The sequence below is a fragment of the Saimiri boliviensis genome, chromosome X (genome assembly GCF_048565385.1).
Source record: "Saimiri boliviensis isolate mSaiBol1 chromosome X, mSaiBol1.pri, whole genome shotgun sequence".
Classification (NCBI taxonomy): Eukaryota; Metazoa; Chordata; class Mammalia; order Primates; family Cebidae; genus Saimiri; species Saimiri boliviensis.
The window spans coordinates 99,116,175-99,188,263 of NC_133470.1; positions in this window are offsets into that span (position 1 = coordinate 99,116,175).

The following is a 72,089-nucleotide window of genomic DNA, read 5'->3' on the forward strand; positions in this document are numbered from 1 at the left end:
GGAATCATCACACACTGGTGTCTGTTGCAGGGGCTAGGGGAGGGATGGAGGTGGGTGGAGAGGTTGGGGAGGGATAACATGGGGAGAAATGCCAGATATAGGTGATGGGGGGATGGAGGCAGCAAACCACATTGCCATGTGTGTACTTATGCAACAATCCTGTGTGATTTGCACATGTATTCCAGAAGCTAAAGTATAATAAAAAAGAAATAAAGAAGGAAAGAAAGAAGGAAGGAAGGGAGGGAGGGAGGGAGGGAGGAAAAAAAGAAAGAAAAAAGAAAGGAAAGAAAGAAAAGGAAAGAAGAAAAAAGCAAGCAGACTGACTGCAATAGACTCAGACATGTGAAATGTAATTAAGAGTCTATTCATGGTGAGGAGTACATCCCAGTGCCTTTAACCTGGATTTCTAATCTTAAGTGAAATGGGTGCAGCATTCCTTTGGAAGAAAAAAACCACCATTTTTCTTTTCAAGTGATAATTTTGTGTTTTACTCATGTAAGTTTTCTCCAGAGCACCCACCTTCTCTTCCTTCTTGGTCTGTCATTATACTGCAAAATATTTTTCCTCTAAATGAAATTATTGCAGGTTGTCTCAAGCACAACCGACTGAATGTCTCTTAACTATGGGGACCAAAAGGGAGAGAGCCTGGGGTCTACAAGAGGAGACACATCATCAAATGTTTGATCACAAATTAAGACATTATTGGTCCAGCAAATTTCTTGCTTAATGTTTTTTTTCAAGTTCTGGCTTGAATATTTCTTATTAAAGCAGTTTTATGTGGGTATTTTATTTTGAAAGGTATTAGTTTGTATATTTAACAGTAAGGAGGAAACTGTAACCAAATTAGTATTTCTCTATACATACCGGTACTTGAAGATTCTTTTCAAAAGAAACCCAGCCTTTTCCTAATTTTAGTACTTAATTTCTCTTTTTAATTTAAGTGATCTTTCTAATTTGAAAGCTGTGTTCCTTTGAATACCATGCATGGGAGTTAAGCTGATGTTAAAACAGTTTGCAATAAAAAAAAAAAAAAAAAAAAAAAAAAAAAAACCAGCTTAAGTCATTTAATCATTTCAAGTGCATTCCGCATCCTTTAAAAATAAGTTTAAGAAATTTAAGAGAATTGTGTTTTCATTAAGTTTTGCATATCTTTTGTTATGTCATGTAAATTCCCTTTTTCGTATGATTAAAGGAAGGTTATGATAAAATGATTAGTTCATTTACATTCACTTGTAGCAATTACACGAGAATTTGAATTTTGTCGTGTTTGGGTTTGTTCATTCCTGTGAATGATGGTACAGTTAGGTGAGATTTTCTGTTATGGTACCCAAACTCACCATTTGGTCCTATTTAATCTTTGAGGGTTTCAATAAAAATTGTTCACTGCTAAAGAAAGAGAGAAAGAAAGAAAGAGAAAGAAAGAAAAACAAAGATTACCCTTTTAATAGATTTCCAAACTTGGCTTCATTTATGTCATCTCTGTACTTTTTTGGCAGTTATGTTTTTGGCTATCTTTTTTTTTTTTTTTTTGAGTGATGTACATTCTCGAGCAATCTCATACCTCCAGCCCCTACCTACCCCACACTCCCAAAAAAGGACACCCTCCGCATGTTGCTGCAGGTTGGCAACTTGTCTTTGAGCTCCCTCTGCCGGCAGCAAGCAGGCTTCAGCGTCGGTTAATAATATAAACTAGAGTATACAGAATAAAGATTCTCATATTAAAAAGTCAGCTTTTTCTTCCATTCCGATTTTTTAAAAAGTGAAATTCTGTCTTAATTCATATAGTTTAGTGAAGTTATATATTGTGGCACTTAGCAAGCACACCCTTACTGACTGGTTCTACTAAAATTTATCTTCCCAAAGCTCCTTTCTATACACCTGGAGCAATGTGGTTACCTTTACTCTTTCTTCCTAAATATTGGATCTGTGCAAAAGTCCATGTAGCCTGGGTACATGATCCTTATTTACTGTTCACACATAATCAGATATGTGCATGTGTTTCCAATGCAACAAGAGGATATGTAGTGCATATCCTCCCTTTCACCTGCTTTCTTCAAGACTTCTTCAATAGTAATACTGAATGTATTAAGAATTGCCACATTCAACGTAACTGATAGTATGATTCTTTTTCTAATAACTATATGTACATTAGCAAACATTGATCAAGTATTAAATTTTCAGATAAATTTAGATAGCCCTGATTTGAGGAGATGTGGAAGTTACAAGTTCCCTCACATATCTTAACTGCCCTGGATGCTCTCTTGTTTATCTTGAATCACAACTGAACTCACGGGAAAACCTTGGGAAAGAAGTATAACTTATCAATTTGTTCTATTCAGTACAGAATGAAGGAATTTTATGAGGCCATCTCTAATGATATGATGATTTGGTGTTAATTGATATGTAATCCACAAAAAAGATCATCTCAATGAAAGTTGTCTAGTAAAGATTCACTGGAACATTTGAACTCCTATATTTTACATGTTATAACTTGTATGTTTTATGTTTTGGCATATGAAAGAAAAGTGTAAAGAGTGACCTTTATGGAAATTGCATATCATGAGCAGTAGACTGTATATATTAAGTTTATGAAGAGTCTCCAGGTGGGTTAAAGTAGTTAAGATGATGGGAACCAAGATAAACATGAAAGAATAAAAATGACAAAACAAGAAAACATTTGAAATGGGATCTTTTCAGATTAAAACTTGCCTGTGAATGAAAGCAGCTGGCTACTGGAGGGCTTCCCTGAAGTTACCCATCCAGCAGGGTGACATATTACTAATAAGAGGAAAATGTCTTTCTAGCAAGCAGCCAAGTTTAAATGCGATCAGCATAAAATAAGTTATCAACTTGGAAGTTATAAAAGATTCTGCAAATCTATTAAAGTAGAAAGGATAATATAATGACAGGAACGAATTGAAGGGTAGTCATGTCAGAGTGCAGAAAAAGGAGAATTGGAATTAGCCTTTGCCAGCTTCTTCAGATATGTCCAGAGAGATTGTGATTTTACCACTTAATACTTGGTTTGGAGCATGTGGAGTGGAGGGGGCATTCCCTTGTTAACAGAGTTTATGACCTTTCCATGCCCTCCCTCAACCAGGCTAAAATCCTCATCAAGCCACATTTAGGTCTTGTGATCTCCCTTCTGGGAGGAGATTGGGCTTATTGGACAGCAGAGACATTTCAGATTTACTTGTAACTTTCACTTATTTTAAATTAATATATTCAATGTCTGATTCATCAACAAGTCTAATGAGAATTTAGGTAATATAAACTGGATCATTCCTTCATGAGATGATTATTCATCACTCCAGAACTGGTGACCCTCCACAAATGACAATATCCCCTAATGTCCAGATTAATCCACCTAGGAAATTCCAAATTCAGGACCAAATAAGGAGGATGTACACCTTGGTTTCAGGGGACTGAAGTTGGACTGAGGTAGCAGCCCAATCTCAGCCTCTCTTTTCTTGCTCCCTTTACTCCCCAGTTTATCTACCCCCTACCCTTGACCACAGCATTCTCACAAGCCATATTTCTTCGTCCTTTCATTATTTAGCTGAGGAATAACAAAAGAATGTGAAAATATTTTTAAATACTCTTAGACAAGATAACTGGCTCCATTGGACCCAAGAATCAATTAGATTGCTGCTGATATATGTAATAGTTTTTTTATAAGAAACATCCTGTGACTAGGCAGTTTAATATTACCAGTATTCTTAAGTATGTTTTCCCCAGTAATGGAAGTTAGGCAGCATTTGCTAAAGTAAATTTCTTGCACCAACAAAACAGAGATTAATATTATGTTGAGGATCCAAGATGGTCGAATAAGAACAGCTCCGGAGTGCTATTACTAGCAAGAACAAAGTAGAGGGTGAATGCTCACTGCATTTCCAAACAAGTTTTCACTGCCCACAGACCAGGAGACTCCTGAGCTATAAAGTGCCATGAGCTTTTAGCATGGCTGGTGCTGTGGGTTGGTGCAGAGAAACTCACACAAATCTGGGTGGCCATTTCAACTGGCACCTGGAACACCTGGGAGACAGAGCTGCCCATTCAACTGAAAGGGAGGGGGCTGAGACAGGGAGCCAGGCAATCTGGCTTGGCAGGTACCACCCCCACAAAACAAGCAATCTGAAATGCTCTAGACTGCGAGTTTCGCAGCAAGTGCAGCTGGACCTGAGACTGTCCAGCTCAGTGGGGGGAAGGGTGTCCACTGTTAACGAGGCATTCCACCAATACTGAGGCAGTTCACACAGCAGCAGTCAGGAGCCTGTGGCAACTCAGCAACACCTCTGCTGGCAGACTGTGACTAGATTACTCCTTGCAGGGCAGGGCAACTCTGAAAAAAGGTGGCAGCATGTCAGGAACTTATAAATAAAGCTGACCTTTCAAGGTCAGAGCACCTGGGAAAAGAGGCAGTTATGAGTTCCGCTGCAGCAGACTTAAAGGTAATGCCCAGCAGCTCTGCACAGAACAACAGAGTTCCCAGCATAGCACTTGAGCTCCTATAAGGGACAGGCTGTCTCCTCAGGCAGCTCCCCAACCCCCGTATACCAAGAGAGACACCTCATAAAGGAGAACTCAGGCCGACATCTGGCAGGTACCCTTCTGGGATGAAGATAACAGAAGAAGAAACTGACAGCAACCCTTACCATTCAGCAGTCTCTGTGGGTGATCCCCAGGCAAGCAGGGTCTGGAGTGAACCTCCAGAAGTCCTGCAGCAGAGGGGCCTGACTGTTAGAAGAAAAATTAAGAAACAGAAAGAAATAGATTGAACATTGACAAAAAGGATGTCCACTCAGAGACCCCATCTGAAAGTCACCAACTACGAAGACCACAGGTAAATAAAACCACTAACATGGGAAGAAACCAGGAAAAAAAGGATGAAAACACTAAAAACCAAAACTCTTCTCCTCCTCCAAAGGATCACAACTCCTCACAAGCAAGGGATCAAAGATGGATGGAGAATGAATTTGATGATTTGACAGAAACAGGCTTCAGAAGGTGGGTAATAACAAATTTCTCAGAGCTAAAAGAACACATGCTAACCCAATGCAAAGAAACTAAGAACCTAGAAAAAAGATATGCTAACTAGAATAAACAGCTTAGAGAAGAATACAAACAACTTGACAGAGCTGAAAAACACAGCACAAGAACTACACAAAGCATACACAAGTTTCAATAGCTGAATCGACCCAGCAGAAGAAAGGATATCAGAGACTGAAGATCAACTCAATGAAATAAAATGAGAAGGCAAGAATAGAAAAAATGAGTGAAAAGAAATGAACAAAGCTTCCAAGAAATATGGGATTATGCGAATAGACCTAATCTATGTTTGATAGGTGTACCTGAATGTGACGGAGAGAATGAATCCAAGCTCGAAAACACTCTCCAGGATATTATCCAGGAGAACTTCCCCAACCAAGCAAGGCAGGCCACAAGTCCAGGAAATACAGAGAACACCACAAAGATATTCCTGAAGAAGAGCAAACCCAAGGCACATAATCATCAGATTCAACAGGGTTGAAATGAAGGAAAAAATGCTAAGGGCAGCCAGAGAGAAAGGTCGGGTTACCCACAAAGGGAAGCCCATCAGACTAACAGCAGCTCTCTCAGCAGAAACCCTACAAGCCAGAAGAGAGTGGGGGCCAATATTCAAAATCCTTAAAGAAAAGAACTTTCAACCTAGAATTTCATATCCAGCCAAACTCAGCTTCATAACTGACAGAGAAATACAATCCTTTATGGACAAGCAATTGCTGAGAGATTTCGTCACCACCAGGCCTGCTTTACAAGAGCTCCTGAAAGAAGCACTAAACAAGGAAAGAAACAACCAGAATCAGCCACTCCGAAAATGTACCAAATGGTAAAGAGCATTGACATAATTAAGAAAATGCATCAACTAATGGGCAAAACAGCCAGCTAGCATCAAAATGGCAGGATCAAATTCACACATAACAATATTAACCTTAAATATAAATGGACGAAGTGTCCCAATGAAAAGACACAGACTGGCAAATTGGATAAAAAGTCAAGACCCATCAGTGTGCTGTATTCAAGAAACCCTTCTCACATGCAAGGATACACATAGGCTAAAAATAAAGCGATGGAGGAAGATTTATCAAGCAAATGGAGAGCAAAAAAAAAAAGCAGGAGTTGCAATCCTAGTCTCTGATAAAATGGATTTTAAACCAACAAAGATCAAAAGAGACAAGGGCATTACATAATGGTAAAAGGATCAATGCATCAAGAAGAGCTAATGATCCTAAATATATATGCACCCAATACAGGAGCACCCAGATACATAAAGCAAGTTCTTAACAACCTACAGAGACTTAGACTCCTATACAACAATAGTGGGGGACTTCAACACTCCGCTATCAATATTAGACAGATCAATGATACAGAAAAATAACAAGGATATCCAGGACCTGACCTCAGAACTGGAGGAAGAAATCTCTACCCCAAACCCACAGAATATACATTTTTCTCAGCACTGCATTGCACCTACTCTAATATTGACCACATAATTGGAAGTAAATCACTCCTCAGCAAATGCAAAAGAACAGAAATCATAACAAACCATCTCGCAGAACACAGGGCAATCAAATTAGAACTCAGAATTAAGAAAATAATTCTGAAACTCAGAATCACACAACTTCTTGGAAACTGAACAACCTGATCCTGAATGTCGACTGGATAAAGAATGAAATGAAGACAGAAATAAAGATGTTCTTTGAAACAAATTAGAAAAAAGATACAACATACCAGAATCTCTGGGACACTTTAAAGCAGTGTCTAGAGGGAAACTTATAACAATAAATGCCCACATAAGAAGCAAGGAAAGAGCTAAAATCGACACCCTATCATCAAAATTGAAAGAACTAGAGGAGCAAGATAAAAAAAAAAAAACTCAAAAGGTAGCAGAATACAAGAAATAACTAAGATCAGAGCAGGACTGAAGGAGACAGAGATACAAAAAACCCTTCAAAAAAATCAATAAATCCAGCAGCTGATTTTTTGAAAAGATAAACAAACTAGATCACTAGCCAGATTAATAAAAAAGAAAAGGGAGAAGAAACAACTAGATGCAATAAAAAACAGAAAAGGGGATATCACCACCAATTCCACATAAATACAAACTACCATCAGAGATTACTACAAACAACTCTTCGCACATAAACCAGTAAGCCTGGAAGAAATGGATAAATTCCTGGAAACTTGCGCTTTCCCAAGCCAAAACCACGAAGTTGAAACCTTGAATAGACCAATAACAAGGGCTGAAGTTGAAGCAGCAATTAATAGCCTACCAACCAAAAAAAGCCCAGGGTTCACAGCTGAATTCTACCAGATGTACAAAGAGGAGCTGGTACCATTCCTTCTGAAACTATTCCAAACAATCCAAAAAGAGGCAATCCTTCCCATATCATTTTATTAGACCAACATCATCCTGATACCAAACCCCAGCAGAGACACAACAAAAAAGAAAACTTCAGGCCAATATCCATGATGAACATAGATGCAAAAATCTTCAATAAAATACTGGCAAACCAATTGCAACAGCACATCAAAAAGCTTATCCATCACGTTCAAGTAGGCTGCATCCCAGGGAATCAAGGCTGGTTCAATATATGCAAGTCTACAAATGTAATCCACCACATAAACAGAACCAAAGACAAAAACCGCATGATTTTCTCAATAGATGCAGAGAAGGCCTTCAACAAAATTCAACTGCCCTTTATGCTAAAAACTCTCAGTAAGCTAGGTATCAAAGGAATATATCTCAAAACAATAAAAGCCATTTATGATAAAGCTATAGCCGATATCATACTGAATGGGCATAAACTGGAAGCATTCCTTTTGAAATCTGGCACTAGACAAGGATGCCCTCTCTCACCACTGCTATTCAATATAATATTGGAAGTTCTAGTGAGAGAAATTAGGCAAGAAAAAAAAAGTATTTTCAATTAGGAAAGGAGGAAGTCAAATTGTCTCTATTTGCAGATGACATGATTGTATATTTAGAAGACCCTATCATCTCAGCCCAAAATTTCTTTAAACTGATAAGCGACTTCAGCAAAGTCTCAGGATACAAAATCAACGTGAAAAAATCACAAGCATTTCTATACACCAATAACAGATTAAAAGAGAGCCAAATCAAGAGGGAATTCCCATTCACAATTGCTACAAAGAGAATAAAATACCTAGGAATACAACTAGCAAAGGATATAAAGGACCTCTTCAAGGAGAACTACAAACCACTGCTCAAGGAAATAAGAGAGGACACAAACAGATGGAGAAACATTCCATGCTCATGGTTAGGACGAATCAATATCGTGAAAATGGACAAACTGCCTAAGGTAATTTATAGATCCAATGCTATCCCTATCAAACTACCAATGATCTTCTTCACAAAACTGAAAAAAACCACCTTAAATTTCATGTGGAACCAAAAGAGAGCCCACATAACCAAGACAATCCTAAGCAAAAAAGAACAAAGCCAGAGGCATCACTCTACCTGATTTCAAACTATACTATAAGGCTACAGTAATCAAAACAGCATGGTACTGGTACCAAAACAGAGATATAGAACAATGGAAGAGAACAGAGGCCTTAGAGGCAGCACCACACATCTACAGCCATCTGATCTTTGACAAACCTGAAAAAAACAAGTAATTGGGAAAGGATTCCCTGTTTAATAAATGATGTTGGGAAAACTGGCTAGCAGTATGAGGAAAACAGAAACTGACCCCTTTCTGTCACCTTACACTAAAATTAACTCCAGATGGCTTAAAGACTTAAACATAAGACCTATCATCATAAAAACCCTGGAAGAAAACCTAAGCAATACCATTCAGGACATAGCCATAGGCAAAGACTTCATGACTAAAACACCAAAAGCATTGGCAACAAACTCCAAAATAGACAAATGGGACCTAATTAAACTCCAGAGCTTCTGTACAGCAAAAGAAACAATCATTAGAGTGAACCAGCAACCAACAGAATGGGAAAAATTTTTGTAACCTATGCATCTTACAAAGGGCTAATATCTAGAATCTACAAAGAGCTAAAACAGATTTACACGAAAAAAAAACAAACAACTCCATTCAAAAGTGGGCAAAGGATATGAACAGACATTTAAAAAAAAAAAGATATATATGAGGCCAACAAACATATGAAAAAATGCTCATCATCACTGATTATTAGATAAATGCAAATCTAAACCACATTGAGATACCACCTCATGCCAGTCAGAATGGCAATTATTAAAAAATCTGGAGACAACAGATGCTGGAGAGACTATGGAGAAACAGGAACACTTTTACATTGTTGGTGGGAGTTTAAACTAGTTCAACCATTGTCGAAGACAGTGTGGCGTTTCCTCAAGGACCTAGAAATGGAAATCTCATTTGATCTAGCAGTCCCATTACTGAGTATATACCCAAAGGATTATAAATCGTTCTACTATAAACAAACATGTACACGTATGTTCATAGTGGCACTGCTTACAATTGCAAAGACCTGGAACCAACCCAAATGCCCATTGATGATAGACTGGACAAGGAAAATGTGGCACATAGACACCCTGGAATACTATGCAGCCATAAAAAATGATGAGTTTGTGTTCTTTGTAGTTACATGGATGAATATGGAAACCATCATTCTCACAAACTGACACAAGAACAGAAAATAAAACACTACATGTTCTCACTCATAGGTGGGTGTTGAACAATGAGAACAAAGGGATACAGGGATGAGAGCATCACACACTGAGGTCTGTTGTAGGGGGCCAAAGGAGGGACAGTGAGGGGTTGGGGAGGTCGGGGAGGGATAACATGGGGAGAAATGCCAGTTGTAGGTGATGGGGAGGACGGAGGCAGCAAATCACATTGCCATGTGTGTACCTATGCAACAATCCTGCGTGGTCTGCACATGTACCCTAAAACCTAAAGTACAATTAAAAAAAAAAAACACGTTATGTTTGAACCGTACTACTGTAACATGTGTCCATAGGATCTGAGAGATGAAATGTAGTTAGACATTTAGCCATCCACGTTTTAACTGTCAAATCATTACCTGTTGTAGGTTGAATGTTGGCCTATAAAAATATATGGCCATGTCTTAACCCCTGGAACATGTGAATGTGACTTTATCTGGAAAAAGAGTCTGTGCAGATGTAATTAAGAATCTCCGTATGTGACCATCCTTGATTATCCACATGGGCTCTAAGCCCGATGACAATATCTTTACATGAGACACAAAAAGGAGACATACTAGGAAAAGAAGAAAAGACAGTATGAAAATAGAGGCAGATATTAGAGTTATGCAGTCACAAGAAAAATAGTATCTGTAGCCACTAGAAGCTTAAAGAGGCAAGAAAGTGTTCTCTCTTATAGTCTTCATTGGAAATGCAGCCTGGAGAAACCTTGATTACATACTTTGAAGTACAAACAGAGAGAGGTAACATTTTCTTTATTTTAAGCTACCATTTTGTGACAACTTATTACACCAGTCACTGGAAACTAATACACAGTCTGTAGCCATTGAAGGATTTGAAATCTCTCCACCTTTATTCTTCCATCAGTTTTGGGCAATTTCAACACCCAACCTCAAACTTTTGCATCCTGGTCAGTTATGGTGGCTTGTACCTGTTTTCCCAGCACTTTTGGAGGCCAAGGCAGGTGGATTGCTTGAGCTCAGGAGTTCAAGACCAGTTTGGGCAAACAAAGCAAAACCTTGTTTCTACAAAAAATACAAAAATTAGCCAGGCATACATAGTGGCATGTGCCCGTAGTCCCAGCTACTCGGGAAGCTGAGGTGGGAGGATCACTTGAACCCAGGAGGTTGAGACTGCAGAGAACCATGATCATGCCGCTGCACTCTGGCCTGGGCAGCAAAGTGAGACCCTGTCTCAGAAAAGAAAAACAAAACAAAACAAAACATTTTGCATCTTCTTATGTTAGTGCCTTTCAACTTCTTTTTACTTCAGGCAATTGCCTGTAGGATCTTACCCTAGACTTTGTAATTACTAATAAATATTTAATTTTTTAAATTGGAAATGTCAACAGCAGTCTCAACGAGTTATCTATTGTATAGTTCTCTCACTCCTTTTACAACTGTTCTTCAGCCTCAATAAGACTCCATATCCATGACTCCTTCATTTGCCTCTAATTTACAACTCCCCCTCCAAAGTCTTATTTTCTTACCAATGCTGCCTGGAGCCCATGGTCAATAATGCAGATTTCTATCTCACCAGCTCTTTTAACCTCATCCTATCCCTGTTTTAGTTTTCTTTTGTGTTTAGCTAATATTTATTGAGGGCTTACTAAGTGTCAAGCAATTTGCCGTGATTCTTACATCTAATCTTTCTAACCCCATGAAATAGTTACTATTATGACCCCTATTTTAAGGTTGAGGAAGTTAAGTGTTCGGGAGGATATGTAAGTTTGCCCAAGCTCATACACTTAGCAGGGCCAGAACTCAAAGCCCTGTCTGTGACTAGAACCTTTACAATTAACCACAATGCAATACTGCCCCTGTTGCTGCACCTGCCTCACAAATTCTCATCATACAGTCTGCCCTTCTAAACTTTAAAACCAGAAAGCTAAGCACTGCTAAAGAACACCTTGAACAAGTGATTTTACAAATCTATGATTTCTTACTTCATTTGAATCCTTCATAGCGCTTATCAATCTCTTTACTTATTTTTAGTTCATCCCTATTTCTCACAATAACTATTCCAAATCTTTGCTTCTCTACTCAAACTGTCTACCTAATTCCAAATTCCCTCACTTTCAAAAACTCCAATAACATTAATATTGAATTAGTATTGAAATCCTTCATCTTTCCAGTATTCTACCTGCAGATTTCTCTCTGTGCCCATCCATTCTTCTTCCCCATTGTATAGACATGATTATCTCTCTTCCTATTGAGGCCCTTCACTTGTGCCATCTCTGTTGTTTCTTCATAAAACTTACTTCTTCATATATTTCCCCTTAGTATTTGATTTTCAATTTATTTCTCTCTATCACGTTATCACCTTCAGCATGAAATATGTTCAGATGTCTTCTAATTGTAAAGAACAGTCACTTCCTTAGCACTGTATCCAACCCCTCTGCCCATTACTTTTTTCTTTCTTTCTCAGTAAAACTTCTTTTAAAAACTATCCTAAATTGAATATTTCTGTACCTCTTATTCCTTCCTGAAAGCAAGCATCCAACATTCCAATTCACCTATCTCCATTTGCCTTCATATGACAAAAAAATGTCTTCATATGTCTTTATTTTGTCTTTATTTTATGTGGCCAATGCAAGGACATTTGGTATCTGATATTCTTTTTTAAATTATTGTATTTCTTAGTTTGCATAACACAGAGATGATCCTGGTTGTTTTCCCTTTTCTCTAATCACATTTTCTTGATTTTGTGTGTGTGTGTGTGTGTGTGTGTGTGTGTGTGTGTGTCCTCCTCTTGGTCTTTTTGCTCCTTAAATATTTCTGTTATCAGGGAACTTCTTGTCTTTTCTTTACTTTTCTTCACTTAAGAAAGTATGTAGAAAGAGAACTTACTAATTTCATTTAAAAAAGACTGATTTCAAACCTAAAATGCAATAAAAAAAGACTGATTTCATCATTATCCATGCATAGCAGAAAGCAATGAAAAATGAGCAAGCTTTTGCTCATATTTAGCTTACATTCAAGTGTGTGCTGGGGTGGGCTGGGGAGAGGCAGACAATGAAAATACAAATATTATATGTCAGGTAGTGATAAATGTTATGAAGAAAAATAAAGCAAGGTAAGGGCACACAAAGAGTTGATGGAAGGGGTTATATTTTGTAAAGGATGGTTCAGAAAGTCTTCACCAATGAGGGAAATAGAAACCTGAATAACGTGAAATTATGAGTTATGTGGATATCTGAGACAAAAATAATCCAGGCAGCTAGAAAAACAGGTGCCAAGGCCCAGAGGAAGGAATGTGCTTGGCAAGGATATCTGTCTTCTTGGAACAGTGAATGAGGGAAGAGAGTGGTAGAAGATGAAATCAGAGAGATAGAGAGGTTCAGATCATTGTAAAAGGACTGAATTATACTCTTAGTGGTATGGGAAGCCATTGGAGGAATTTTGAGAACAGGAGTAACCAGATATGGTCTACTTTTATTGACATAAAAAATTTAAAATATAAAGAAAAGTTTAATAGCATAATAGGCATCAATTATGCTAGAAATAACACGTTAACGTTATGCCATAGTGTATTGCTTCACGTATATTTTGTTGAAGTATTTTAAAGTGTAGATATCATGACATTTAATCCCAAAAATACTTCTGTATGAATCTCTTATAAGTAAAATGTTTTTCTACATAATTATCATAACTACCAAACAATTCTAATTCCTATATGATATTCATGTTTCTCTAATCATCCCCATAATTTATTTTATTTTTTTTATTGCATTGTAGGGACATGGATGAACCTGGAAACCATTACTCTCAGGAAACTGACATAATTTATTTTATAGTGGTTTTGTTTAAACCAGAATCAAATCAGGGACCATGAATCAATTTGATTGTTTTGCTTCTCACATATCTTTTAATGTATAACAGTACTCCAACTCTCATTTTTTACTCCCTATTACATTAACTTATTGAAGAGTCTGGACCAGTTATCCTGGAAAACTTTGTCTGATTGTTTCCTTGTGCTATTTGTTGTGTTTCTTCATGTATGTTTGTAACCTGGTAACTAGAAATAATGGTCTGATTTGATTCACTTATATTTAAATAAATCAGTCTGGATAATTTATTGGAGAATGTGCTCTGAGGTGGGAGTGGGTACAAGGAAACTAGACAGAGAGCTGTTATAATAGTCCAAATGAGAGATGATGATGGCTTGGAACAGGGTAGCAGCAGTGAAGTTGGTGAGAAATGGTCATATTCTGTATATGTTTTGAAGGTGGAACTAAATGGGCTGTGGAACATGAAAGAATGAGAGAAGTCAAGGATGATTTCATGTTTAGGGCTGAGTAACTGAATAGATGAATTGTCATTTACTGAGACATGGTAGACTGAGGTAGAAACGAGTTTGGGGATAAGATGAAGAGCTGATATTCAGATATAGTATCACTCACTAGATCACCTAGATACTCTGACACATCCTTTTCCCTTAGCCCTCACATTCGATCATCAATCTTTTCTGATTGTACCTGTCAAGGTCATCAAATCTATTCTTTCCTTTTTATCTTCATTTCTATTGTCAAAGCCCAAGTCTTCATCCCTTGAGTAGATTATTACCATATAAGCTCCAATCTTGCATTCACTCCAGTCCATCAACCATAAGTCACTTGAGTGATCTTTCTGCAAAAGAAATCAATTCATGTCACTCTCTATATTAACACCCCTTAGTCACGGGGTGTTAATAACAAACCATGACTATATTTATGGGCCTCTGCGTCTGCTATTCCTTGTCCAAAAATGCCCTTCTTCTCTCAAAGATATGGCCAATGTCTTACTCAAATTTGAATCTTCAGAATTTAGCATATGTGACAACCAACGAGAAAGTAGTCAGTTACTGTTTGCTGTTTAACTGATATATCCCTGACAAGCATACGAGTTAGTTATAACATAATTCACAGGATGAAGGCATCACCTTTTCTCAGCCAGCACCATGCCAAACAACCCATAAAAAATTCTGTGTTCTGATAAATGTTATCCATACTGGTTCAAACATAATCACTCTATGCTAGGTACTACATAATTGAAGCTTTAGTATCTTTTTGAATTTTTGTTTTGTATCAGTTATAAAAAGTAGTACTGTTCCCCTCTGAACTTAGAGAAATTAGAATTATAAGGAGAAGATAGAAAAGCACTTTGCAAAGTAAAATTATAAGGTGCCATCATTTTTATTATAATAGCAATTGCCTTCAAATGAAAAAGTCTATCAAAAGTAGAGCATGAAAATTAATGATTGATTTTTTATTTGTCTTCAGGGCCAATTTGCCATAAACAGAACAGATTTTGTAATTCATTTCTCTGATTCATGTGGCTTCTCAGCTTGTGGATCCTGTCTTTAATTTAGCACTAAATGTGATACAGTTTATTTTCCCTGGGCCAAGACAAACTTGGTCTTGGATTGCTAAATAAGTGCCGATTCACCTTCCAGGAAGCCAATTACCTACAGAAGAAGGACTTAGTTGATGCTCATCAGAGTGAGTTATTTTATTTCTTCTCCATTGCTGAAAAACTTTGGTTGGAAAGTTGGAGAACTTGTTCTCCTGACATCTAGAAGAGCACATAGACTATTACTGGTTCTTGGGTAATCTGGGGGAATGTTTAGAAGTTTAGGATGGAATTTTCCTTGTGAACATCTATGTCACAAGGAAAATCTTCATCTATGAGAGATTTCTCAAGTGTTTACTTTTTCCTATTGATAAATTCCAACGGAATTTATACCATAACTCAATGGAATACAAGAGGTTTCTCTTTCAAATATTGAGATTGTTCCCTTTTCACCATTTTCTAGCATTTTTTCATTCCAATAATTTCCTGCCTAGCACCAGCAAGCCAGTCATTCTAAATGTAAAAATGTGTACTATTTTAGGAGTTCTTTTTTAGTTGACAAGTAAAAACTATACATGTTTACGGTGTGCAACATGACTTCATGAAATACATATATACTGTGGCATAGCTACATTAGACTAACATGTGGGAGTTCTTAAAGAACAAACAAGGTACAGAGGTGATAAATCAAAGACACAAGTTCCCATTTCTTCAAAAAGCTAGAAGGTCTCAGCACACTGGTCAGACATATTTGGATTTTACCACCGTGGGAACCATATGTTGGGTGGAAAGTACTGAACAAGGAACTACAGACTTGGATTTTAGCTCAACTCTCTTAACTAATTAACTAACTGATTGGATGATATCATACACGTTTTATTTTCTCATTGGACCTCAATTTTCGTAACTGTGAAATTAATTTAAGAAAATAAGTTTTAAATGCCCTTTGACAATCTAATGTTTTGTACTCTTTACTAGTATGGATAGATCCTAGGTCTTCTTTGACACTCAACTTCAGGATTCAGTCAAATGAGCTCTTCCCAGTAAAATATATGACAAATATTTGTTAGGATAATTACCTGTGCACTCTTAATCCTTCCTTCTCAAAAAGGAACTAAAAACTATTAAAAGAAAAAAACTGCTATCAAATTTAATTATCTATCTTTTCCCTATTAAATAAAAAGGTGATTGTTCTCTCCTTTACCCTCTCTCTCTGTCTCAATCTCTTTCTCTCTCTTCATTATCTGAAAAACATTATAACAAAATATAAGCCTAGATACTTCACTTTACTGATCATTTTAAAGTACCAATAAAGAAAATTAAATTTGGTCAGGCGCGGTAGCTCACTCCTGTAATCCCAGCACTTTGGGAGGTCAAGGAGAGCGGATCACTTGAGGTCAGGAGTTTGAGACCAGCCTGGTCAACATTGCAAAACTTCATCTCTACTAAACACACACACACACACACACACACACACACACACACACACACACAAATTAGCTGGGCATGGTGGCGCATGACTGTAGTCTGAATTACTCAGGAGACTGAAGCAGGAGAATCGCTTTAACCTGGTAGGTGGAGGTTGCAGTGAGCCGAGATCGCACCACTGCAATCAAGCCTGGGCAACAGAGTGAGATTCTGTCTCAAAAAAAAAAAAAAAGAAAGAAAGAAAGCAAAGCAAAGAAAAAAGGAAAAGAAAAGAAAAACAAAGAAAAATAAGAAAAATAAAGCAAAACAAAATTAAATTCTCCAGTGTACTGTGCCTAGGAGAGTGCTAAGCTCAAAAGTAGGACCTAAATCTGTCATTGTTAGGTTACTTGGGGAAGTATCTTCATTTCCACACATTCACTTAAGTATTTCAATAGAAAAATAATACTTTTAAGATAAGCAAAATCAAATGGAATGAGGCACTTAAGCTTCATTACAAATTCCTTATTAAGATATTTACATATAGTATACGTTTTCCAGAAATCATTAGAAACTTCGTTTTACACTTAGGAAGGTTTGTTTTTAATCAGCGAGTCGTAGAAACCACTGTTCCACTTTGCAAACTAACCCTAATTTTATATGATGTAATCTGGTCAAAATGTTTTTGTTTTTTTTCTTGTTCTGCTTGTATTATAAGAGAACAATGTATGTGGCGATTCCTCAAGGACCTAGAAATAGAAATTCCATTTGACCCAGCCATCCCATCAATAGGTATATATCCAAAGGATTATAAATCGTTCTATTATAAGGACACATGCACACGAATGTTCATTGCAGCACTGTTTACAATAGCAAAGACCTGGAACCAACCCAAATGCCCATCGATGATAGACTGGACAGGGAAAATGTGGCACATATACAACATGGAATACTATGCAGCCATAAAAAATGATGAGCTCCTGTCCTTTGTAGGGACATGGATGAACCTAGAAACCATCATTCTCGGCAAACTGACACAAAAACAGAAAATCAAACACCACATGTTCTCACTCATAGGTGGGTGTTGAACAATGAGAACACATGGACACAGGGAGGGGAGCATCACACACTGGGATCTGTCGAGAGGACTAGGGGAGGGACAGCGGGTGGTGGGGTGTTGGGGAGGGATAACATGGGGAGAAATGCCAGATATAGGTGATGGGGAGGAAGGCAGCAAACCACATTGCCATGTATGTACCTATGCAACAATCTTGCATGTTCTTCACATGTACCCCAAAACCTAAAATGCAATAAAATTTTAAAAAGGAGAGAACAGTAAAGAACCAGAAAGGAAATAGGCTATATTTATACCAATTAGTTGACCTTTAGTCAGAATGTTAGTGAATTTTAAGTTGATTTCATTTAGTCATTTTGAAAATAGTCAAGTAACAGCTGACTGATTGGATGCAACTGGTGATTCGCAAATCACCTTGCTTTTTGACAGAATTCATCCTCCTCACTCTTCTTTCACATAGTTTGTTTAAATAAATTCAAGCAGACGATTTTTATTTTCCCTCTCACGTCCAAGTTTGTATGTATAGAGACAGTCAGAGTAGTGGCTGGCACATAGTAGATGCTCAATAAATCAGAGTTACCAGTGAACTTAGTCTTTAAAGTGGGATAAACATCTATATGTAGTTGTGATGTTTGTGTATTTGGTTCTTGAAGATTACAAAGTTATTCATACAGCCATTAAGCTAAGACCATTTTAATTAACTGCTTACTGCCAAACTTGGTTTCAAATTCTCAACTTCATGAGGATCAGAAATTACAGAATTAAAAGGTGTCATGTCAGATAATTGGTTTCTACAGGAAGACTTACCCCATTGTTTCCACAATTAACACAGAAGAAAGTTTAATGGAAACTTAGTATTTTTGTGAAGTTAAATTATTACAAATGAATTAAGAACAGAATCCAATTTCCTCCTCTATCCATGACATATTGGGCATCACTATCATCCTTTCAATAATGAGGAAAGGAATATTATATTTTGTTTCCTTCCTTGATAATATCCTGTTTACTAAATGGACGTTTCAATATAGGACTCAGGACAAATTTTAAGCGAGGAATTTATTTAAAGAATATGCCTTTCCAAGGAAATTTAGGCCTATTTAGCCACCACCAGAGTCAGTCAAAACTATTATTCACTATACAGCTAAGACAGGGAATTAAGAGTGTTCTTTTCCCCTCCCCATAGTGATATTAATGGGAAGATGTTGATCAAAGATTTTGAAATTTCACTTGGATAGCAGGAATAAGTTCAAGCAATATATTGTACAACATTTTGACTATAGTCTATAAAAATATATTGTATTCTTGAAATTGCTAACAGAGTAGATTTTGTTTTCACCATAAAAATGACAACTGTGTGAAAAGTTGCACATATTACTCGATTTATCCATCTTGCAATGTACATATATTTCAAAACACAATGTTGTATATACAATGTTATTTGATAATTAAATAAATACATAAAGTTACAAATTGGAATCCAGTGTTTGGTTAGTGTCATACTCAATATCATTAACTCATACTTCACAACGTCCTTATGCTATATTTCATCCATCCCAATCAACTACCATTAATGTTGATTAATTCTATGGTAGCTCTTAACTATCCTATCCCTATCCCCACTGACTGGAAACAAAATAATAAGTGAACCTTTTTTCTCTCTATCCAGAGTTTAGGCTTAAGTCAGTGGATAATGACTCAGAGAACTCTAATTCTAGGTTTATGTACCAGCTTCTAAGAAACTGTCTCTTTCCTGGCAGTGACAGATGATGTTCTGAAACTCTGTGAACCAGAGACTCACTGCCATTAACTGGAATCCTTACTCACTAGCTTTTAACACTCCAATGGGAATTCATATTAAAATGCAAATATAAAAAGAATTTTAAAGGTAAAAATTAACTCTTTGGAAAAAATCTATCATTTCTTCAAGAGAATTTTATGTTAATGTTTTTATTTCCTTAAAATCATGCTACCTGAACTAAAAAAAAAAAAAATTGCTCTAGAAGAACACCCATTCCATTGGTGAAGTTGCTTTTCACTCTTTCTAAAGAGTCATAAATGATATTAAAATATGAAAAACAGGTGCATTCCCTAGATAAGTTATTTCAATTCCTGCATCATTTTTGCTTCCAATTATTCTGAAGATATCAGAGAGAGAAAAAAATGATGAACTTTTCATTTTGAATGTCATTCAGCAATTGGCTTGATATTTTGTAATGAATCAAAGGTCTGAAAAATATATTCCAAAAAGGAATAGCAAAGAGGCTAGCAAATGCTTTGCCTGTGATGTATTGCATTTTTATGAATTTTTTTGGGAAATGGTTTTCTTATGGGAAAGGAAGTCTTTAAAATAACAGAAAGTCATAAGCTGCAATTAACCAACAACAAAATGTCAAATGGAGTACAAGTCAGAATGTATATAAAATACACTTTTTAAAAATCCTGTAACCCAAGTCAGTGTGGCATCATGGGGAAAACAACTAGGAAGCAAACAACTGGATTGTTGTCTGTAATTTGCTACCTACTAGCTGTATAACCAATACACAGATTGACTTCTTAACCTATGCATCTGTGTGGTACGCTTACCCCATTGAACTATTGTGGAAACCAAATGAGATACTGAACCTGATGTAAAAAGATTTTGTGAACTGTAGAATACTATACAAATGAAGAGTTACATCTAAGACTTTTGCAAACCGTAGAATACTATGCACACAAGGACTTAGAAACCACATTTAATCTTTCTTCATTACCAATAAGCAGATCCCTAAGGAGTTGAAGGTAGTTCAGAGATATTTCATTTTTTCTTCTTCCATTTACACAGGTTCCATGTATGTTACAAATTAAGAAATGCCTAAGAATATTTGGAATAAAAATAAGCTGCAATTTTGGGATACTATAAATTTTATAGAGCCCCAAATTTGGGATACTATAAAAATTTATAACAAACACAGACAAAAGTTTCTTACAGGGACTAGAAATGTGGAGGGAACTGAAGAGAATGACAGCATGTTGAATATCTGAGCAAATATCAGAACACTATCTTTCTTCCCCTATCATGAATCTGCAAAGAAGAAAAAAGATTTTCCCACAAACCACTTTGAGGAAGCCCAACTCTGGAGAGGTAAAAAACAAACAAGAAAACAAACAAACAAACAAAAATGCACACATTCAGAATTTTGATTCCATTTGAGAGTGCTGTAATATTCAAAGAAAAGGTTCAACAACCAAAATAACTTCAAAAAGTAATTCTAAATTTTACTTGACTATTTCAAAAAGCATTAAAAGAGCTATAATTCTTCACCTCAGAACAACTTTAAAAGCTCCTGTCTTCATTTCTCCCAGGCCCTTCATTTCCTACAGGCACTTTCAAACTCTTTAAGAAACCATGGCCTCATGAGCTCTTCTAGTTATTTCATTCCCTGTGCCAAACCCACTCTACCACCTGTCCTACGGTTGTGGGATCAAACAAAGGTTGTACAGTTAAATTAGAATTTCAAATAAATAATTACATTTTTAGTATACATATGTCTTATGCAATAGTTGTGACAAATGTATACTTAAATATAATTTGCTGTTTAATCTGTAATTCCAACTTGACTGGGTGTCTTTTTAAAAATTTACTAAATCTGACAAGCCTAAGCTATACTCCAGAATGACAGCAGGGCTATGCTCCCTGTCACTGGCCCAACTGTACCAAGAGATGTACAGAGATCCAGGAGGCTCTGTGTCCTGCAGTTTGCTCTTGCTCTCAGTGGAAGCAAAGGCATAAAACCTGCTGGGAGGCATTTCCTCTCTGCTTTTTGCAAAGACATGAGTTTTTTTTTTTTTTTTTTTTTTTTTTTTTTTTTTTTACGAGAAGTTTAGGTTCACGGAATAATTGAGTAGAAGTTACAGAAATGTCTCATATGCTTCCTGGTCTGTCATATGTATAGCCTCTCCCATTATTAACATCCCCAACAAATTGGTATGTTTAGCACAACTGATGAACCTACAGTGATGAAACATCATCACCTAAAGTGCATAGTTTACATTAGGCTTCACTCTTGATGTTGTAGATTCTATGAATTCCGACAAAAGTATAATAACATGTATCCACTATTTAGTATCATACAGGTTACTTTCACTGCCATAACAACACTCTGTGTTCATGTGTATGTGTGTGTGTGTGTGTGTGTGTGTGTGTGTGTGTGTGTGTGTGTGTGACAGGAAATCCACATGAAGAACTTCTGGAGGATGAAATTCTCTGTCTCATTATACATTATTGGAGCTAGACTTGGTCAGAAAAAAAAAAATCCCAAAAGGGATTTGCAAGACAAATCAGGTTAAGGAAAACCTCTATCAAATTCAACCAGATATGGACACTACCTAGATATTTGGTGATATAAAACAATTGTTATCACATTATTATGTCTGTTTATTATGTTTTAGAAAAGGAATCCTTATCTTTTAGAGATACACATTGAAGTAGTTATGGATAAAATGGTTTGATGCCCAAGATTTGCTTTACAATAATCCAACAGAGGAATGGAGGAGGAGAGTAAGTACATATTACAGTATTTTTTTCTATCTTAGTATATGATTAAATTTTCCATAATAAAATACTTTCTAAAATTAACCCAATTTACCATCTATATAAGATTTTTCTTATTGTAAACAAACCTTTATCACTCTAGTACACCTGAGAGAAGCGGCTGCTTCAAGGAAAACTCCAGAACAGTGGCTGATGTAATACTAATCAGGGCCCAAATCAGCGCCTACATTTGGCCATTTCAATTGAACAGGCTCCAATTTATTTGATACTTGAATCTTCAAAACAGATTTTGCAGTAGGCAATCAGAGGCTTGTGTAAAGAAACCTCCCACCAGTGCTCAGATATGGAGAGCAAGATTTGGATAAAAGGCTCAGCAGGTATAAACCTGTTAATGCTGGAAACCCTGGACACCATCATATTTCTCCCAAAGTGTCTGTGTAGTGTTATGTAGAAACAGTTTCTCATCAAAAGTGGTATGGGATTGGGATCCTAAATTACATGGCTACTGCCTTAATCCTCTATTTTTAGGAAAGAAACTTTTTTTTCCATGATGAGCATCCAGAGGAGGAGCCAAATCCTGATAACCACAGAAAGAGTTATCGTCCTGAATAAAATGTACCTAAAAATGTTACATGAGCTGCATATGGAAACTTCTCTCCTCAACTTAATAGACATACTTTATTTAATCTGGCTGTACCCTTTATTCTTCAATTTGCTTAGACAGCCTGCATCAACAGACACACAATTTTGGCAGTTTTTACAAAAGGAAAGAAGTACCAACTAAAGAAGGAAAAATCAATCCAATCTAATCCACTCCAAATCCAATAAACTACTATTTCTTTTTATTAAATGTGGAATTCTTTAAAATGCAAATAAATTCAAACTACTGCTATGTATAAACATGGTGCTAAGTAGACAGAAATTTGTCTTCATTCAGTTCAATTATAACATTTGTTGAATAACACTGTTATGCCATACACTGAATTCTGGAATATTTTTGAAACGGGTCCTCTATATAATAAGTTAGTTAATGGTTACTTGCAAATGGTCAGTAGTCTTCTACAGATTGTATGAAAAGTAAAGGTCACTGGACTTCACTTATTTTGTTGAGTGTCACCTGATTAAAATGAATTTCAAAGCCTTGTTATAGGCCTTGGTACATTTGTCAGATTCCTGGCAAACTTGTTCTTGTTTATGCCTACACACTATCAAAATTGCTGGATAAAAAGTGAAAAGCCGACATAATTAATTACTGGGTCCATCTACTAGATATCATATATGGAAGACAAACACTGTGGTGATGACAGTCCTTGGAGTCTCACATATCGGAACTGGAAGTCCTGTTCTACCAACTCACTAGATGTTTAACCAGAGAAAAAGTGAATCAGCCTTGATGAATCTGTTTTCTCATCAGCACAAGAGGGACATTAATGCAGATGTTGTGAGATTGTAAGGAAGATGAAAACATTTTGCAAATGTCTTTATAAATATTACTTCTTCTGCTTATAATTCCTCTTTTATCTCTTCTATCTCTTACTAACAGCGATGTCTGGGATCAAATGGTTTTTTATATATAACAATATTATAGAAATTTGGAAAATGGAGAAAATAAAATGATACATAACTCTAACTCTGTCATGCAATCACTGTCAAATTTTACCATTTCATAAAATTTTGATGCATATTTTATATGCATATTTATAGACTTTGTAATAATTGTGCATGTATTATTTTGTATACCACAACGCTTTTAACTTCAGAAGTCAAAATGACTCTCAGTACCCACTTTGGCACCTTCAGAATCAACCCCAGAGACATTTCTACTGGATAATCCCTCTTCTTATCTCAAGTAGCTCCCACTCATCTGGCCTCTAAATCTGAAAATCTGGTATGCTCCATTGACACTGGAGAATATTTCAACTGCCACCAGAAGATACTTGCTTTAGAAAGGATTGCTGTACCATGCCATCATGCCAAGGACTACAATTAAAGACTCAGGAATTCCAAGAGAATTGTTACCACTACTACCACCAAAATATGAGTATTGCTACCACCAAAATGCTTTCTGCCAACCCATGTTCTTCTAAGCACCTTACAGAATAGGCAAATGTGCTGTCATACACATGTTGTTGAAAGCAAGCCAGTCTACATAAAAACTTATTTCCTATTAATCACTGCAGTGGCTTCACTGCCACTCTTGCAGTAATTGTCCATATTTGGGGGAAAGTAAGAAAAATTAAGTCTCTCCACTAGAGTTAAGATCAGATATAGTTTTCAATATCACATCTATGGTCTGGACTTTTTTTTTTTTTGGACGCGAAGAGACATTTTACTAAAGAGGATATACAGCTGATATTAGAAAAATAGGAATTTAAAGAGACCTATAGTGATTTAATCAATCAAATCTATAACCAAATCTTTCCCACTAAGAAAACCCCAGGGACATGGATGAAGCAGGAAACCATCATTCTCAGCAGACTAACACAGGAACAGAAAACAAAACACTGCATGTCTTCATTCATAACTGGTAGCCGAATAATGAGAACACATGGACACAGGGAGGGGAACATCACACACCAGGGCCTGTCAGGGGGTGAGTACAAGGGGAGGGAGACCATTAAGACAACTATCTAATGCATGCAGGGCTTAAAACCTAGATAATGGGTTGATCGGTTCAGCAAACCACCATGGCACCTGAATACCCATGTAACAAACCTGCATGTCCTGTACATGTGTCCCAGAACTTAGACTAAAATAAAAGGAAAAAAGAAAACACCAGGCCCTGCAAATTCAACCAAACAATTAAGGAAAATATCATGGTAATCATAAGCTCGTCTAGAAATCATGCCATATACAAGCTTTTCTAGAGAAAACAAATATAAAATGATTATTAAAGAGCATAAAATGGCCTCGATTCATTTTTGAGACTAGAATTACCCTAAAACTAAAACCTGACAAAGTAACTCTCAATCATCAGCATAGACACAAAAATCCCAAGTAAAAGACAACAGACAGAACTCAGCATGACTTAATCAGGTATACAAACAGAAATGTCAGTGGATTAGTCCATTCTGACACTACTCTAAGGCATACCTAAGACTGGGTAACTTATAAAGAAAAGAGGTTTAATGACTCACAGTTCTGCACAGTCGGGGAGACCTCAGGAAACTTAAAATGGCAGAAGGCACCTCTTCGCAGGGCGGCAGGAGAAAGAAACGAAAGCTGAGTGAAGGGGGAAGCTCCTTATAAGCCATCAGATCTCCAGAGAACTCACTTACCATTATGAGAACAGCATGGGGAAAACCCTGCCCCTGAGTCAATTATCTTCACCTGGTTTCACTCTTGACACATGGGGATTATTACAAATCAAGGTGAGCTTTGGTGAGTCACAGAGCCAAACCATAGCAATCTGGTTGCTTTGACATCAGAAAACAATAAATATAATTAGGACAATTAGCATTTCTTTCTTTAATAGAAAAATATATGAGCATTTCAAGAGATACCAAAAAAACTGTAAAGTTCAACAACCATTCAAGGTAAAGATAGCTAGGCAAGCTAGTAGTGCAAGGGAACTTTTTTTTTTTTTTTTTTTTTTGAGACAGAGTCTTGCTCCATGGCCAGGCTAGAGTGAGAGTGCAGTGGCACAATCTTGGCTCACTGCAACTTCTGACTCCCTGATTCAAGTGATTCCCCTGCCTTGGCCTCTCGAGTAGTTGGGATTACAGGCATGTGCCACCACTTCCAGCTAATTTTTGTATTTTTAGTAGATACAGGGTTTCACCATGTGGGCCACTATGATCTCAATCTCCTGATCTCTTGATCCACCCACCTCAGCCTCCCAAAGGCCTAGGATTGCAGGTGTGAGCCACCACACCTGGCAGGGAACTTTCATTTTTTTTAATTGCATTTTAAGTTTTGGGGTACATGTGAAGATCATGCAAGATTGTTGCATAGGTACACACATAGCAATGTGATTTGTTGCCTTCCATCCCATCACCTATATCTGGCATTTCTCCCCATGTTATCTCTCTCCAGCTCCCCACCCCCTGCTGTCCCTCTGCTACTTCCCCCCGACAGACCCCAGTGTGTGATGCTCCCCACCCTGTGTCCATGTGTTCCCACTGTTCAACACCCACCCATGAGTGAGAACATGTGGTGTTCCATTCTCCACTCTCATGTCAGTTTGCTGAGAATGATGGCCTCCAGGTTCATCCATGTCCCTACAAAGGACATGAACTCATAGTTTTCTATGGCTGCATAGTATTCAATGGTGTATATGTGCCACATTTTCCCTGTCCAGTCTATCATCGATGGGCATTTGGGTTGGTTCCAAGTCTTTGCTATTGTAAACAGTGCCACAATGAACATTTGTCTGCATGTATCCTTATAATAGAACGATTTATAATCTTTTGGATATATACCCAGTAATGGGATTGCTGGGTCAAATGTGATTTCTATTTCTAGGTCCTTGAGGAATAGCCACACTGTCTTCCACGATGGTTGAACTAATTTACACTCCCACCAACACTGTAAAAGTGTTCCTATTTTTCCACATCCTCTCCAGCATCTGTTGTCTCCAGATTTTTTAATGATGACCATTCTAACTGGTATTTTATTCTCTTTGTAGCAATTGTGAATGGCAGTTCATTCTTGATTTGGCACTCTTTAAGTCTTTTATTGGCATATAGGAATGCTTGTGATTTTTGCACATTGATTTTTGTATCCTGAGACTTTGCGGAAGTTGCTTATCAGTTTCAGGAGATTTTGGACTGAGACAATGGAGTCTTCTAAATATACAATCATGTCATCTGCAAATAGAGATAATTTGACTTTCTCCTTTCCTAATTGAATATTCTTTATTTATTTTTCTTGCCTGATTGCTCTGGCTAGAATTTCCAATACTATATTGAATAGGAGTGGTGAGAGAGGGCATCCTTGTCTAGTGCCAGTTTTCAAAGGGAATGCTTTCAGATTTGCCCATTCAGTACGATATTGGTTGTTGGTTTGTCATAAATAGCTTTTATTATTTTAAGATACATTCCATCACTACCTAGTTTATTGAGGTTTTTTTTTTTTAGCATAAATGGCTGTTGAATTTTGTCAAAAGTTTTTTCTGCATCTATTGAGACCATCATGTGGTTTTTGTCTTTGGATCTGTTTATGTGGTAAATTACGTTTATGGACTTGCGTATGTCTAACCAGCCTTGCATCCCTGTGATGAAGCGTACTTAATCATGGTGGATAAGCTTTTTGATGTGCTATTGCAATTGGTTTCCCAGTATTTTATTGAAGATTTTTGCATCTATGTTCATCATGGATATTGGTCTGAAGTTTTCTTTTCTTGTTGAGTCTGCCGGGTTTTGGTATCAGGTTGATGTTGGTCTCATAAAATGATTTGGGAAGGATTCCCTCTTTTTGGATCATTTGGAATAGTTTCAGAAGGAATGGTACCAGCTCCTCTTTCTATGTCTGGTAGAATTTGGCTGTGAACCCATCTGAACCTGGGCTTTTTTTTGGGTGGTAGGTTCATAATTTCTGCCTCAACTTCAGACCTTGTTATTGATCTATTCAGGGTTTCGACTTGTTCCTGGTTTAGGCTTGGGAGGTTGCAAGTGTCCAGGAATTTATCCATTTCTTCCAGATTTACTAGTTTATGTGCATAGAGTTGTTTGAAATAATCTCTGATGATGGTTTGAATTTCTGTGGAATCTGTGGTGATATCCCCTTTATCATTTTTTATTGCATCTATTTGATTATTCTCTCTTTTCTTTTTTATTAATCTGGCTAATGGTCTGCCTATTTTGTTGATCTTTTCGAAAAACCAGCTCCTGGATTTACTGACTTTTTTGAAGGGTTTTTTGTGTCTCTATCTCCTTCAGTTCTGCTCTGATCTTAGTTATTTCTTGTCTTCTTCTAGGTTTTGAGTTTTTTTGATCTTGTTTCTTTAGCTCTTTCAATTTTGACGATTGGATGTCGATTTTAGATCTCTCCTTGCTTCTCATGTGGGCATTTATTGCTATATATTTTCCTCTCGAGACTGCTTTAAAGTGTCCCAGAGATTCTGGCATGTTGTGTCTTCATTCTTGTTGGTTTCAAAGAACACCTTTATTTCTGCCTTCATTTCATTGTTTATCCAGTCAACATTCAAGAGCCAGTTGTTCAGTTTCCTTGAAGCTGTGCAGTTCTTTTTTTTTAAATTGCATTTTAGGTTTTGGGGTACATGTGAAGAACATGCAAGATTGTTGCATAGGTACACACATGGCAGTGTGATTTGCAAAGCTGTGCAGTTCTGAGTTAGTTCCTGAATTCTGAGTTCTAACTTGATTGCACTGTGATCTGAGAGACTGTTTGTTATGATTTCTGTTCTTTTGCGTTTGCTGAGGAGTGATTTACTTCCAATTATGTGGTCAATGTTAGAGTAGGTGTGATGTGATGCTGAGAAGAATGTATATTGTGTGGATTTGAGGTGGAGAGTTCTGTAAATGTCTATTAAGTTTGCTTGTTCCAGGTCTGAGTTCAAGTCCTGGATATCCTTGTTAATTTTCTGCCTCGTTGATCTGTCTAATATTGACAGTGGGGTGTTAAAGTCTCCCACTATTATTGTGTGAGAGTCTAAATCCCTTTTTAATTCATTAAGAGCTTGCTTTATGTATCTTGGTGATCCTGTATTGGGTGCGTATATATTTAGGATTGTTAGCTCTTCTTTTTGCATTGATCCTTTTACCATTATGTAATGTCCTTCTTTGTCTCTTTTGATATTTGTTGATTTAAAGTCTATTTTATCAGAGAGTAGAATTGAAACTCCTGCTTTTTTTGCTCTCCATTTGCTTGGTAAATATTCATTCCTTTATTCTGAGCCTTTGTATATTTTTGCATTTGAGTTGTGTTTCCTGGGTGCAGCACACTGATGGGTTTTGGCATTTTGCCAATTTGGCAGTCTGTGTCTTTTTATTGGGGTGTTTAACCCATTTACATTTAGGGTTAATACTGTTATGTGTGAATTTGATTCTGCAATTTTGATGCTACCTGGCTGTTTTGCCCATTAGTTGATGCAGTTGCTTAATTGTGTTGATGCTCTTTACCATTTGGTATGTTTTCGGAGTGGCTAGTGCTGGAGGTTCCTTCTATGTTTAGTGCTCTTTCAGGAGCTCTTGTAAGGCAAGCCTGGTAGTGATGAAATCTCTGAGTAATTTCTTGTTCATAAAGGATTTTATTACTCCTTCACTTATGAAGCTTAGTTTGGCTGGATAGGAGATTCTGGGTTGAAAGTTCTTTTCTTTAAGGATGTTGAATATTGGCCCCCAATCTCTTCTGGCTTGTAGGGTTTCTGCTGAGAGATCTGCTGTGAGTCTAATGGGCTTCCCTTTGTGGGTAACCCGACCTTTCTCTCTGGCTGCCCTTAGCATTTTCTCTTTCATTTCAACCCTGGTGAATCTGACGATTATGTGCCTTGGGGTTGCTCTTCTTGAGGAATATCTTTGTGGTGTTCTCTGTATTTCCTGGATTTGAATATTGGTCGCCTTGCTAGGTTGGGGAAGTTTTCCTGGATAATATCCTGAAGAGTATTTTCCAGCTTGGATTCATTCTCTTCATCACATTCAGGTACACCTATCAGACGTAGATTAGGTCTTTTCACATAGTCCCACATTTCTTGAAGATTTTGTTCATTCCTTTTTGTGCTTTTTTCTCTGTTCTTGCCTTCTCTTTTTATTTCATTGAGTTGATCTTCGACCTCTGATATCCTTGCTTCTGCTTGGTCAATTCGGCTGTTGAAGCTTGTGCATGCTTCACGAAATTCTCGTGTTGCGTTTTTCAGCTCCATCAATTCACTTATACTCCTCTCTATGCTGTCCATTCTCGTCAGCAGTTCGTCCAATCTTTTTTCAAGGTTCCTATTTTCTTTGCGTTGGGTTAGAACATGTTCTTTTAGCTCATTGTAGTTTCTTACTACCCACCTTCTGAAATCTGATTCTGTCATTTCATCACCCTCCTTCTCCGTCTGGTCTGGTTCCCTTGCTGGTGAGGAGTTGTGATCCCTTTTAGGAGGAGAGGTGTTCTGGTTTCGGGAGTTTTCATCCTTTTTGCACTGGTTTCTTCCTATTTTTGTGGGTTTATCCACCTGTTGTCTGTCTCCTCTGCACCTTCACTGGGAGCTGAAGTCCTGAGCTGTTCTTAGGCGGCCATCTTCCCAGCATTCCCTCACACAGATTTAATATTAAAATTTAATGATTTAAGTTCCTGGTAGTTAGCACTCAGTGAAAGTAGCTGTCATTATTAAATAAATGTACTCTTATCATGATCAAACTATGCTCAAGACACTTATTCTAAAATTTCTTTTCAAGAGTAAAGGCACAAGAATAGTTACATTTGGGGGAAAAAAAAAAGCCAAAGGAATTACAGTACCTGATTGCAAACTTGTTATAAAGTTTCATTAATCAAGACAGTGTGATATTGGTAAAGGGATAGACACACAAATCAATGGAAGATAACTTAAAGTCCTTTAATAGGTTCACACAGATATATTCATCTAATTTTGGACAAAAGTGCAAACTCAACTCAGTGAGAAAGGACTATCTTTTCAACAAATGGTGTTGGAACAAGTAGACACCTATGTGTGTATATATATATATATATATATATATATATATATATATAAATGTAGACATTAACGTTTTATATTATACAAAAATTGACTCAAAATGGATTATAGAACTAATCGTAAACTATAAAACTTTTAACTAAAAATATAGAAAAAATCTGTGTGACCTTTGGCAACAAGTTTTCAGATAGAACATTGAAGGAACAATTTACAGGTGTCCACTGGCAAGATGGCCAAATAGGAGCAGCTGCAGTCTGCAGCCCCCAGCAAGATCAACACAAAAGGTGGGTGATTTCTGCATTTCCAACTGAGGTACAGGTTCATCTCACTGGGACTGGTTGAACAGTTGATGCAGCCCATGGAGGGCAAGCTGTGGCAGGGTGGGGTGTCACTTGACTCAGGAAACACAATGGGTCAGGGGATTTCCCTCCCCTAGCCAAGGGAAGCCATAAGAAACTGTAGTGGGAAGAATGGTACATTCCAGCCCAGATACTGCACTTTTTCCACGGTCTTCACAACCAGCAGACCAGGAGATTGCCTATGCCACCAGGGCCCTGGGTTTCAAGCACATTTGGGCAGACACAGAGCTAGCGACAGAAGTTTTTTTCATAATTCAGTGGCACCTGGAACACCAACGACACAGAACTGTTTACTCCCCTGGAAAGGGGGCTGAAGCTAGGAAGCCGAGTGGTAGTGGTCTGACTTTGTGGGTCCCACCCCCATGGAGTGCAGCAAGCTAAGATCCATTGGCTTGAAATTCTCGCTGCCAGCACAGCAGTCTGAGGTCAATCTGGAATACTCAAGCTTGGTGTGGGAGGGGTATCTGCCATTGCTGAGGCTTGAGTAAGCGGTTTTCCCCTCACAGCATAAACAAAGCTGCAGGGAAGTTCGAAGTGAGAGGAGCCCACCACAGCTCAGCAAGGGCACTGTGGCCAGATTGCTTTCCTAGAGTCAGCCTCTCTGGGCAGGGTGTCTCTGAAGAAAAGGCAGCAGCCCCAGTCATGGACCTATAGATAAAACTCCCATCTCCATGGGACAGAGCACCTGGGAGAAGGGGTGGCTGTGGGCACAGCTTCAGCAGACTTAAACGTCCCTGCCTGACAGCTCTGAAGGGAGCAGGGGATCGCCAAGCTGCTCCCAGTGTTAGAGCTCTGATAAAAGACAGACTGCCTCTTCAAGTGTGTCTCTGACCCCCATGTATCCTGACTGGGAGACACCTCCCAGTAGCAGCCAACAGACACCTCATACAGGAGAGCTCTGGCTGGCATCTGGCAGGTGCCCCTCTGGGATGAAGCTTCCAAATGAAGCAACAGGTAGCAATATTTGCTGTTCTGCAGCTTCCACTGGTGATACCCAGGCAAAGAGAGTCTGTAGTGAACCTCCAGCAAACTCCAGCAGAGGTCCAGCAGAGGGGCCTGACTGTTAGAAGGAAAACTAACAAACAGAAAGGAATAGTGCCAACATCAACAAAAAGGACATCCATCCAGAGACCCCATCTGAAGGTCATCAAATTCAAAGACCAAAGGTAAATAAATCCACAAACATGGGGAGAACCAGCACAAAAAGGCTGAAGAGTCCAAAAACCAGAATGGTTCTTCTCCAAAGGATCATAACTCTTCGTCAGCAAGGAAACAAAACTGGATGGAATATGAGTTTGATGAATTGACAGAAGTAGGCTTCAGAAGGTGGGTAGTAACAAACTCCTCTGAGCTAAAGGAGCACGTTCTAACCTAATGCAAGGAAGATAAGAACCTTGAAAATAGGTTAGAGGAATTGCTAACTAGAATAACCAGTTTAGAGAAGAACATAAATTACCTGAGGGAGCTGAAAAACACAGCACGAGAACTTCAGGAAGCATACACAAGTATCAATAGCCAAATCAATCCAGCAAAAGAAAGGATGTCAGAGATTCAAGATCAACTCAATGAAATAAAGTTAGAAGACAAGATTAGAGAAAAAAGAGTGAAAAGAAACAAACAAAGCCTCCAAGAAATATGGGACTATGTGAAAAGACCAAATCTACATTTTTTAAGTGTACCTGAAAGTGATGGGGAGAATGTAACCAAGTTGGAAAACACTTTTCAGGATCTTATCCAGGAGAACTTCCCCAACCTAGCAAACAAAAGCCAAAATACACAAATGGGATCTAATTAAACTAAGGAGCTTCTGCACAGCAAAAGAAACTATCATCAGAGTGAACAGGCAACCTACAGAATGGGAGAACATTTTTGCAATCTCTCCATCTGACAAAAGGCCAATATCCAGAATCTGCAAAGAACTTAAATAAATTTACAAGAAAAAAAAAAACAACATTGTAAATGGTAAAGCCAACATGGAAAATAGTCTGGCAGCTTCTTAAAAAGAATAAAATACAATTACAGTATGACCTAGCAATTACAATCTGAGGCATGCTTTATTATATTCTTTATCTCCAAAAGAGAGAAAACACATTCATGCATAAAATCATACACAAATGTTTAAAACAGCTTTCTTTGTAATAGCCACAAACTGGAACCCAGATTTCCTTCAGTGGGTAAAATGTTAAAAAAAAAAAAAGAAGAAGAAGAAGAAGAAAAAGAAAATAAAAGACTCTGGTACATCCATACCACTCAGTATTATTCAGCAATAAAAATGAATGAATGATTGATACACATAACAACATGGATGACTCTTTAGAGAATTGTGCTTCAGGAAAAAAGCCATTCCCAACAGTTTTATGTTATATGATCTCATTTATATAACATACTTGAAATGGCAAAATTATAGAAAAGGAAAACAGATTAGTGGTTGCCAGACTGAAGTCTGGAGGTAAGCGGGTGTGGCTATAAAAGGGTAACATGAAAGATCATTGTGTTGACTAAAATGTTCTCTATCTTGACTGTATCAATGTCATTATTGTGGTTGATATATCGTATTATGGTTTTGCAAGATGATACTGTTGGGGAAAACTGGGTAAAGATTACAGAACATTTCTCCATATAATAAGTTATAACTGCATGTGAATCTACAATTAATTCAAAGTCTCATTTTAAAAAATTGCTCTGCGAATTACAGTGTTAAAAGAATAACAAAATAAGTCACAGACTAGATGGAAATTGCTTATCAAATGAACCTGTATATAAATATATCAACAATTTTTAAAACTTCAAAAATAAACAACACAATTTTAAAAATGGACAAAAAATGTGAGCACACAATTCACCAAAGAAGGTAAATTTATGGAAAATAAGCATGTGAAAAGATGTTCAAAATCATTAGGGAAACCAAAATTAAAACCACAATGAGAGTATGTACACATCTACTAAAATAGCTAAAGTAAGTAAATCTGATAATACCAAATGTTTCTAAGAATGTAGAGCAACGGGAATTCTCATTCATTGCTGGTGGGAATGAAAAATGGTACCTCCACTCTGGAAAGCAATTTGATAGGTTCTTATAAAGTTAAATACACATTTACCATATCATTCAGCAATCTCACTCTTTATATTTACTCAAGTGAATTGAAAATGTGTGTTCATATAAAAACATGCATGCAAATGTATATAGCAGCTTTATTCTCTATTGCCAAAAATGCTGGAAATAACAAAGATGTTCCTCAAACCGAATGGATACACAAACTGTGTAGGACATACATAAAATGGAAACTATTTAGGAATTTATATACTATTGATTCATACGACATGGATGAATTTTAAATATATTCCTCTACGTGAAAGTAGTTGGACTCAAATATAATTCCAGAAAAGATCAAGTTATTGGGAAGGAAAATAAAGCAGGATTGCCAGCGGTTATGAGAAGGCAAAGGGATTGACTACAAAGCGACCACATAAACTAAAACTTAGCATAATGAAATTGTTCAATATGGTACTGTAATGATGTGTAAAAACCCGTAGAACTCTAAACCATAAAGAATAAACTTAACTGTCTAAATTTTTAATCAGAAACAACCAATGTGTTGGAAATCTGAAGATTAAATGGAAACTGTGACAGATTTAACTTTAATACAAATATAGAACATGACCTCACTGAAAGGGATTGGAAAAAATATGGAGCTGACTGGATATTGTAAGGATAAAGGGAAAAGAGCTGTACATACACATCCTACTCTAGTTGGTATTTTTTTTTTCTCATAGGGATATGGGTTAGCAATTCTTAAACCTCCTTATAGGTATGTTATACATAATGGAAGCCAGATTTCTGACCACCAGAGAAAGAGGTTCCAAATAAGTAAAGAAAGAGGGCTAAAATGAACCCTGTAGTGAAGGATTATAGTTAGAGATATCAACATGAACTAATCTTTATTTTATTATTATTTCATTGATATACTTAAAGTATACAATATATTTTGATATACATGTGGATAGTAAAATGATTACTATAGTCAAGCAAATTACATATCCATCATTTCAGATGGTTACTTTTTTGTGGTAAATGTACATAGAATCTATTTTCTTAGCAAATTACTAGTATACAATACAATATTATTAAGTATAGTCCTCATGCTGCACATTAGATCTCTAGGCTTATTTGTTCTACATAGTTAAAACTTTTTTCCCTTCGATTTCCATCTCCCCATTTGCCCCATCCCCACTAACCATTTCTTTTTACTCTCTGTTTCTATGTATTTGAGTTTCCTTGTTTTGTTTGTTTATTAGATTCCACATATAAGCGAGATCATGCCATATTTTTCTTTCTGTATATGGCTTATTTCACATAATGTCTTCTAGGTTCATATATGTTGTCACAAATGTCAAGATCTCCTTTTATAAGGCTGAATAATATACCATTGTGTGCATATATTGTGTATGTATATAACATTTTTAAAATTCATTCATTGACAGACACATGGATTGTTTCCATGTCGTGGCTATTGTGAATTTCTTTTTTAAGTGGTAAATTCCTCTTTTTTGGGTATACACTCAGAAGAGGGCTTACGCTGTCATTGGACATTCTATTTTTAATTTCTTCAGAAACCTCCATATTGTTTTCCACAACGGCTGCATCAATTTACATTCCCATCAACAATGTACAAGCATTCACTTTTCTCCATACCCTCACAAACACTCATCATCTGCTGACTATTTAATAACTGCCATTCTAACAGATGTGAGGTGCGATCTCATTGTTGTTTTGTTTTGTTTTTCCCTGATTAGTGATGTTGAGCACCTTTTGTATATGTTGGCTATTTTTATTTCTTCTTTAGAGAAATGTCTATTAAGATATTTTTCTCATTTAAAAATACATCTATGGAAGGTTCTTCAACCTCAACACTATCGACATTTTGGGCCAGATGCTTCTTTGGTGTGGAGAGAGGTCCTGTGCACTATAGAATGTTTAGTAGTATCTGTGGCCTCTACCCACTAAATCCCACTAATACACCCTCCCAACTATGACAAACATATCTTCATACATTGTTAAATATTCCTTGGCATTGTGGGGCAGATGTAAAGACATCATCAGTTGAGAACCACTGAGACAGATACATACAAAAATAAATATACATGCTTATGTATACATAGGTTAGTATACATGCATGCATTTCCTACCTCTGTCCACTGAGAAAGCATAGCAGCTATAATAGCCTAGCCACAACCAGTAAAATAAACACCTATATATTGATTTCCAAATACCTTTCCTTCCTGAAGGGAACTAATGCTGTTTGGAGAAATTGCTGAATCTAGAGCTGAAACATGAAAAATAAAATATAAGCACAGAGCATTTTATAATATCAGAAAGTAAGGAATTGCTTTAAAAATAAAAACAGATGGGAGTGTGTTAAAAGAACACAGATGCCCATCTGAAAGAGCTTCCAATGATCAAAATTTGATTTGCTTGAGCAACAAAACAAATAATAATAGTATTATATTATCATCCAAAAAATAAAATAAATGTCACCGAGTTGATATGGATATAAATAACTGCTTTTAAATACATAAAGAGGCAAAGAGACACGTATTTATAAAAATTCCCATTAATAAATAAAGAAGGAATGATAAAAATAAAAAATGATCATTAGAACACTACAGGAATAATTAGAACAAGCAAAATCAACAGATGAATTTTTAAAATTAATGGGTAAAAACACAGGAGAAATAGGATATTTGGACAGCCTTAAACTATCTCCCTCAAATTTATTCATCACTACAATGGTTTTTACGTATGTACACAAATTCTTTGATATTGTTCCTTCCTGGAGATGGAGCTTAATTTTTCACCTCTGAATACAGGCTAGAATTTGGTTACTCATCTCCACTGAATAATGTGTACTAACTGTAAAATACTCACTTTACAACAAAGAACCCTGGTAGACACTATCTTAACCAAATGATCAATGCTAACATCACCAGTAATAAGGAAAATTTATGATATGAAATGATGAGAAGGGTACCACATCTCTATACTAGTCTTTCAAAAAATCCATAGCCTCAGTATAATCATTAGAAAATAGCCAAACATGAATTGAGATTTTCACCAAAATTTCTGAGTACTACTCTTCAAAGATATAAAAGTCATGAAAGCAGGAAGAAAGAATCTGTAACAGATTGTATGCTACTAATAAGATATGATGGCTAAATTCAGTAGGGGTTAAGTGATTTGATCCTGGAACAGAAAAAAAGGACATTCGTGGAAAAACTGGTGAAATTAAAATAAAGCCTGTCATTTAGTTAATAGTATCATACTAATGTTAGTTTCTTAGTTTTGGTTTATATACCATGCTTATGTATGACGTCCACATTAGAGGACGCTAAGGAAAACACTAATATATTTGAAACTTCCCTATAAATGTAAAACAATCTTAAACATTTTATGTAAAAATAATTGGCAAGATAAAACTAAATATGGTTGAATAAAGAAATGGATGAAAATAACAAAAAAAAATTTAGCTTGCCTCAACATTCAATAGAAAGAAAGATGACTATTAGCAGTCTATTCATACTTCCACAACTTGAGATGAACAATGAATTGCTGAATTGTTAAAATGTTTCAAAGCCTTGGCAGTAAAATGCATTATCCCTGGAAATGATGAAGCATGTAAATGATCTTATTTTTTAAAAGTAATTTGAGTTCAAAATTATATCCACAGAAACTGCATATTTTTGGCTAAAGTGAATAATTTTGATCTTTTTATGAGAGAATATTACCTTAATATTCTCATTTTGGGACTTGAATGAACAATCATCTTTTAATTGCAGACAATGGCATGGGTGACCATGTTTGCTAAGAATGAGTTTTAATTATGTTAATACGCATCAGAGAGATCCTCAGAATTTGAAAAGTAAATTATCAGTTAATCTGAGAGCTATGTAAGCCAATAGTCAATTTACAATAGTTTTTTTTTTTTCTAGTGGATTCATTGTAGAAAGTCATTTTCATTAAACACCTATTGGTACCCTACCCATGCTCCTTCACATATATAGATATCCCCACATACTCCACCATATGATTCTCCACTGCCTGTGCAGTGTTAGTCAAAAAACTTCTGGAGGCTCAGACTGTTGTCTTCATTCTGCCACACATGCAAGAGAAAAAGAAATGCATCGTAATACTTGGATGAAAAAAAAATTATGAGTCAGAAAAGGAGGACAACTGAAATCTCTAAGGGTATGTCTGTTGCCTGGATGAAAGGAGAAAAAAACAGATGTTTAAGCCACAAAGGAGTAATAAATGAAATGAAAACATTTCAGATAATGATATACTTGAAATATCTTTGCCTCATAACCTAGTAATTCACTTGTACTTTTGTAAGCTAGATCTCTACAGTAACAAACATAGAAAAACACTTGAGATTACTATTCAGTCCCATTTTACTGCCACCTCTTCCTACCATACCATATATAACCCAGTCAAATAAAATTTCTTACTACTTTGCAAACATAACAGGCTCTTTCACATGTTTAAAGACAACTAGTTCATTTTTCTTTTGCCCTTATTAATATTTTTCATACTTCTTTGTAAACATCTGTTTAATTGACTGTCATACTATACCAAGAGCTCATCCTTATCATGAACACTATGTTTTGATTACTCTTTATCCTCAACACCTAACACAGCCCTAGTGTAGAGCATGCTTTTGATACATATAGAATAAAAGTCACAATATGAATGCAACCATTAATGTATTTTTCCAATATAAAATAAGATGGTCACAAAATACTTGTAATGTCATTTTTTATCAATTCAACATATCGATGTGCACTATAGACAAAGCACTGTCTCCTGGATTGATATGTTTCATTATGCTGGAGTATGTTCCCCAAATGTGCTGTTCAGGCTAGGAATCTCTTATATATATATATATATATATATATATATATATATATATATATATATTCATACATATGTATTCACACACCACACACATATAATTTTATGTATAATGTTTGAATGTTCCAAACTTTTTTTAAACATACATACATATAAGTTTATTTTCTCAAGTCTTTGATGTAGAAAATTTTATTCTTGATTGATGAGTAAGGAGAAGTGTTTATCTGGCATAGAGAAAAGGGACAGATAGCAAATTGGAATATGATGATACTGTGACATTACTTTTTTTTTTTTTTTTTTTTTTTTGAGGCAGAGTTTCACTCTTGTTGTCCAGGCTGGAGGGCAATGGCATGACCTCAAGTCACTGCAGCCTCTGCCTCTGGGGTTCAAGTGATTCTCCTGGCTCAGCCTCCAGAGTAGCTGGGATTACAGGAGCCCACCACCATGCCCAGCTAATATATATATTTTTTAAGTAGAAAGGGGTTTCACTACTGGCCAGGCTGGCCTCAAACTTCTGACCTCAGATGATCCACCACCTCAGCCTCCCAAAGTGCTGGGACTACAGGCGTGACCAACCATGCCCAGCCTAAGAATCTTTTTTTAACCTCACCTTTAAATGATAGTTTAGTTGAAAATAAAATTCTAGTGTCAAAAATTATTTCTGTCAGTTCTTTAAAATGTTTCTTTATTGTCTTCTTGCATATACTATTTTTATAGCCTAGTGTCAATATAATTCATGTTCCTTTGTAGAGGGTCTACGTTTTCTCTGGAGATATTTTTTTTTCTTTGTCACTAATATTTTACATTTTCTCCATAATATATCCAGATAAGGTTGGTGGTGGGTTTTTTTCCCTTCTCTAACCTGTTTGGTACTCTATAAACCATTTCTTTCGGTGGTCTTATATTTTTCTTTAAATTAGGAAAATTCTCAGGCATTAGTCCTGCAAATATTCCTCCATATTTAGTTTTTCTTCTTATTCTGGCTCCTATTTTTTGGATTTTGAAACTTCTACTCCTGTGCTATACATCTCTTAATTTCCTTTACAGTTCACTTTTGTTTTTCCTTCCTAATGTTTTCTGATGCCTTCTGAATGAGTTCCTTGACCTGTATTTCACTTTGTTAATTCATTATTTATATTGATTCTGCTATTCAATCCATTTATAGTGTGCTATATTTCAACTATAATTTTTGTATACACTTTCTTCAGTTGATTGTTTTTCATGACTACTTGTCCTTGCTTCATGTTTCCAATATTCTCTATTATCTTTTGAGACTATTATACCCATTTTACATTTTTGTTTTTTCTGGACTACTAGGTGTTTCTCTGGCATAAAGGCTATAGTTTTACAGGCACATATGCTCTTTAGAACTCACGTTTTTTCTGAGGTTATGTTCTCTCAAGTCTATCACCTTACTTGTCTAGTGATATTTACCTAAAGGAAAGGAAAGAGCTCAGATCTCGTATACTTTCAAGTAAATGAGATTATCTGGTATTATAATCTTGTTTCAGTCATCTACCATTTGCCTCTTCCCACTTGGCAATCCTGATGCTCAGGGATCCTCTCAGTGCTTGAATCATAAGCACTGCTTTTCCCAAGAGCTAACTGTTTGGGTTTTAATAACTTAGCCCACGGATTAAAGGGTAGAGAGTAAATGATGGGGATGAGAGGAAATCGTTAAGGGCTTGCCAGTCCAGATAAACCTGTGATTTCTTCTGTAACTCAGCTGGGCTCGTACATATCACTAACAGTACCTAGCTACCCCTTAAACTGGCCTTGCTTTAATATCCTGAGGAGATAGATATGTCCTCAGGAGATGATACGTCCGAGGCAACATGTAGGGGAACAAGGGAACATCAAAATATACTTCCAGCACCTATATTCCCCATACATAATATGTGGTTCTCTTCCCCTGAATCTGCTGTTAACCTTACACGTATCAGGATGTGTAAGAACCACTTGTTAAGTTCTGAAATTAATCAACTTCCCTTTTACTTGTAAAATATTTCCAACACTGGATTCTGGAGAGGAGCTAGTCACCCTTACTTGTTTACCATCTTCCTTATTTCACTATCAAGGTGATTCTTATACACATTAACATGTAAAAAATACGTTTTTAATTAACACAAAACTATCAGCTGGCTGCTTGCTATTTCCTCCAATTGTCATTTCCTGAATGCCAATTATTGTAGATTCTCTGCAACCTCTAAGCAATACTATTGAGTCTCTGGTAGATAAAAGTCAATTATAAGAGGGAAGCTGTGATACAGTGATCACAACCTGCTGTCTGAATTGCACTAAACACTATATCCAGTGATGGCTGCAAGGTAGGGAAGTAGAAGTTAGGTTAGCAGTTTCTTCCGAACAACCTAGCAAATAAAAGTCTTGATAGCCAGGTGAAGTGAAAGCTCTATTTCTTAAAGGAACATCTTGGATAAACTAAAAACTACAGTCCAATTTTATACATGCTTTTCAGGCCCTTACCTAAGTAAGGCAGAGTGGCAAGGCATGCTGGTAATAAAAGTAAGGGATGAAAAAAGCAAAACAGATGATACAACAGAGAACTAAATAGTAAATTTACAAATTCCAAGATTTAAAGTCCTGTTCTCCTCTCTGCAAACTAGCTATTTATTTCTGCTATCTTCTCTAACTCCAAAAAAAGTATATTTTTGATTCCAAGGAGAAAATTGAATCAGTAGCTGACCTGGGGGTATTTTGCTAGCTTGTTCAATTTCATCCCTATTTCTTTAAATTGTTATTATTTTAACATGCATGTTCCACTGGCCACACTAGATGTTTTGAAAAAATAAATCTATATGTGTGTTTGTTCTCAGAATCATTTTGGTGTGGTTTTTCTATATTTTTTTTATTAACCTCTATATTTGAAATATTTTCTCATGGCTATCTTATATTTTTTGTGGCCTTCTAAATCTGTTTGATTTTAACTCTAAAATGTAGGGGGAATGTTTTCATTTTTCCACTGTGTTTATTTAATCTGGATAGACAAATCCTGTAAATTTCAATTGTATATCTTTATGACACTCTTTCAAGGAGTGTGTACACAACTATTGATTACTTGTTAGATTTAAGTTGTTTAGTTAACAAAATGCTACAATTCTAGATATCTATACATCTAAAAAAGATCAACTACTCTTTTCCCAGTTAACTCAGATACCCTAAAGTCCTATTGTTCTAAGCAGTTTCACTACTAAAATCATTAGCCTTTATTTAACGAGAAAAGTCAGCTAAATGGATGGCTCCATTCACTCCTACTAAGCAATCTCATAACTTAGGGAGGGTTATAAATCTCTTATGGAATTCTAATAGATAATTAAATTAATAACAGAAACTGTACTGTGTTACAGTGGTGAGTGAATAAGATGGAAGTGCTAAGGTGAAAGCTCAAGGAGCTCACAATCTGATAAAGAGGACTAGATGATTCTATCATGTGTGAGAAGTGTTGTGGTGGAAGTAACCACAGGAACTTGCAGAAGAGAGGCTCCTTACCAGCCTGGTTGGTGGAGGTGTCAGTGAAAGTTGCCATAAGGAGCAAGCACCTAAGTGGAGTCTCAAAAAAAAAAAAAAAATCATTTACATCAACAGAAAGCAAATACAACTCCAATAAGGGATATTTATCTTTTCTTCATTCCACAGGTATGAACAAAATAACCCTTTGTTTGCGATCCATCTGTTTTATTTTGCATTTAGGGATGAAAGTGAACATTCATTGACTTCCTAGTATATGTCAGCCACTCTGTTTAAGCAAACTGTTAAGGGATCTTTTCTAACACATGCAGCACTGTATGTCTGAGAAGTTTCAGGCCCACTCCTGAACCTAAAGCATTTCTACAAACAAATGTTGCCAAAATTAAATTCCATAATCTAATTTTTCCAACCCTGATTTGTACTTAATGAGTATGATTAACTCAACTTGTTATTTAACATGTGTACACCAATTTTATGTTCTTGTATTTCTTTTTTCTCTTGATTCTTGCTCTCATCTGGAACTGTGGGAAGCAATGCACACAGGTAGTGAGTACTTTGTGAGAATGCCCTGGTGTTCTTCAAACCTTCCAAATTGGAATTCACACAAGCAGCTGATCCTTAGTGTTTTTACTTTCTGCCTTCAAGAGAAGCTGACAAGGTTCTTAAATATTCTTCAAACAGAGTCTCATTGGTTATTTTTGCCACCTAGGTACTCATAGGCAGAGTCTACGGTTTTATTATCAGGAATGCCACTGAGTGAAGGTCATTCATACTAATGTGCCACAAATCTCAAAATGCTTTCTTCTTTGTCTAAAAGTCCATCATTGAGTGCAAAGGATGAAGTGTTTGTGGTCCCCCCAAAATTAATATGCTGAAATCCTAATTTCCAATGTGCTGGTATTAGGAGGTGGGGCCTTTGGGAGGTGATTAGGTCATGAGAGTGGAGCCATCGTTAATGGGATAGTGCCCTTATAAAAGGGACACCAGAAAGCTCTCTCACCCTCTTTCTGCCATGTGAGAGTAGAGTGAGAAGCTGGCAGTCTGCAAACCAGAAGAGGGCTCTCATCAGAACCTGACCATGCTGGTGCACTAATTTCAGACTTTCAGCCTCTAGAATTTTGAGAAACAACTGTCTGTTTTTTATAAGCCACTCAGTTTATGGTACTTTGTTGTAGCAACCTGAACTGACTAAGACATAGAGAGTTGACAATATCATCATAACTGATTGCTTAACACTTTAGTTGATTCATAAAAATCAATGCATTCATCATGTCTGCTAACTGAATTGATCTAGATGTTTTGGTCAGTTTGGTCAAAAGGGTAATAATGGTAGCTTCCTTGAGTGCTTAACACGTACCAGGCACTGTGCTATGCACTTTACATGGATTATCTCTTTTCGTTCTCACAAAAACACTGGAAAGTAGGAACTACTATTATCCTCATATTGCAGATTTGAAAAGAGATACAAAGAGGTATGAAAACAAATATTAAAACCTATGTCTCTCTATTCTACAAAAGTTGTGATCTGAACCATATGGTGTCTTAAATAAGTGTGCCATCAGTTGCCTTTTTTATCAATTAATACATGAGAAAAAAGTTTAACACTTACAGTGGACTCCCACATGTAAATTCAGTGATTACAGCCTGATCATGGTTCAAGGTAATATAAAATCTTATAGTCTAGTTAGCTTCTTTTAGCACTATAACTGATCTATGACTAACATTTTGCAAATGTGACCTCTGATAGATAAAGTATTTGAGACAGTATAGGTAGATTGCTGTAATCCAATTTAAGTCACATGTTCTGCCATGGATACAACCGTAAGGGCTAGAACAGAGATTTTTTTTAAAGGAGATAGTGCTCAATTTGGGCCTTAAAGAGCAGATAGAACTTGCCCAAAGACAATATGTGGCTCAGAGGAGACATTAAGTCATGGAATGGTATGAGCAAAATGTAGAGTTAAAAATATTAAAATTAAAGAGGGGGAGAGAAAGAGTGAGAATAGACTAGTTCAGGTAGGATGTTTGCATCCACTCCTACAGTAGAGGGTTATATTGTACAGTAGTGTAAATAAGTCTGCCAAAATAGCACGAGTCAAGATTATGGAGCTCTTAAAAGGTAGAGAACATTTTGACCTAAGTAAGTTCTTGAAGGTTCTGAGTAGAATTACAGTAAAACAAAAAGGGTGTTTTAAGCAGCCACAAAGATATGCTGCCCAGATCCTCCTTCAAGAAGTTTGCCATTTCGCTGTTGGGTGGTGTGGTTAGCACTCCTGCTATTAGCACTTTTAAGAACTTCCTCAACTTTGAGCTAAGGTTATATTTTCTTGAGCCATCTCCATTCAATGACTTAGCATGAGGTGCTCAGGCCTAGCCACTTCTGTCCAATATATGACTCCTCTAAGGAGTAGTATTTGCTTCATAGCTCTAAGTTGGTTTGGCCAATACTTTGTCAGATGTGCATTGTGGTCTGGGATTTCCTCTGACAAATTCTGTTTCCTCTCTCTCCTTTTTTTCACAGGTATGAAGTCTGAACCACAGTCTACATGTCCTCCATGCTGAATCTTGATTCCACCCCCTTTTGATCTCTCACAGGTATTACCCTATCCCAGTCCTGATAAAGCTCCTACACTCTCAAGTACAACTAGTGTCTATTTCAGAGAGAATACAACTGACAGGATATTTAAGGCAGATTATCTAACAGCAATATCTGAGATAGATTAGAGAAAGTAGACACTGGGCTCAGAGATAAAAACTAAAGGATTCCACAGCAATGTTGTTATGGTATAAGTGACTGTGAGAATAAAGCAGAAAGAAAAAAGGATCAAGGATGACATAATTTTGAGCCATATATCTGGAAGGGTAGTGTCAGGAATAAGTTAGAGGCAGGCACTGATTAGGGCTAGAGGTTGATGTCAGGTTTTGATAATGCTATGGTGGAGTGTATAATATCCAGTAGGCAGTTGAAGATATGGAGTAAATTCTGATTGTGTAGGAGGAAGTACTGAGTCATCTTTATAGACTATTGTGATGGGGTTATAGTAGCTAAAAGGATTAGCTTTTTGAGAGTGGCAGTGGACAGTAAAGCATCCATTGTTGGCAAATGTCATTGAGTTAAAACTTTTTCTTCTAAGGCTCTCATTGCCCATTCTTTAGCATCTTGCCAACAAAATACATTGAGTTAATGACTAATGCATTAGTATATTGGTACTGTCCTTAGATCTATTGAGATTGAAAAAGTAATGTGGAATACAAAAAATGAAAAGCTTCTCAATTGTGTCTGAACAGACAATTGGCATTCTGAATGCAGGTAAGAATAACGAAATGTAAATGCCAATGCCAGTATATTCACTGTGTACATCAGTGGTAATAGTATTTTAAATGGAAGCAGAAGTAACTACAAAAAGATATGTTCGCTTCATAAAAATGTTTTGAAACATGATTGAATGCATAATAAATGCTTTGTGCTTTTGACTATCAATACCTAGAGAAAGTGCATCAATGAAGAGATGCAGGACTTTAAAGTGATTGGCAAAAAGCAAGCTTTAGCTTGTCTTGCAGGATGCTTAGTTTGCCAGAACACTTCAGAACAATGAGACAGTGATAGAAGATGTGACAGTGTTTAAAGGCAACAAAAGGCTACATCTCCATGTGACCAGCACTGTCATGAGCCTCACTAAGCTATTTTGAAGATTTTTAAGCTGTGATAAATTAAAAAAAAACAATAGACTCCACCTAAAGTAGTACATAAAGTATAGCTGGATTTCTATATACTCTGCAATCAATTCTTTGAAATAAAAAAAAGTCAAAGGGTAGAGAATACAAGAAAAGTTTTGGGGATATAATTTGAATGACTGTGAAAACATGACCTTTGATAGAGAACTCATTTGCTAACTCCTTAACTTGACAGCAAAGCTCAGTATGTACAATTGTGTTGGGTGTGGGTGGTCTCCAAGGCCACGCTGCTCTCAATTGATTTTGTGTTTCACTTCTAAGATGATCACAGTCATGTTACACTGACCTGAAGGGCATATAATATATATATATATATATATATACATATATATATATATATATAAAATATATATATATATAAATATATATAAAATATATATATATATATATTTCTCCCTTTAAAAAATTCACTCTGCCTCATTCTTATTTCAAGTTGAATTTCTATACAGACAAGTTTTTCTGAAGATCAGCATATTAATTAGACATTTTGAAAACGATTTAAAATGTTTTCCTTAATGTTCCCAGAAAACAAGTTTCTTTTGTAGTTTTAACCCAAAAAGTGCCCTTTTGTCACTGGATTCACCTAGCATTCATAATCTTTTTTTTCATAAAATGAATTAAAATTGCTAAAATCATGGACTGGCTTTCTGGTTGGATTTCAGGTAAGATATGTTTAAGGCCAGAGCTTTTCTCAGTATTTGATTTTTTCCCCCCAATATTTGATTTTTTAAAAATATACACATAGGTGCTGCATTTATATCTGCTGGTTTATATTCTGTCATATTTCACTTCTAGCCTTTTAGTATGGCAAATCATATTTTACTTTTAAGCATTTGTAATTTGGAGTATCTGGTACTAGCTAAGAAATAATTATGTAATTGAGTTTTGTACTCACCATATATGGATCATTCCTCATGTATAATGTGCCCCAAATGCAGTTTCACCTTCCAGATACCTTGATGCAGAATAAAGTTTTTCATCATTTAGATGCAAAAAAAAAAATGTTTTGGAATCAAAGTAGCAGGACTTTCACATACAGTTCACATATATAAGATATCCATAGTATATGGATATCTTATAACTCAATGATAAAAATACAAATAACCATATTTTAAATGAGCAAAAGGTTTTAGTTTTTTGGGATTTTTGTTTGTTTCTTTCTTTTTCAAAGCGACATCTGGCCAGGTACCAGATTAACACTCAAATCCAAAGGGAAACAGTGCCCAGATATTCTCTGATCCCTACTGTCATGGAGTTGACTCTGGACTTACTTCAAAATTGCAGTGTCTCTGTTGGCTAGTCCTATAGTTGTATTGCCAAACTGGAGTAGCAATCTGCTAAGGCTAATAGAGAAGTAAGTCCTCTTTTCTTGTACTTTCCCTCAGCACAGTACTGAAGGATCATTCTAGCTCTGGAGATTTCCATGGTATCAGCTGAAGTTCTTGGGTTTCATCACAGTGTGACTTCTCCCTCTGACTATCCCTACTTCTATCCTCTCCATTCCACAGGTGTTGATCCCTAAAGTACTCTTTAATAAATACCTTACATGCCAAGCTCCTCAAATTTATTTTCTGGGTTACAAATGAAAGGATAATGTAATCCAAGTGGGATATATTTTAAAGGAAATTCATCATCTCATGATCCTGGTGACCAGAAAGCATAAAATCAGTGTCACTGAGCCAAAAGACGTCAGCAGCACTACACTCTCTCTTTGAAAGTTCTCAAAGGAAATTCATTCCTTCATTCTTTCAGCCTCTGGTGAGACCACATGACTTCAGTCTTCAAGACCAGAAATTTCCAATTTCTCTCTACTCTGTCTTCACATTGCCTTCTCTTCTTTATTGTGTTTCTTCTCTTCTTTCTGTCTGTATGTGAACTCTTTCTCTGCCTCTGTCTTCTAAGGATATAGGATAGTGTTTAGGATCCACCTAGATAATCCAAGATAATCTCAAGATTCTTAACTTAATCACAACTGTGAAGACACTTTTTTTGGGGGAGGCACAATGTAAAACACCATTCACAGGTTCCAGGGATTAGAAGTTAGATACCATTTGGGGAACCATATTTTTAGCATACCACATGGTCTTCTATCCATAGTATATGGATATCTTATAACTCAATGATAAAAATACAAATAACCATATTTTAAATGAGCAAAAGGTTTGAATAGATATTTTTCCAAAGAAGATATACAAATAGACAATAAATGCATGAAAGGATCTTCAACATCATTAATTATTAGAAAAAGGTAAATCCAAACCATAATGAGCTATTACCTCACAGTTATTAAAATGACTATAATTAGACAATAACAAATGTTACCAAGAATGTGGAGAAATTGAAACCCTCATATCACTCATACATTGAGAGTGAAAATGTAGATGGTACAGCCACTATGGAAAAGAGTTTGGCAACAATTGTCATAAAATTTTAAAATATAAATTTAATACATATATGCTTAATATTTAATATATGAGTATAAAACTTAAATTTAATATATATACATGTATATAGAGAGAGACAGTTTGGCAGCATATTTAGCAACTGTGGCAATGACATAGAATTACCATATAACCCAGTTATTCCACTGCTAGATGTCCATTCAAGAGAAGTGAGAACATATATACATAGATATTTATAGCAGCATTATATGTAATATCCATCAACTAATGAATGGATCAACATAATGTGATTTATCCATATGATTATTAATTTTTCATATAAAGGAATCGAGTACTGATACATGCAACAATATCATGCACCTTGAAAACGTTGATCTAATTGAAAAACACCCAAGCATAAAGAACCATACATTATAAGTTTTCTCTTATATGAAATGTCCAGTATAGATGATTTCTTAGAGACAAAATGTAAGTTAATGGTTTCTAGGAACACATGAGGAGGAAACAAGGATATATTTATGTATATTTCCCTCACTGTCTCAAATATATATTATATAATATATATTACATTTTACATATGTTATATATAATATATATAACAAATATATAACATATTTTATAGATTATATATTATATATTTATATAATGTATAATGTATATAGTATATATAACATACATACACATATATATTATATATACAATATATAGTATGTATATTTCCATCATCTTCATATGTATACATAAAATATATAAAACATATATAATATATATAATATAATATATATTTTATTTTATATAATATAAATTATATATAATAGCATATTATATATAATTTATATAATATCAATAATATATTATAAAATATACTATAATATATATTTTATATATCTTATATTTAATATAATATATTGTATATTATAATATATAAAAATATATATTATAATATATATTTTACTATACTATATTTTATATATTATAGCATATTTTATAACATATATTATATTATAATATATTTATAATTCATAAATTATATATAATTTATAAGATATAAGCTATATATTATATATTTTATATATTATATACATATGAGGGTGATGGAAATAGTGGTTGCATGACCATGTAAATATACTAAATACCATTGGATTCTACACATGAAAAAATGAATTTTATGGTATGTGAAATATAACTCAATTTTTCGAATTGCAAAAAAGTCTTCTGGGAAATGAATGAATTACTTAACACGAGTGTTAAAAAACTATCTCATTCTATCAAAAAGTAACATTTAAGCACTACATCAAATTGTATAAAAAATAAAGATAGATTAAAGATCTAATTGAAAAGTGTAATATTATAAAACTGATATGGAAAAAGGAGAAAAATGTGTTTGTTACCTTGAGATGAGGAAAAATGTCTTAAACAATACTCAAATGCATAAAACAAAGAAGAAAAATAGATAAAATACACATCTTATTCAAAATTTATTCAATGAAAGATAATATGGCAAGAGATATGTTACAGAATGGGAGATGTTTTTAATATCTAAAACCCACTAGAGTTTTAATATGTAAAATATATAAGACATTCCCACAAATCAGCAAGAAAAAGACAGGAAATCCAATAGTAAATCAGTGAATATGCAATTTAATGAAGAAATATAGATAACTACCATATGTATTCAGAGATACTCAACCTCATTATTATTTAGAGAAATGTAAATTAAAACAACAATAAGATGGCACTTTTTACCTACCAAATTGGCAAACGTTGGAAAATCAGGAAATTCCACCTGCTGGAGAATGTGGCAATAAAGTAACCATCATGTGTTGCTAACAAGAGAGTGAACAGAAGCAGCTAGTCTGCCCAGTCGTTGACACACTGTGTTATAACATGGCAGAAGGCACAGGGCAAGAGGAGCTCATAGGAGATGGCCAAACTGGATTTTACAACTGACCCACTCTCATGATAACTAAACCACTTCCACAACAATCCATTAATCCTTTACTCCATTAACCCACAAATGGATTACTTCATTCATGAAGGCAGAGCCCTTATGACCTAATGGCCTCGCAAACATCCCACCTAACACTGCTACATTGGAGACCAAGTTTTCAACATATGAACTTTTGGGGGATACATACAAACCATAAAATTCTGCCACTGGCCCCCAAATTAATGTCCTCACTTGTAAAATACATTCATTCCATCCTGATACCCTCAAAGCCTTAACTTGTTCCAATACCAACTCAAATGTCTAAAGTCTCATCTGGAAGCCTGTGAAATCAAAGCAAGTTATCTACTTCCAAAATACAGTAGTAAGATAGGCAAAGGGTATGCATAGCCCTTCCAAAATGGAGGAATAAGTCAAAAGGAAAGAGTAACAGGACCAAGCAATTTTGAATCCTGGCAGGAAAAAAAAAATAAATAAATCTTAAAGCTGGAGAACAATCTCTTTTGACTCCATGTTCAGCATCCTGTACACACTTGGACAAGGGGTGGGCCTTTAAGCCATCATGCAAACCTACCCCTATGGCTTTGCTGGGCTCAGCTGACGTGGCTGCTCTCACAGGTCAATGTCGCACACTGGTGCCTGCTGCTTTTCTAGGCAAGTGTTGCATGCTGCCCATGGCTCTACAGTTCTGAGGTCTTGGAGGTTGCTCTGGCTTTGACCCTACACTTCTGCTCAGCATTGTTCTAGTGGGGGCTTCAGCCTTTCCTCTCTGCCTGGGCCACCAGTCTTCTCAATACATCCTCTGAAATATGGGTGGAGGCCATCATGGCCCCATAGCTGTTGCATTCTGCATACCTGCAGAATTAGCATACACGGACCCCACCAAGACTTACTGCTTGCTTTCTTGGGGACATCAGCACAAACCACATCTGAGGCCACAAAAGCCATAGTTTGTGTGGTAGAGAAGCACTGCACTGGAGTGCAGAGAGCAGAGACCCAAGGCGGCCCTGGGAAGCGGCCCACCCCCCAAAACCATTCTGTCCTCCCACAGTTCTGGATTTACAATGGGAGGAGAAGCCTTGAATATCTCTGAAATGCCTTTAAAGTTTTTCCCCTATTTTCCTGATGAATAGCACCTGGCTCTCTATCACACATGCTAATCTCTTCAGCAAGGGGTTTCTGGGCCACACCTTCAACACTGTCTCCTGAACGTGTCTTTTTGCAGGTTAGATGGTCAGGCCTCGAATTTTCCAAAATTTTCTGCTCCTCTTCTTGTTCAATTGTAAATTTTGTCTTTACATTATTCACTTATTCTCAACTATTAGTGTAAGCAGCCAAAAGTAACTACATAGATCCTTCTATATTTTGCTTAGAAATTTCTTCTACCAGACACTGTAGTTCATTAAAATTCTGTCTTCCATAAAGCCCTAGAACATGGAGAGAATGCAGCAAACTTCTTTGTAACTGTATTATAAGGGCACCTTTTACTCCAATTTTCAGTAAGAAATTTCTCATTATCTGGTTTCTCATCAGAATGGCCATTACTGCACATATTTCTTTATATGTATATATATTTTATTGCACTTTAGGTTCTGGGGTACATGTGCAGATCATACAGGATTGTTGCGTAGGTACATACATGGCAATGTGGTTTGCTGCCTTCATCCCCCTGTCAACTATATCTGGCATGTCTCCCCATGGTATCCCTCCCCAACCTCCCTACCATCTGCTGTCCCTCCTGTAGTTCCCCCCAACAGACACCAGTGTCTGATGCTCCCCTCCCTGTGTCCATGTGTTCTCATTGTTCAACACCCACCTATGAGTGAAAACACAAGGTGTTTGATTTTCGGTTCTTGTGTCAGATCGCTGAGAATGATGGTTTCCAGATTCGTCCATGTCCCTACAAAGGACACAAACTCATCGTTTTTTATGGTTGCATAGTATTCCATGGTGTATATGTGCCACATTTTCCGTGTCCAGTCTATCATCGATGGAACCTTCATAAATGGGATTAGTGCCCTTATAGAAGGACAGGAGAGGGCTTCCTTGATTTCTCAGTGTTCTGTGTCATGTGAGGTTACAGTGCAGAAGAAAACCTGCAAACCAGGAAGAGTGACCCCACCAGACACTGGATCTGCAGGCATCCTGATTTTGAACCTCCCATCCTCCAGAACTATAAAAAATAAATGTTATTTGTTTAAACTACCCATCTATAATAATTTGTTATAGCAGTCCAAACTGAATAAGACACTAAAGGATATTTACAAGAAATATCAAGTAACATTATACATTTCTGTTCATTGGCCAGAGAATGACTTTCCTTGGATTAGTATGCCAAATTGATAATTAGAATACTGTTAATTGAGTTAAATAGGAAGTGTTGACTAAGAAGGATTATACCCATATAATTCTGGCAGCATGGTGGGTCGCTGTGCTTCACTAAAGGGCCATGCTTACCACAAATCCTGGACTATTTACATTATTTGCCAAAGCATCTTCTCTTCTTGTTATGTAAGAGTGATACTGACAACATGTTTTTCCTTGTTGACTTGTAGTTTTCCTTATTACTGAAGGCTCTTATTGCACTTTGGTATATGATGATCTGTTGGCCAGGCGCTATGGCTCACATCTGTAATCCCAACACTTTGGGAGGCCGAGGCAGGTGGATCACTTGAGGTCAGGAATTCGAAAGCAGCCTGGGCAACATGGTGAAACCCCACCTATATTAAAAAATAAAACTAAAAATTAGCCAGGCATGGTGGTGCATGCCTGCAATCCCAGCTGCTTGGGAGGCAGAGGGAGGAGAATCGCTTGAACCCAGGAGATGGAGACGGCCGGGTGCGGAGATTGCGCCACTGCCCTCCAGCCTGGGTGACAGAGTGAGAACCTGTCTCAAAAAAAAAAAAAAAAAAAAAAAAAAGTTATATTCATCTGCAGGTGGATTGTATTTTAGATTTTTTATTTCCTAATTAATTGTTAAGGGTGTTTTTGAATCTAACAAGAAATCCCCTCCTAAATCTCCTTTAAGAACAAGTAACTTGGGCCACTAAAATTGATCCTTCCCGAAAAAGTTTATTATCTGTATAAATTTTAGAGCCCAGTTTTATTTTGCTGCTTACAGTCCCCTCTAAAAGATTTTAGGGGTTGTTGAAGGTAAATGAGTTCACAGAGACCTCCTAAGACATTCTATAAATATTCCTTAATATTGCTTGTTGATTTCAGAAATCTTTGTCCTGAAGTAATTTATGAATGTGTTTCCTGGCATCAGGGCTGTTATGTATATCTACTTAGGCTGTGCACCAAGCACCTATGGAAAACCATTCTCATAGACTATACTTTCAACGGTGACACCTGGAAGTGAACAATGTAGTGATCTTATCTGTGCTCTGTAAGTCATACAATGATTGTGCAGAGTGGAGCTAAAGTAATGATTATGGTGTTGACCTGCCAACTTTGGAAAAACAAATTGATAGATCTAAATATTAAGAGACAATATATCTAAATACTCCATCTGGGAGATATGAGACACTTTATCTTAGGAAACCATGTATCTTTTTCCAAATGCATCATACAGGACAAGAATTAACATCAAATTTTAAAAGTCTTCATAAAATATTGTTCTTCTTGTGGCAGACATGTTATAATAGTTTGAAAATAACACAGCCGAAAACAAAAATAATGTGTATCTTCTATAAAATAGTTTTGCCAAAATATCTTCAGGAATAATAAATGGTCATACAGTAGACATCCAGGAAGCGAATAGTTCTCTTTGTATAGATTTGGGAACAATTTAATAAGAAAATTGTTTCTGAGGAGTACCTATGTTTGGGGGAGAGATGTGGCAAGGGGCTTGCTAACTATTGTTGAGGTTTTTTATTACGCTCCCTAAATAAAATAACTTACTAACACAGATGCATCTGGCTTTATCCAATGGATGGATGCCTTCTCAGTTACATGAAAATGAAATATATCATACTCAAATACATTAAGGACTTTATTGTTTTAAAGGAACCTGTTAAGAAACCGTTAGTGAAGCAAAACATTTTCTCAATAACAATCACCTTTTTTGCGGGTACTCCCCAGGTTTCAATGTCCTAGAGGTTCTTTGAAAATAACCTGTCCTGCCTATAGGCAGCACCTACCCCACCACCACCAACCCAACTCTTTACCTTGTTTGGAAAGCTTTCATTTTTCCAGAACATAGATTCCCTCTCAGTTTGGCACCTTTCCCTTTTTCCGTATAAAAGCTTCATATACTTCTGATTGAGGAGCAAGCATATATCCATTAAATGAAGAAAGGGGAGCAGAATAAGTAGAGGAAGAGAGGAAGAAGCTTTTGGGGCAGTAGCCAAGGCATACCTAGCTCTCTGTTATTGAGAGCTTTCCACTTGCAGAGATTCTTCTGTCAAAAATCAGGGCCATCACAATGTACCCAGTGTAGTCTAGAGTACTGAACGCAGCATTCTGTTATTCTTACTGGCTTATTTTTAAGTACAAATCTGTGGAAATCCAACTACATATTCCTATGCTCTTTCCTCCTTGAATTCATCATATTCTTGTGGCTATGTGCATGCACACTTCCTGCCTATTTATTATGGATTTCCTGGTTTTCCCTCATTCTAATTCCACACACTGAAAAGTCTTCATTCATGTATTCCACCTTGTTATATAACGTTATCAGTTTTACCTGTGAATTTCTGTCCAGACTAATCCCTTCATACCATTTATATAAGCTGTGCTTTGCTACATCAAACTAAAGAAAAACTGCATTTTGCCTTTCCAGATATATGAGCTTTTTTTTCTTTATGCATTTTCTAGTTCATGCAATCCTATGAAAACAGGTGAGGGGAGAATCTGGAACATTATTTTGGTACTGGGGGTGTCTAGAATCCCTGAAATGTCGCCAGTTTATAACACTGCTCTCACGAAACTTGCCATTGGCACCATATTGCTAAATCCAAGGAATATTTTATGGCCTTTATGTGAAGCATTTGATACATTGGGTGACTCTTTCCTTCATGTAATTCCTTTCTGTCTAACTGGACTTTTTTCTTATTTTCCCCTATCTTTCTTACTATACCCCTCTGTCTTTTTCAGTTTCTCTTCTTCTATCTATTTCTTAAATGTTCATCTCCAGATTATGACCTCTACTTATTTTCATCCAGAAATTTGTACCATCCACTCCTTTGGTTTTAACTCTCACAAACACACCAATCATCCTAAAAACTGTAATTTCAGCCCAGACTTTCTCCTTAGTCCCATATCCACAGCAGAGCCATAGGAATCGCTAACATCACATAAACATCAACTCTGCCTCATCCTAACTTTAAACCTTGCCTTCCTCCTATGTTGCTCATCTCATTGCCAATTCTACCCCTTCCATATCTCTTGAATAATTATTTCTTTTCTATTTCTGCTGCATTATTTCAAGCCCTTATTATTTCCTTAATGGACCAAACAATTGTCTCCTTTCCTTGCCTTCTAATCCACTTTCCTAAACTGTAGTACTATTTTGATCATATCACTCCCCTGCTTAAAATCCTGAAATGATATCTAGGTGTTTACAAGATGAAGTCTAAATTCCTTAACATGGCACTCAAATCCTTCATTATTTGATTTGACTACCTCTTGACTTCTCCTACCCACCTAATGCTCTCCTTGTTTCCTAAACATGTTATGCTATTTTATTACCACGCCTTTCCTCTCTCTATAATTCCTTTCTTGTTTTCTTCATCTGGTTAACTTCAACTCAGTCTTCAAGAGCTGGTTAAGGAATTACTTCCTCCAGTATGCATTTTCTTTGATACTTTTAAAATGCCTTTGTCTGCATTTTCATAACATCCATGTGTACTTCTAAGATACACTTTATTTTAAAAAATATTTATTGAACATATTCTGTGAATTCTAGTTTAAAATATTTGTAAGAGCACATAGTATGTTACATTATAATTGGAAGGGGATGTAGCTGCCTTTCCATGCCTTTAACCTGGAAACTTTCTTGAGGTCAGGACTTAGATCACATATTCTATCCCCTCAGGACCTAGCACAGAGCTTGATCATAGGAAGAGTATAATAAATGGTTTTTGGATTGATGTATAAATGGTGATGCTGTGTGAACTTAGCTAGCACAGAGCTTGATCATAGGAAGAGTATAATAAATGGTTTTTGGATTGATGTATAAATGGTGATGCTGTGTGAACTTAGCTAAAGATTGAAGTACTTTTCTAATAATTCCTTTTCCTGTATGGTTCAGGTTTAGGCTTCTCCAAAAGAGAATCTACATGAGACAGAAAAGCCCGAAATAAGATAGCAACCATTCTTATGCTTGGAAATTTGGTGTAGAACTAGGTACTTTTGCAACTCAGCCACACTTTCATTGGCGTGGCTTACCTCGTTGCTGTGGGGAAGCAGCAAGGACTGCAGTTCTTTCAGCTCCTGAAGGATCCTGTTTTTATCTTCTCTAAGTCCTGAACCAGGACCGTCTGTACCTATATTAAAAGGCACTAATTCATCCTGCAGGTGTTCCTCATCATCAAGAATGAAGTACATGAGGGAAAATACAAGTTTTAGTTTGTCCTTATAGACTCCAGTGTAACTATGCTACCCCTACTTCACATCCAATTTCCCTTTCTGACTGCTGGCTCTGCTGACTTTACATTCTCACTATATTAACAAGCAACAGCCTTATATAGACTGCTTACTGGATCCTGTGAGGATCCAGCCTTACATAGACTGGATCCTGTAAGGAAGAAAAAAATTTTCTCTCAACTCTCCTAGGTTTTCCAGCTGGGACCCTGAAAATTAGACTGGCAAAAGACATATTAACAAGAGAAAAATAGTTCATTAGTGCAAAAAGCACACATCATGCAGGAGACATCTCAGAAATGAATAACTCAAAGAGATGGTTAGAAATTGGCTTTATATAGCATCTTAGCAAAGAACAGTAAATTTGTAAAGAAGTGACAAGAGAAAGGAAAAGAGTTTGGGGCTCCAATGGCAGCAAACTCTTAGAAGGTAAATATGTGGGGAAAATTAATGAAATAAACTTTGTTAGTATAGGTTCATTTTGACTCCAATTGTCTATCTTTTTCATGGTCATAAAACTTCTCTGAGAGAGTGGATTTATGGCAATCTTCATTTCTCAGAGTTTTACACTTTTAGTCAAATAAGGTCAGTTCCAGAAAAGTTTCTTTCTGCATTGGTTGATTCCCATTTGCCTCAATCTCAAAATCTTATGCCAAAGTGACATATTCTTGGGTGGCATATTCTGGTTTCCCACAGTACTACAGTTGCGTAACATCAAATTCCTATGATAAGTTTCTTATGCTGTATTTTCCATAACAGTTCTCCTTCTCAGATCAAATACTAATTGATACAGAATATGACACCAGGTGTAGTTCTAGGGTAACAACAGAACCTTAAGTATAGATTCTTCTATTGATTCAAAGTTATTGGTAACTGATTGTCTGAATTGATTAGATCTAAAGGTGCAAATTGGCCTTTTCCCAGTGGTAACACAAATATGCTAGTACATGCCATGTACTGGCAAAAGAGTTACTTAAGTCATCACATGTAGACACTAGTAATAAAGGACAACATTTGGAGGGACCAAGAATTTGCTCTTATAGAACACTTTAGTGAAAAAAAAAATAGTATTTTAATGGGTTGATTTGTTACATGTAAGTGCATTGGAGAGGGCAGAGAAAGAGACCTGTGACCTCTTATCACGGTTGCTGTGTATCTAGAAAAGGGGAATAAACTTTGGGGGTGATAACTGAACACTGTCTATGAGTTGACATTAATTACTGGAAACTCAAAATGACAATGTGGTCTGCTAGGAGTCATGTAGGTCAACTAATAGTAGAGTACCTCAGTTCTGTCTCACAGTGGACCTGCAAGTCCTCAAATCCCCACTGTAGTTATTTCCCCAGTTCCAAATAGACAGTTGGAATATACATACTCAGCGACTGAAAGAATACTCACCTTGGTTCCCCAATCTATGAAGTGAGAACTATTAGGGTAATAAAGAAAAGCAGAAACCATTAAAACTGCTTTTACCTACCATATCCCATCTAAGTCAACTGTTTAACCTGTGCAGATGAAGCATGGAAAATGAATGACGGCAGGTTATCATAAACTGAAGTCATAACTTCAATTGCAGTTGCTTTTCTGGATATGGCTTTATTGCTAGAGCAAATTAATGTGTTTGTTGATGGCAGAGGCTAGAGGCATTTGAGTCTTTATTTTGGTCCTCACTTGGGTTCAATCCATGTAACAAATACCCAAAATGGATGCCAGTTTTGAGTGGCTCAGAGCAAGAGAAGGCTCTGCACAAGGTCCAGCCTCTTATACAAGCCATTCAGCAACACAGGTTTTATTGATTTAGCAGATCTGAAGTGCTTGACATATGGCAGATCTGGGAGCTTGAAGTGTCAGGAATGGATAAAGATGCTGAATGGAGCTTTTGCCAGGCCCTTATTGGTGAATCACAGCACTGATATTTATGCAGGAGATACATGAGATATGCAGTTTGATAAACAGTTTCTGACTTTCTATTGAGCCTCAGGGAAAATCTCCAAGTTATCATGTGACCTGAGCTGCCTCTCATAAATTAACTGTCTAACCAACTGAGACACAAATTTGGACCTGCCCAGCATCACTCAGTCATCAACTAGAGACTAGAGATTAGTTCAGTCCCAATCAGGTCCTGAAGGCAACGAGTAAGTTGCATAAGCAAATGGTCCACCTGCACATTACCCTTGCTCCTGCTGCATTATCTTCTCTCTCCCAGCCAGCATGTATGGTCTCATGAAGAATTCCTTATGAGCTGATCTGAAGAAAAAAAACTCAAGCTCAGTTTACAATATTGCAGGCACCACCCAAAAGTTGACAGATGCACTATTTCTGTCTCACTCTGGAGGGCCCTGGAAGAAAATTGTGAAGGGAAGTCCTCGCTTTAGGCAAAACTTTGATCACTGCATCTGATTGCTCATTGTGCATAAAAGGAGAGATGACTGGAGGTGTACAGATCTACATTGATTCATGAACTTAGATAATGGTTTGGATGGATGTTTGAGGACTTGGAAAAATATAAGATTGGAAAAGTAGTGACAAGGAGATCTGAGGAAGCACTATGTGGATAGATCTTTGTGAATGGGCATAGAGTGTGATATTTGCGTACCATATAAATGTCCATCAAAAGAATTACCTCAGCAGAGTAGTAACTTAATAATCAGATAGACAAGTTTACCTGCTCTATATAAGCCAGACAGCTAGCTTATTTCTCCAACTCCTGTCACTGCCCGGTATATTCACAACCAGAGCAGCTATAGTGACAAGGTTGAAGATTATGCATAGGCTAAGCAACATAGACTTCTTCCTACCATGGTTTATCTGGCTACAGCCACTGCTGAGCACCTAAACTGCCAAAAGCAGAAATCGACAATGAGCTCCTAATGTGGCAGCATTCTCTAAAGGTTCATCTAGCTTCCAGGTAGTGGATTTATTGTATTGGACTCTTTGAATTAATAGAAAGGAGGAGGTTCCATTGAAATAGACACTTACTCCTGATAGAGGTTCACCATTCCTGCCTATAATATTTCTACTATAACGACTATATGTGTCTTTTTACCCTTCATGGTATTCTACAGAGCATTGCTTCTGACCAAGGAACTAATTTTATAGACAACAAGGTATGGCAATGAGCTCATGCTGTGAAGACCCTGTGGGTCACCCACATCACTGAGGTTGGAAGTGGCGAATCTACTACAAGGACACGTGCACACGAATGTTCATTGCAGCACTGTTTACAATAGCAAAGACCTGGAACCAACCCAAATGCCCAACGATGATAGACTGGATAGGGAAAATGTGGTACATATACACCATGGAATATTATGCAGCCATCAAAAATGATGAGTTCACGTCCTTTGTAGGGACATGGATGAACCTGGAAACCATCATTCTCAGCAAACTGACACAAGAGCAGAAAATCAAACACCATATATTCTCGCTCATAGGCGGGTGTTGAACAATGAGAACACATGGACACAGGGAGGGGAGCACTACACACTGGGGTCCGTTGGGGGGAAATGGGGGAAGGGCAGGGGGGTGGGGAGGTGGGAAGAGATAGCATGGGGAGAAATGACAGATACAGGTGAGGGGACGGAAGGCAGCAAAGCACACTGCCATGTGTGTACCTATGCAACAATCTTGCATGTTCATCACATGTACCCCAAAACCTAAAATGCAATAAAAAAAAAAAGAAAGATGCACATTCCAACTTATCTTCACAGATTCCAGCTTGTATTCACAAGTTCATTTGCTCTTGTGGTTTCCACTTTGTCCTTGATGATTCCATATCATTCTCATGTCTTGCAGATTAACCTCATGGATCCCAGTTTTTTCCTGCTCACCCCACTTTATACCCTTCTTTCTTCCCTGGTTGCCAGCCCTGATTACTTCATGCCTTTTAAATCAAGTTTAACCTAAAGCTGCCTCCTTACAAATTTAAGTACAGCCTAAAGGCTTTTTTCTTATCTTTTTTTTTTTTGAGACGGAGTTTTGCTCTGTCACTCAGGCTAGAGTACAGTGGCACAATCTCTGCTTACTGCAATCTCCAACTTCCAGGTTGAAGAGATTCTCCTGCCTCAGCCTCCCAAGTAGCTGGAATTACAGGCATGGCTCACCATGCCTGGCTAATTTTGTATTTTTGGTAGAGACAGAGTTTCACCACATTGGCCAGGCTGGTCTCAAACTCCTGACCTCAGGTGATCCACCCACCACGGCTTCCCAACGTGCTGGGATTACAGGCATGAGCCATTGTGCTCAGTTATACCTAAAGGTTTTTCTGTACATCGTGAACTATAACAAGTGGAGCTGTAAACCAACCATAGCTCACCACTGTGCCAATCACTGAGTTTTGAACAATCAAATGCAACCAACTGTTCAAAATGTGTTGAAATAAGGCAAACACTAAGCTGTAACCAATCCAGTTGTTTCTATACCCAACTTCCGTTTTCTGTACATCACTTTCCTTATGCTGTCCATAAATCTTCCACCATGTGGCTGCACTGGAGTCTCTTTGAATCTGCTGTGATTCTGAGGACTGCCTGACTCAGAAATCATTCATTCCTCAATTAATCTCCCTTAAATTTAATTTGGCTGAAGTTTTTCTTTTAACATGACCAACACTAAATTCAGAATCAACAGCCTCACATGGACCACTTAACCAGATCCCACAGTAGCATAACATCAAAGTTCTATCATAAATCCTCTAGTTTATGTCAATTATAGTAGGTCTTTTACTCTGCCCAAACCTTGGAATGTATGAGAATGATATATGCAAGCTGTATAAGTTTCTGATGTAGCTTACAGTGTTGTGTTTCTGATGTAGTGGTTAATTCATACGACAGAGTTTGTCCTTTTGCTTTGTTTTGTTTACCTTTAAAAGGCAAAGAAAAAAACATTTTTGCTTGTGGCAATCTTCTTTCATCTTTGTTCCTGTAATGTGCTGCTTCTGAGCATAATTTAGCATTTAAAGTTCTAAATTAAAATGGCAATGCATTTCAAAATGCTGAAACTTAAAGTGAAACTAAAAAGTGGGGTATTCCTTTGGCCTAGGACTTCATATGAATCAAGTAATTTCCTAAATCTGTTCTTACTTAACCTGCTATCTCTGTATCTCTGTGCTGATTTAGAAAAGATTATTTTATTTTTTAAAGAATATGAAAATGACTATCAAAATGGGCACATAGCACTCTGTTTAATTATTGGTGGCAGAATGTACAATATACTCAAAGCAAAATAAATCTGATTAAAGACTTTCTGAATAAGCCCTGTCTTCATCTTGAGCTTAGCTAAAGTATCCCTGGGAGATTGCAGTCAGCAGGAGCAGCTACAGCAATTCCACAGATCATTTGGTCAGATGCTTTCTTCTAACATTGTTTTGTGGTTTCTTTCTTTCTTTCTTTCTTTTTCATTTAAAGAGGAGAAAAATAAAAGCTTGGTATCTCAGGGGATGGTAATGTTATTCTCTCCCATCAGGATGTAGAAGAGTCTCTGGGGATCCATTAGATTCCTGGTTCTGGAAGGATATAACTGTGAAACTAACTGAATCTCATGTATTAATCTACCTGTACTTCCTCAGAAAGCAAATAGGTTGCTGGCCTGGGTATTCTGTTCAGGAATTTCTGCTACACACTGTTCATGAGATGCCTCAGAGCCAGGCCCAAAAAATATTGGGACAATCTGCCCAGCATGAGCAACCTTCAGGAAAATGAAGGGGACGTTTTAATTTTTCTCTTCCTATTCATAGTTTATCTTCATGTACCCATGCTGCATTGGGTAGGCCAGATGTGCCAGGCAGAATAATGTTTCTCCTCCCCAGAGATGTTCACATCTCAATCCCTGAAACTTGTAACTATTTTAGGTTATATGGCAAAAGAGACTGGAGGCTGCAGATGGAACTAAAGTTGCTAATTAGCTGGCAAGATTATCTTAGATTATCTGGGTTCAACATAATCACATGGGTTCTTATAAGTAGAAGAGTGCAGTAGAAGAAACAGAAGTAGTGAGATGGCAGCATGAGAAAGACTCGACTCAGTGCTGCAGGCTTTGAAAATGGAGGAAAAGGGCCACAAGCCAAGGAAAGTGGAAGTCTTTAGAACAGGCGTCCCCAAACTACGGCCCGCGGGCCACATGCGGCCCCCTGAGGCCATTTAGCCAGCCCCCCGCCACACTTCAGGAAGGGGCACCTCTTTCATTGGTGGTCAGTGAGAGGAGCACAGTATGTGGCAGCCCTCCAACGGTCTGAGGGACAGTGAACTGGCCCCCTGTGTAAAAAGTTTGGGGACACCTGGTCTAGAAGCTAAAACAGGCAAGAAAATGGATTCTCCCCTAGAGGTCCAAAAGGAATACAGCCCTGCTAATACCTTGATTTTAGCTCAGGAGGATGTATTTTGGACTTCTAACACCCCAAACTGTAAAAATAATAAATTTCTGATGTTTCAAGAACAACTAAGTTTGTGGTAATTTATTACAAGCTTGCAGCAATAGAAAACAAATACTTGAGGCAACAATTTTCAACATCCAGCGATTTCTGAGCTAACCATCAGAATGGTCATGTAAAGGCCTCTTTTCTGACCCTTTATCTTTCTTCATTTTGTCTGCTCTCTTTTGTTGAAATTGTAACAGCCCTTTAATTTCCCCTGTGAACTCTGTTTGCTCATATCATCTTAGACCCAGGTTCATAAGTGTCTTTATAATTTATTTTCATGCAGTCTTAGCTCTCTCTTGGCCTTGTCTCTCTTCACCCAATCCATTCTGTGCTTTCATATGCCCTCTTGCTGACGTCAAAGACCACTGGGATTTGTCCATCTCTCTTTCCCATGCCAAGATTCAACACACAGCTCTGGTCCTACTCTCCTACTGTATTAAAAATTGTATTACCTCAATGCAGTTTGTTTATTAAATGTTAGAAAAGCAAGGTAATTAATCTAATTCACACTGAGTCCTTTTCCTTCAGCCATCTAAGGAGTACTTGTCATAGAAGAAGGGAATGACCTATATGTTTAGCAGGATGAGGAAGTATGGCATTAAAATATAAAATTTGCTTGCTTTCAACCCACCAGCATGTTATGACTGCTAAAAACAGATCATTTGTCTGATTTCAGTATTATATCTTCAACTTTGTTCCCTCTTTGAACTTTATGAGACCAGGGGAAGTATTTATTCTGAGAGTCCAGGGAGTCCACAGTTGCTAGAGTTCCCATGATAGAAAGCCAAAGAGTGAGCTATAGAGAGAAAGATTCCTGGAGATTAAAGTGAGTCCTCCTCAAGTATTCAGCAAAGCATACGTGTGAGGAAATTAACAAGAGCTAGGGAGATGAATTCACCAACTAGAGCTTCTGTAATAAATTACTGAAGCACAGGCAGCTTAAACAACAGAAATTTATTTCTCATATTTCTGGAAGCTAGAAGTCCCAGATCAAGATCTGGCAGGGTTAGTTTCTGGGGATGATTACTTCTTGGCTTGCAGACAGTAACCTTTCCGCTCTCACATGATGCTTTCTTACTGCATGCAGAAAGAGAGAGAGGGGAAGGGGTGGTGGGGGCGGGGAGAGAGAGAGAGAGAGAGATGTCTTCCTCTTTTTATAAAGCTGTCAATTCTATCAGAAAAGAACCTCAACACTTATACCCTTATACCCTCATTTAAAACTTATTAGCCACCTGTAAGTTCTACCTCCAAACACAGTCACATTTTGGTTTCAACATATGAACTTTGGAATGACACATTCAGTTCATAGCAGGAGAGAACCATCTGATAGAATTAAAGGGAGCAGTGTCTCTCACTTATATTAGGTTGGGAATAGTGAACGTTCCCATAAGCCAGACTGGAAAGTTCATAATTTATAGGTCAGTGGATAGAGTACACAGAAAGGTCTGGCCTCAGGAGGGATAAGTAATTAGCTTTGCCTGGGAAAATTATCTGTATGCACCAAATATATATATATAGAAGTAACACATAAAGAGCCCACACTTTTCAAGTCACTTAACTGTATCCCAAAACAAAGCTTTTCAGCAACCAACAAAGTAAAATTAACAATGTCTGGCCTCCAGTCAAAGATACCAAGCACTGAAATTAGCAAAAAAACCACACATAATGAGAAGGATAATTAAATAATTGAAACCAAAACTCACCAAAATGCTTAAAGATGGAAGACAATAATATCAAAACAGATAAACCTAAGTTCCATGCATTCAAAAATTTAAGTCGAAATGTGAGCAATTTAAAAGAGACTCAAACCCAACCTCTAGGGATAAAAGAACACAGTGTCTGAGACTAAAAATACACTGGATAAAATTAAGAACAGAAAAAAAAAATCAGTAAACTCAAGGACAGAGCAATAGATACTATCCAAAATGAAATACATAGGGAAAAACGTCTTTTTTTCTCTTAATTACCAGGAACTTTTTAAAGTTCTATTTTATTTTTAGTTGACACATAAAAACTGCAGAAATTTATGGAGTACAATGTGATGTTTTGATACATGTATACGTTGTTTAATAACTGAATCAAAATAATTAGCAAATCTATCACCTCATTTGTTATTTTTTATGTTGAAAACATTCAAAATTCTCCCTTCTAGCTATTTTGAAATATACAACACATTATTGTTAATTACAGTCACCCTACTGCAATAGGACACCAGAACTTATACCTCCTATCTAACTAACTTTATACCCTTTGACCAGTGTCTCACCATACCTTTTTCCTCCAGCCCTCGACAGCATCTGGTAACCACTATTCTACTCTTTACTTCTATGATATCTACTTGAACAATGTATTATAAAACTAAAAAGACCATCAATGAGTGTGGAACTACGTCAAGTAGCCTAATTTATGGGACTCCCAGAAAGAGAGGAGAGAAAGAAAACAAAAGAAATAATTTCTGGAGAGAGGAACAAGATGGCTGACTAAATGCAGCCAGGACACACTGCTCCCATCAAGAAAGATAGAAATTTTGAGTAAACCAACATAATTTGAATAGCCTTTTAGAGAGAAAATGATGATAGTTGATGGAAAAGCCACACAGACACTGAGGCTTAAGAGGGAGGAAGCTGGGAGCCCTGTGTGGGGTACCCCAATGCTAAGGCTAGTTCCCAGCCCCAAATGGCTCCTAGGGAAGGGTTTAGGGAAGAGACTATGGGAATCCCTACTCTCACTGCGGCCCTCTGGGATCCCAGCTACAGGGAACCCCATGTCCCCCATGGACATTTGAGCTGGCAGAGGGATGTTCTCTGAGAGTAGGCAGAGACAGGGCTTCAGCCAGCATGAAAACAGAGACCTTTGTGCACAGGGTAGCCATAGACACCCATCCCCACAGGGCTCTCCATCTCCTTCCAAGAAGCCCTAGCCCCAGTTTAATGCTGGACCTGGAGAAAGTGGGGCTGTCTTCCCTGTGGTACTGGGTCACATCTGTTCGGTAGGCCCCCCTGCCACCAGCCCTTCCAAGAGCTGCTGCCTGGCTGTCTCACAGGAGCATGTGCACGGTACAGCCTCTGATGCCTAGCCTTGTTTTTTTGCTCCATTTGAGTCTGTTCATGCACTGGCATGGGAGAAGGGTGAGGCACCAAACACAGGGCCAGTATGGAAAGAGTGTGACCTATCTCCCTGTAATGGCCTACAAGGGAGCCTCGTAGCCCAGAACACCCAATAAAAGAAATGTGAGTACAGTTCCAGTGACAAGAGACAGCTCCTGCAAGACCCAGGAGTGAACCTAGTAAGGGGAGATGGTGAGCATTGCTCTTCCTCATGCAGTGCAGAGCAGAGCTGCAAATGCCAGGAAGTATTGATACAAAGGAGACACGCAGCTAAGAGCCTATCTATGGGCCATTAATCCCAAGCGCCATCTAATGTATCATAGAACAAACTACAACACCCAAAATAAATTGCAAGTATACTCTCCCTGTGACAATAAGGGCAAGAATTCAGCCACAAATGAAGACTCTGTACAGAATGTTGGCTCTCTGAAAACATCCAGAAACAAATCCAACTGACTATACTCAAATTACACAACCGTTAAGAGAAAATAAATCCTCCCAGATGAAAAAGAATCAGCTTAAGAATGCTGGTAACTCAAAACACCAGTGTCCCCTTACCTCCAATCAAGTTCACTAGCTCCCCAGCAATGGCTCTTAACCAGTCTTAAATGACTTAAATGACAGACACAGAATTCAGAATCTGGATGGCAAGGATGCTCATTGAAATTGAAGAGGAAATTAAAATCCAGTCCAAGGAATCTAAGAAATACAGTAAAATAATCCAAGAGCTGAAAGATGAAATAGCCATTTTAAGAAAGAACCAACTTCAGGAGGTTGAGGCAGGAGAATTACTTGAGAACTCCTCCACAGCAAAATGATCAACAGAGAAAACAGAAGACCTACAGAATGGAAAATAGTTATGAGTACATAAACTATGCATCTGACAAAGGCCTAATGTCCAGAATCGATAAAGAACTTTAAAAAATCAACAAGCAAAAAATAAATAACCCCATTAATAAATGGGCAAATGAAATCAAGAGATGCTTTTCAAAAGAAGTGATACCAGTGGCCAACAAATACAGAAAAAGCTGCTCATCATCACTAATAAATAGAGGACTGCAAATCAGAACCACAATAAGATACCATCTCACAGTAGTCAAAATGGCTATTACTAAAAAGTCAAAAAATATTGGATGCTGCTGAGGCTTCAGAAGAAAGTAAATACTTATACCCTGTTGATGGCAAGGTAAATTAGTTCAGCTACTGTAGAAAGTAGCTTGGAAATTTCTCAAATAACTTAAAACAGAGCTACCATTCCATCTGGAAATCACATTACTGAGTATATTCCCAAAGAAAAATAGATCATTCTTCCAAAACAGACACACTTGTATACTCATTACCATGGTTTTCACAATAGCAAAGACATGGAATCAACCTGCGTGCCCATTAAAGGTGATTAAATAAAGAAAATGTACATACACACCATACAATACTATGAAGCCATTAAAAAAGAATGAAATCATGTCCTTTGTATCTACATAGATGCAGCTGAAGGCCATAAACCTAAGCAAGTTAACATGGAAAAAGAAACTAAATACTGCATAATTCTCACTTTTAAGTGGTAGTTCAACACTGTGCACACATAGACATGGACATGCAAAAAATTAACACTACACACAACCAGAGAGTGGAGGGAGGGGAGGGACATGGGTTGAAAACTACATATTGCATACTATCTTCACTAGCTGGGTGACAGGATTCATGTTCCAAACATCAGCATCATGCAATATACTCATGTAACAAACCCACACACGTTATCCCATGTATTTAAAATAAAAGTTTTTTTTTAAAGAAATAATTTATGTTTTTAAATGGCCAAAAGTTTTCTAAATTGGATTGAAAACTAAAAAAACCACAGAATCAAGTGTAGTATGACAGGTCTCCCACCAGGTTACTTAAGGATATATGTCTGCTACTTGAACCCTGGAAGCCAGGCAGTGAGCCAAAGCCATGATGCTCAGCTGAAGAGCAGGTGTCCTGAGAACCTGTATATTCCACAGAGGATCTGAGAAAGAACCAAGAGCGAAAGTCTCAGTGTTCAAACATATTAGGAAAAGGGCCAGAAAATTAGCTTTAAAAAAGTTTAGAAATGGGAGACAGCAACCTCTACACAGGAGTGCCTTGTATGTAAATCCTAATAAACTCATCTACTCATCAAGCTGGACTTTTCTGAGTCATTCTTTGGTCTCTTGGTTCCTTTACAATTTTTTTTTCTTGGGGAGGGCTTACAGTCTCACATTTTTCTTGTAACAATTGGCATCACCGACAGGATATGAGAGACAAAATGATGAGGCAAGAAGGGGTCTCTGCTGAAGGAATCGTGGGGAACACACATGTGTGGTGGAGTTGCCCAAATGCTCAACCTTTTTGAGCCGCCGTGTGAGCACAGGGACACTTGGAAAATGCTGGTGGGGATTGAGAAAATGTTGCAAAAAGTTAAAATATTAAAGCACTATATGAGAGTCAATACCTTGTTGTTGCAATAAGGCTGGCTACTGAGAAATTATTAGAGCAGAAAAGGAGGAAAGGGTATTAACTCCTCCAGAAGATCAAAGGCATCCCAGGTTTTCTAGGACTCCAGCTTGTTACATATTCTGGCCCTTTCTTCTGTACATATTTTAATGGATGGGCAAATTGCAGCAAAAACAAAATCTGAGCTCAAATGGTTAACCTGCAACTATAGTTAAGTTGATTTTTCTAAAGCTTTCTATTTTTCTATTTCCTTTTCCACCTGCTTTGAATCTGCTGTTATTGAGCTACTATGCTGAGATAAAACTCACTGTTTATGGTACTTCTAACTCAAGGCCACTGGAGATTTTGTTTTTCTTATACATTTCAGCCACTTCTAGCTAAAATATAAGCATTAAAAACTCAGTTGAAATTGTGGAGAAAGAAAAGGATAAAAGAGGGTTTTTAGAATAAAACTGCTATAGAAACTGCTTTACCCAAAATGTCAGACAATAGCCTTCATTGGATTACCTATAAGGCAGACAAATTTTAACCATGTCAAGAGGTCCCAATTTTATCAGAAGTAATTTAGGTCCAGCTGTCGTTCGTAAAATAATGAGTTTGTGATGCTGTCTCGTAGCTAGAGTTCTGAGGTAAAAGCTATTGGTTGTGTGTGTGTGTGTGTGTGTGTGTTTGTGTGTGTATGCATGTTTATATGTGTTTATGTATATGCACATGTATCAGGTATTGTGTTTAGCATAATAACAAATTGGCTTAGAAGTAAATGAGCACTCATGAAGAAATCCAAATGCTTTTCAAGTTTATGTGAATTTAGTAATCTTTAATAAATAAACTGACTTTAAAATTATTGATAAAATAAAAATGAAAAAGTCTTCAGAATTGTCAGCACACATTTTTGTCTGGTTTACTAATTAGATAAGTTTTATATTTGCCTTTGCTAGATATTTTAAGGTATCAGGATTTCACATGAAGTTTATAACACCATAAATTCAGACCGAAACAGAATGATCTTTGTTTGTGTAATATTTTGATAAGCAAGACTAATTTGATATTGTTGGTTTAATTAAAACAGCTAAATTTTCTGAGTTATGGGTAAAGATGCCCATGTGTGTCACTTTAAGTTTCTTGTTTGCTTGAACACCTGATATTCACAGGCTAAGAAAATGGTTAACAGGGAGATAACTTAGAATGATCACTAGCTTTGTCTAACGCCTTGGTTCTCATGAGTAATCTGGATTAACTGCTAAAAATAAATAGAGTAAATGTAAATGAGATAAACGCTTGTAGGTGGACCTTTTGTATAGTTTAATATCTTAACATTATTTGAGGTACATGTTGAATGTGTAGGTCATTTCCAGCTGGGTTCATTGGTCACACTTCTTAGTATGTGAATGGTAAATAACATCTATGACAATAGAAGAAGCATTGGTGGAAATCAGTGAGTTAGATATAAACAAGACCTAAGTCCAGAAAGTAATCAAGTGTTGAAAAGGGAATGGGACAAATGGGTGTCTATATACTTGCCCCAGCTGAGGCAAATAATGAACATGAAACGATACCACCTGCCAAGGGGATACTCTTAAATCATCCAAACAATGCAGAAATTACATAATTTATAAGCAGTCAGGCTGGCCAAGACCCCCATAACAGCCCTGTGTTGCCTGTCAAGAAGCCAGATGTCATCTGGACAGTAATAGTAGACTACTGTGAACTAAACAAAGTGATGACCTCTGTACATGCAATTGTACCCAATTTTGTTCAACTGCTAGGAAAAGTGGTCCTTAAGCTAGGAAGTGTCCATGCTATGATTGACTTGGTTGATACCTTTTTCAGTATTCCTCTATCAGAAGATTAACAAGACCAATTTGCTTTCACTTAGGAGGGCCAACAATGGACTTTCCAGGTGCTACCTCAAGGGTACCTGCACATTTTCACCATCTGTCACAGTATGGCTGAGCAAGACTTGTCTAAACTCTCTACCTGCCTTGGTCTCCTTGTTTCACTATATTAATGATAACATGCTAGCCTCAGAATCTCTCACAGATATGAAGACTGACCCAAAAATTGTCTGGGGTGGCCTAAAGGACAGGGGATGGGAAGTCAAACCCAAAATGATACAGGGACCCAGTGCAGCCATCAAATTCCCAAGAGTTACATGGTTGCATAAGACATGAAACATACCCAGAATTGTCACTGATAAGATAGCACAGTAGCCTGTTTCCCAGACAGTAAACTAATATCAGGGCTTCCTAGGTTTACTAAGCTACTGGAGAATATTTATTCCTAATTTGGCACAAATCATCCACTCATTATATACCCTAATAAAGCAAGGTAAAAAAAAATGAGACTGGACACATATAGGCAAAAGACATTTGACAAAACAAAAATGTTGGTGAAACAAGCCCAAACACTAGGGGTCCCACTGCCACAGGATCCTTTTGTATAGAAATCACTAGAGATGTCATGGGGATAAATTGGAGTTAGTGACAAAAGCAACCAATGGAAGTGATGCCTGTAGGGTTTTGGTCTCAATTATGAAAGGGGGCAGAATCCCACTATACAGTACTAGAGCAACAGCTATTGACCAAATATAGGGAATTGCAGTAAGTGGAACCCACTGCCAAAAAGCAGTACATTATAGTAAAAACAAACTGCATACCCCATAAAAGGATGAGAGGAAGGCCTCCTAGCCTAGCCCACTTCTGGGGTGGCACAATCACACACCCGACAGAAATGGCACCTCTATCTACAACAGAAAGGTGTTTTGTCTGCTAGTTATTTAAGTCAGGCACTACAAGAGGTGCTCAGACTCATCTACATTGAACAAATGGAGGCAATGGAGGCCAAGATGGCAATGGAGACACCTATCAGGCCAACCACCATATATGAGGGGAGCCCACTTATACACTGATGAGTCTAGCATAGGGATTCAACACTAGGCAATAAAACAAAATATGGACTAGAGAATTCACTTACCATAAAACCCAACAGGGGCAGGACTCAGAAAAAAAAAAAAA